Below are 72,089 nucleotides of genomic sequence, written 5' to 3'. Positions count from 1 at the left end.
TAACAAGCCTAATCTAATCTTAACCCAAGCCTAATCCAAACCTTAATCATTTGCACATTCCTAAGTCAAGCTTAAGACTTTCTTAATCCAACCCAAATCAAAATATCTCAACTCTCTCACAAATATCTCAACCATAAAACTTTATGAAGCCTACAAAGTCATAAATGACTCTTACAAGCCCATTCATTGCTCTTACAAGTCATTATGAGGGTCTTTGTGAGCTTTGAGCCTCCTTTGTTGACCCCTCAATCCCTCTTGCTCTAACCAATGACCCTGTGACATGTGTCACTCCCTGATTGGCTATAAGGAATCACAATTTATGTGCTCTCCTCTCATTCAATCTAAACCTTTCATAAGCTTTTTCCCATCCTTGCATCCTAGCCCTTGATCCCTCAAGCCCTTTGCCTATTTAAGGAATCCTCTCCCAAGCTATTTTAACACAATCCATGAAGTAAAGTCATAATGCCATTTTAAGAAGCCATTTTACATCAAAACCATACACTCACACCCAAATTCCAACTCCATTTGAAGCCCCTTTTTGAAGCATAAGCTTGAGCATACATCCTATTTATTTAAACAAAGCCACTCAACAAGACAACTTCTCATTGAGAGAGCCCATTAATGCTTCATATTCTCAATTGAGAGTTCATCTTAGTCTATCTTGAAGTTTATGAAATTTGTTTAGTTTGTAGAAGCTTTATTTAAATTTGGTTTCTATTAGCATACTAACATTGCTTATATACATTTTGGCACACCCAGTGGGACACCACATGGGTCATCTTCATTAGCTTTTTTAGTCAAGTTTTGTATATCATTTGCTAATTTTGGCTAATTTTGCTTGTTTTTGTGATTGGTAGGATTGTATAAATTGGTTTTTTAGGTCCACATGAGCATGAAGAAGACAAAGGAATGCATAGTCTATTTCATAGAGTTTGCAGATTTTTCAAGCTTATAGGTGGACGAAGCACTTGGAATTATTCTTCCTCTTCTTGTCTATATTCTTCTTCTATTCCATCTACTTCTTCTTCTTGTTGTTGAGGGATCTTGGCTTTTTTTTTTTAAGGAAGCAAAATCATAGACACTTTTTTTTTTTAAGTGCTTAAAATGAACCCCCAAATCATACTTAAATCCAATAAAAACTAAAAATTTGCAAAAAAAAAATCTTTTAACAAGTGAAACTAAACCAATCCAATCATTTCCATCTTTACAACATCAAGGTTTTAGATGCATTCATGCAAAGTTAGGAACACTTCATTTTTGGGAATTTAAAAAGAACTTCAAGTTTCCATTTCAAAAGGTTCAAAATCAACACTAAGTGCACACTAAAATCTAAATCAAACTCAAAGAATCAATCAAGGATAAAATGAACCTCATTTGCAAATATTTTAAAGTTCTTTTAAAAATCTCATGAAAACTAAGAGTCCTAAATGGTTGCCAAAATTATCCTAAAAGATTTCTTATTTGTTCCAAACAAATGTCTTTTTGCAAAATCTTAAATGTTTCTTAGGTTTTTCATGCATCAAAACAATCTAAGAATATCATTTTTGGGCTTAAAACATGCAAACTAGAACAAAAAATCTTGAATAAAAACCAAAGTCCAAAGAGTCATTTTCACTTTTGAGTCCAAAACAATCTTGAATGATCTAAGGTTAAAACAAAGCACTTCAAAGTTCTTAAAACAACACACAAAATCTCAATCTTGAATGCTCAAAGGAAAAAACTTGAATGTTTAATCACTTGTCTTTGAATGCATGTTGCTAAAATCACCCTTGAGTGCCATGGATTAAAATCAAGTTTGTTTTTTTTAATGAATGCATGATTAAAAAAAAAAATCCAATCTTGAATGCCATAGATCAAATAATCATCTTTTGGGGCATAAGAAGAATCCACATTTTAGAAAATTTTTAAGTTATAAAAACAAATAAAGACACTTTGAGTGAGTTTGTTGTTGGACTCACCCTCTTTAATCGCCCATCATTCTAAGCATTGGTTGCAATATCAGTGCCATATATGGGGATGGGTCTACCTAAGAAGGTCTTAAGTGCTCCACAAAAATCAAATTCCACTCACTTGAGTTTTTATTGGTTTTTCTAAGATAGAAAATTTCTTGAATGCACATTAATCTCCCTAACACTTCATTTGGGCATAAAAAATTGAACAAATCTTGACATGGAGGGCCTTCGGGTGTGCACTTGAAATCGAGCTTTACACACATCTTTGTTTTGGGCTTAAAACAAACTCACACTCAATCTTGAATGCCTTAAAGAAAATCAATCGATACTTGATGTGGAGGGCGTCTGGGCGTGCGAGTTTACTTTTTGTTGACCCTAAATCTTCTCGGTGTATTCATTCTTTGATCACTTCTCTTTTGTTGGTGCATTTCAAATTGGAATTGAACCTTTGCATCTTAAATCACGTGTGTTTTCAAAAGGTCTAGATCAGAAAACTTAAAGCGTCAATTGGAAAAGAACTCTATCTTTTAGCCCAAGATCGTCCAAGTCTTCTCTCCCCTTGTCATCTTTCGAGGCCATCTTGGGTGCATAAGATTAGGATCCAAAATCTTGTCTTAGCTTTTAGGAGGCTTTCTTGGGGATTTCATCACCCCTTGGGATGACCTCAACTCTAGCGTTCTGACGGAGTATAAAGATTGGGAGGTGAATCCAAAGACACCTCTCTTGGGATCAAAATTCTATCACTCGGGCTAAGCCTCAACGAACTTTATACCTTTGAGAAGTGAAAGAGGAGAAGTGGGTTACTGCTCCTCTCGGCTATGTGACATTGTTTTGGTTTCATCTACAGATTTGGGCCTCACGTACCTTGGGTATATCAAGGACTCCCTAGCTAAACCAACTGTCAGCCTTGTAGACAACCATCTAGGATGTTAATGTGTTTGAAGTGACTAATTGAAACATTTGTAGAATATACACACTCCTTGGCGCACGTATCACATTCTAATAATCAAAAACTTCTATCTGGTTGTTCCTATCTATTGCTTGATCTTTTACTTTTTGAATGAATCTTTTCCAACTTTGGTCAAAATCTCAAAAAAGCAAAAATCTCCCAGCTCAAGGCATACTTAGCATAGTCACTGCCTTATTAGAAAATCATCCAAGCTCCCTTGTCGCAACTGAATCTATCTATTTCTTTGCTTTAGAACAATCCCAAATCCAAAGTCCATCCAAATCATCCCCCTAGCCAGCTAGCGATCCAATCCAAAATCACCCAAGCCTTTAAGGAATTATTGTTACTCTGCTTGAGTTTGCTATCCAATCAATCTATCCAAATCCCTCAATATCCCCAAGGTTATCCCTTTGACAGAGCTTTGTCTAGGGTAATCTAGCCTTGTCACTTGTCATCCCTCATCACCTTAAGCTAAAGGTTGGGATCCACAAGTGGTCAATCTCATGTCATGCCCATAGGATCATTTGTCTATCCTCAAGTTGACACCAAAAGCCACCAATCTTGCACATAGGAAAGAAAAACTCTCACTTTTTGACAACATACCCTTGAAGTCTTGCATCCACAAGAAAGCCAAAAATCTCCAGCCAATCCTCCTTAGGTTTATCATGCAGCTTTGACTCTCCTTAGGAAATCTTTCATCAGCCAATCCAAAATCTGCATTTAATCCAAATCCAACAATGAGCTTCCGTGTTCATCCATATGTAAGACCCCATCCCCATCCAACTCATCATCAAAACATTAAATCCCAACCCTATCATGATGAGTTTGGTCGCATTGTCCTTTCTCCTACTACATCCTATTCCAATGATGATGAAAATCTTATTGACTATGATGGGTATCTTGAGAGCCTTAGATGCCTTCCGCCAACCATCCCCCAAAATCCAAGCATTCCTCCAAACTATCTAGTCATGCCATCTCATATCCCAGCTTCTCCTCCATCACCCAATCAACCAAGCTTCCAATCTTTCACCCCCATCACACCAGCTATTCTTGTCAATCCACCACCTCCACCTCCAACACACGAGTCTCCCAGGAATCTCCTAGAGGAAATACAAGAAAAGCTTCCTCCAACAGTCGATAATCCATGTCATCTAATAAAACCATGTGAAGTAGTCAGTGTTGAAGATTCCCCATCTATAATATCACCTCCATGTCCCATAGCTATCATCCCCATACCATCCATCAAATTTCTTAAAGTCATTCCACTTCCTGCAAGCATCAAAATCCCACCACCTGTCAAATCCCTCCAAATCCTATCCACATCACCTCCAAGCATTTTCCAAATCTCCCATAATGACCCTTATGCATCCATCTTCTACTCACCCATATCCACTACCGAATTTCCCATCTATCCATCCACTGCCTTTGAAGAATCCATCCCTTCACCTCCTATTGCACCATCCACTCCAATCCAATCCTATCAAGATCCTGCCCAAAAGCATATTGACATCTCCCAAAGCATAAATAAAGATATCATCATACCATGTCTTCCATCCATAGTGCAGTCACCATCTCCTCCATCTCCAAAACCTCAAGCCATACCTCCTCTATTGCAGGATATCTTTTCATCCCATCAGCTAAATCAAGATCCTATCCTACCATCTCCTCCGCTCCATGCTTACATCTTACCACCTATCCAAGCTATTCCACCATCTATAATCTACCCTCTTGGTTCACTTACATTCATCCATGGTGTCCCCCTCTTAGCAAAAGAATTAAGAATAGTATCTCCTCGTTGCAGTACATCTAATAAAGCACTTCTACCATTTTCTACAAGCAAAAAGTTTCCTCAGCTCGTTCAAATGCTCAATCAATGGCATTATCAAGGTCAAGGTTTAGGACCACAAGAGCAAGGAATCAGAAAGCCTATTATTGCACAAAAGAATCCAGGATTTCATGGTCTTGGATATGTATCCAAAGGCTCACCATCTAAAAGTGTTGGTACACGCCATCCCCAAACAAAGCCTATCTCTAGGCCCACCATGCCAGCCTCCCATCACTCATTCAAGAAATCTTATGTCATCCCCCCTCCACCATCTTTGCAACCCAAAACAACCTACCATATCCCCCCTTAATCCGCTAAATCCATTTTGGGTCCCAATTTCCCAAAATCTACTATCCTCCATCCTCCTATCAGCCATCATAAAAATCTTATTCCATCCATTCCTACGCAAGATCAACAAAGGCACATATCAGGGCACATCATCCATCATCATCCCCCTATACGCTCTTCCATATCCTCTCCATCTCATAAAGCTTCTCCTAACCATCTTCCCAAAGCTTACCATAGCAATGTGAATGCCAACTTCAAACTGCATAAAGCTAAAAATCCACATCCTAGGCAATCATATGTCTATTCTAAAAGACATACTCCAAAAAGGAAAAATCTAATCAAAGAATGCAAAACAATGCAAAAGCCTATGAAAAGAAAATCCAAAACCATGTGGATCCCAAAGAAAAAAGTTGAAACCCAATGCATAATGGCATCCACCATTGCTAATCTCCCATCTAGTGATTCATGTCCCCCATCTCCTAACTCCATCTTGGGTGCCTATATCCCCAAGGGCGCTTCCATAAATCCTCCACCAAGCCCGCATCTACCATCTATCCCCCATATGCTCTTTTCACACCCATCCCAACATGTGCCAATATTGATCCTGCAAGCATCCCCATCTCATGCTCCTTTCCAGCCTTTTAATCCCTCCATCTCCTACCATCAATCCCATCTAATCCAATCTATTGCATAAATCACACATTCGGTGTACCAATAGCTAGCAACAAAATTGAACATTTGAACAGCCAGTGAAAAATCCCAAAAAAGCCAAAAATAGCTGAAGAAAGCCAAAATCTTTCCAGCTAAGTCCAAAGTCAAAAAAGTCAAAAATAAATAAAAAATAAAAATAAAGTGTCCACTGGTGAAAACTTGGCAATTCAAGCACCTTGGACAAGTACCATGATGAAAACTTGGCAAACAAGCATCATGCGTAATCCAGCCGTCCCTAACTTAGCTTATTATCCTCATGCTTTTGGTCACATCTTGCCATCCAGCTCCATCTTCCAATTTATCCAACTATCTTTCATCCTCCTGATTTTATCTATCACTATCCACTTATCTTTTACGAACCTCACGCCATCATCCCAGCTATCATCCATCTCCCTAGTGCCTTTAGCTTTTCCATCCTAGCTTCAATCCTATCACATCCATCGTAAGACCTCCTTCCGCATGTCATCTTCTAACTGGGGGCATTGTATTCCTTGGAGATCTTGTCTTTTCCATCCTCCCTTGTCATTGGTATCTCACTCTAGGCTATCCTCATGCAAATCCGTCATCCTCTCATTAGCCATTCACTCTAGTGCCATCTATCAGCTCAGCTACCACCAACCTTAGCATTGTCCCCATCCTTGGTCACACATCTATCATCATCATTTGATGCATCCTGCCAAATCCATATCTTTTGCTATTAACTCATCCTTAGCTTTTTCATCTTGCACCAACTTGAGCCATCCTGCTATCTTATCATCCGGAGCTCTTGTACAACTTGTAAATAATCTTGTATCCAACGCTTGTATCATATCTTGTATATCCAATCTTGTCCAAAACAACCTTGTACATTTGTACCATATCTTGGTCTGTCAGCTTGTACATTCTCTTTAGCTTAGTACCATTATATCTATCTAGCTTTCATGTTAGTTCATCCTTGATCAGCATCTTGCACACATCGCACAATCTTGGTTGGCTATTCCAAATGCATCCTTTAGCTAGATCTCCTGTCACCAAAGTGTTATCCTTCTTAGTTCAGCTTGCCAAGTGCATCACTAATCCAAATCCACTAACTTAGGTGCTCTCCTATAGATCCTTGTAGGATATAGCTTTCCTCATGTCTGATCTTGGTTCGTTAGTACCTCGTCCTACCCATCTCATTGGCAAACGGTTCTCTTTTGGATTTTCACTTTCTTTTGATTTGGAAACTTCCCTTTTGGGTCTTGTAGTATATTTTCCAAACAATCTTTTTGTTCCCTCCTCAAGGTTGCCACAATCTTCCATATCATGGTATACTGCGAATGGGGCAATATGGACGTAAGGTCTTGATCAAGTCTTTTGTTTTTTTTTCTTTTCTGCTTGTGGGTTACCCAGTGTCAGTTCCACTCTGATTCTTCCGAGATTCATGTCTGATGTTGGCGCAATCCTTGTGTGTTTGTTTTGAGTCAGTCCGTCAGTCCTCTAGATGGTTGGTGAAATGGCCTTGATGTTCTTGGTAACCTTGGCAATTAACCAACAGCCCTATAGCAAATTTAGTGCTCAACTACATGGTGGTACTTCTCTTTGAAGTATCTCCCTGCTCAAAAAGTTTCAATGGATTCCCTTCATCTCCATTATCCCCCATCCATATCCAACATCTGTGTCTCCTACCCCAGCTTGTGCAACCATATCTCTTAGAATCAATCATCACTCTTAGCTTTAGGGATCCACAATCCTAGTCTTAGGGATCCACCCATCAAATCAATCCACTAAGCCTCATCTTTCGAGATCCACAATCCTAGTCCTAGGGATCTCTGACACCCATCTTCCATCAATCTAACTCTTTGAAATCATGTTGCCTCAGCTTTATCTCATCCCATCATCCCTTCCCTTATCCTGGATTCCTTTTTATGGTGCTCCGCTCCTTCATCCTCCATCTCCCCTAAAGTCTTAAGCTTATTTACTCTTGTGCCTCTGATTCTCCCTTTCTCTTTCTTTCGTAGTGAGAGTTTGAGCTAATTCAGCCCCTTCTCTTTGCCAATTTGAGTCTCCTTGCTCATCTCAGATTCTTGTACTTTTCAAAAAGTTGTCGAGCCTCACTTTCTCTCCCCGCCGCCTTCTTGAGGGGGCATCTCGCAGTCCATTCTCTCCTCTTCTGGTCTAGCCTTGGGCATCTTATTTTCTTATCTTTGATGCCATGCCACTTGCGACATCACATCAAAGAGGGGCAAAATGTAGACACCTAAATCTTTTAGAAAATAAAGTATTTTTATTTTCTAAAAAAATTTCTGATGACATCATCATTTATTAATTATTTATTTATTTAATTTATTTATTTATTTTTATGCCATTAAATCCCTTTATCTTAATTAAAAATATGTAATTAAGGAATCCCTCCCAAAAATGTTTAAATCTTATTTAAACATTATTTCCTTATTTATTAATTATTTAATTAATAAATTGACCAAAAAATCCAAAATAAATAAAAAATTTATTTTTTGCCCAAAACTTGACCAATTTCCTTAAGACCACTAATCTCTTCCAAAATCTTCTAATCCTTCTTTAATTTTTATTAAAGGCTAATCCCATCATTTCTTACCCCTAATCTCAACTCAAAATATTTAATTAAGATTAAATATTAATCCTCATGTTTATTAAAATATTTTAATAAATATCTCCTCAACCCAAACCCTTGAAATAAATAAAACTTTATTTATTTTCTAAAAAACCCTTTTTATCCTCATCCTAGGAAGTTCTCGACTCTTCTAGAAAGTCTTCATCTTCATCCAAAGCCTAGAATCTTCTAAAAGATGTCAATCCTTATCTTTGACCCTAATCCTAATCCCCCCCCTAACCTTGTCACATTCCCTAAACATGGGTTAAGACTTGCTAACCCAAGCCAAAGCTAACAAATATCTCCTCCTTCATCCACCCTCATTAAATGCCATCCACTTGCCCATCTCTAACAAGCCTAATCTAATCCTAACCCAAGCCTAATCCAAACCTTAATCATTTGCACATTCCTAAGTCAAGCTTAAGACTTTCTTAATCCAACCCAAGTCAAAATATCTCAACTCTCTCACAAATATCCCAACCATAAAACTTTATGAAGCCCACAAAGCCATAAATGACTCTTACAAGCCCATTCATTGCTCTTAAAAGTCATTATGAGGGTCTTTATGAGCTTTGAGCCTCCTTTGTTGACTCCTCAGCCCTCTTGCTCTAACCAATGACCCTGTGACATGTGTCACTCCCTGATTGGCTCTAAAGAATCACAATCTATGTGCTCTCCTCTCATTCAATCTAAACCTTCCATAAGCTTTTTCCCATCCTTGCATCCTAGCCCTTGATCCCTCAAGCCCTTTGCCTATTTAAGGAATCCTCTCCCAAGCCATTTTAACACAATCCATGAAGTAAAGTCATAATACCATTTTAAGAAGTCATAATACCATTTTAAGAAGTCATTTTACATCAAAACCATACACTCACACCCAAATTCCAACTCCATTTGAAGCCCTTTTTTGAAGCATAAGCTTGAGCATGCATCCTATCTATTTAGACAAAGCCACTCAACAAGAGAGCTTCTCATTGGGAGAGCCCATTAATGGCTCATATTCTTAATTGAGAGTTCATATTAGTCTATCTTGAAGTTTATGAATTTTGTTTAGTTTGTAGAACCTTTATTTAAATTTGGTTTCTATTAGCATACTAACATTGCTCATATACATGTATTGCATTCACTAGTTCTTTTATTCTTGTAGCATACTAAGCAACATTTTCACCTTCCTCCATCTTCATGTCATCAAACTTCGCTCTTAGGCTTTCTCTCTTAGCTCTCTAGACATTATAATCACGTCCATAGATTTCTAACAGGGTTTTCCACATCTTGAATGCAGTATCACAACCTTTGACATCATCATATTTGGCATAGCTAAGTGCAGAGGCAATCTCCAACATTGCTTGGTTATGCTCCTTCTTTTTGTTTAAGTCATTTGCAGTAAGGGGTCCTACTGGAGTTATATGCTCTATTCCAATTGAGGTTTGTGCATAGTCTCCTATTGATCCAAGGTGCAATTTCATCAAACTTTTCCATGCAGCAAAGTTGTCCATGTTAAACTTGGGAACTTCTCTCTTGGACATCTAGATCTTTCTGCTTCTAGTACCTTGAAACTAAATTAGTAGAAGGCTCTGATACCAATTTTTAGAATTTCTTTAGAATAACTTTGGGGGGGCGGGGTGGTTGAATCAATTATTCAAGGTCCAGATGTCCAATTCAAACTTTTCTTCAAATATAGTGAACTAATTCAATCATTCATTCTTCCAAACTTTAACTTGTCTAATTAGCAAGTAACTGTAAATCATCATGCAAGTATAACACATAGGAAATCAACACATGACACAATGATTTACGTGGAAACCCAATTTGGGAAAAACCACCAATAACATGCTACTCAATTCTCACCCTTCTAAAGTGATGTCCTCTAAAAGGCCTACCCTGTTAAAGGCTTACAACACACACTTTTAAATGTGACCTTGTTAGAGGATTTAACCACCCTATTAGAATTGGGCCAAGTAAAAAGACTTTAGAAAATTCACTTAGAATGCCACCCTATTAAAAGATTTACAAATGGCTGTTAGGCCAACCTAAGTCCATAGGATTTTTAGATCTAATACAATTGCTATAGAGTATTAAAAAATCTTGACTTGACTACAACATACAACTTATCTTGCAAATTTCAGATCACTTCTCTACTCATATCCTTACCTAGCCTTCTATCTCTACAACTCTTAACTGCTTGCCTTATCTTTCAACCTTTGTCTTCTTGAGTCTCCATACTCAATGTACCAGTGCAATCATATCTTCATAACCACTCTTAGAAGTAGAGCCTCTATGTTCTTCCTTCTCCTAGATGTCTCGTTCTTGACACCCTTTCAACAATATCAATAGCTCTCTTCTTCTTGGTTTATGACTTCTTAAATAGAAGTCGTGGAGTTCCTTTTCCCACTCAATTCATCTTTTCCTCAATTTCAATTTGCATGGATTAGGTAGGATTCATTGCATCTAAACCATATTTTATTTTCTCTAGAAACTTCTTGAATAATTCATTAGAATTCACCCTGAAATGGTTTACATAGGATTCTATGCCAACAACTCACCATCCTTATCCTATAACTTGTTAACAAAATTCAATGTAATCATTAAGTCGGCTTGGATTTGGTAAATTTTTGTTATTTGAAATAATGCAGCAGCTTGGCACTATTGAAATACTGCTACTTGGCACACACTATGTTACTTGGCATCAACTATGTTTTTCCTGATGCACGGCACCTGAAGATCACTCGACACATACTAAAAATTTTCTGATGCTCGGTACCTGATCTTTACTCAGCACTTGAAGATCACTCAACACACACTAGAAATATCTATTACTCAGCTTCTACTAAGAATTTGCTCGGCTTCAACTGACTTGCTCGGCACCCACTAATGATCTTGGTTAAAGCTTTACAATCAACCTTGTTACAACTTCTTCCTCCAATTTATCTAAGTGTGACCAACCTCTATATCTTTGAGTATGTCATCAATACATTATTTAACCATTGTCTTAACTGATCCTTGCACTTCATTACAACATCATAACTCAACCTTTCTCTTAGGTGCTCTTGTTACATCTTATTGATCAAATCCTCTTCATCAATCAACTAAGTGATAGTGCATGAATCTTATAAGAAAATATCACACTACAAATATCAGGTTTGACATCAATGGCAAAACAATGATTGAAAACAATCTTTCACAACAATCTCTCTCTTTCATCTTCAACAACCACTAATACAATTGGAGTGAAATTGTGACGGCAATTTGCGACGGCGGAAAAATGTTATGTGTTTTTGGCCTTTTTTTTTTCAATTATAACCCGAAAACATCACAATTGCAACGCTAATGGGATATAAGAAAAAGAAAAAGAAATGTTGCTCATTTGGGATCAGATTTGCCCGAATCATTAGTCGAGACCGGAGTAAAATATAGGTATGTTGGCATGTTGATGGAATTTTTTTTAATTTTTTTTGGGGTGTTATTTGAATTCTAAGGAAAAGGGAAATTAGGGTCAGTGTTGTTTGGTTCAATGTTTTAGTTGCATGCTGAGCTCATATTTTGTTATCTACGGGATTAGTGGGGTTACTATTGCAATGTAAATCTGCATGGTCATTTGGGTTTTCAATCTGCTACTAAACTTTGCAAAAAGCATTCTTCCCTTATGTATGTTGTTGATTATTATCATGGTCTAGAGAACCCTCCATTATAATTTTGTCTATTTAAGTATAGGGGTTTACAAACTGAACTTAAGTTTTGATTTTTTGTTAATACAAATGTGGAATGAAGAGATTGAGTTCACCATACTATAAATGTTTTGGTTACCCTCTAGTTTAAGTTCTATTACTAAGAAGTTAAAGTTTTTTGTAACGTCTTTGTGTCTCCCCAACAAAGTTCATGTATTTGCAAAAAATAGAGATACTCGTGCACAGAGATGATAAAGCCACTTTCTCCTATCCCATAGACCAAGGATAACAAACAAGAGATGCTCTGGTTCATGGCCCCAGTGAGATGGTATTTGGAGATAAATTACTCAGAACTTCATTTGTGTAGCATGAAAAAGGGTAGTTCCTACTGAAGAAGCCACCCTCCCTTCATAGAATAATGGTGGTCGGCGATCGGCTTATGATTGTAGCATGTGTAAACCTAGATAGAGATTAAATATCTTAGCTTAAATGAAAGCTTATTGAGGTAGAATGTTTATCCATGAGAGCTCAAGATGGTTTGAACTTTTGAACTTTCGTTGTGAGGGGCAAACCCCATTATATCTAGCCTACAGATTTGCCTTGGTGCTTGAATAAGCTTCCACATACAGTTCTTTATTTATTTATTTCATTTTAATAAATTATGCATTTTTGAGTGCTCAATTTGACTACTCAATCACTTTCCAAAACTATAAGGCAAGGATATTATGCATTACCTATTGTTGGTCTAGCTTATTGGCATTCAAAATCACACATCTTCTCTTCAACAACTACTTTACCCTTTCCATGTGTGTCTTCACTTGATCTTGTTCCCTTGCTACATCCTTCTTCATGTCTTCATCCCTTTATTTCTCTTCACTAATAATGTTAGCCCTATCAATTGTCATCTTCCAGATTCAACTTCCTTTTCTAATAGCGATCCCTCTATGATTTCCATGTGTCCTTTCTTGGCTATATGGACTTGATCACCAACAAAATATTAAAACACATACTCATGAAATCATGAAAAATATGCATACATCAAAAATGTATTACTGTATCAAATCAAAGTGATCCACAACATACAAAATTACTATTACATCATGTCTCTTTTATAGAGTTCTTTTGGATATGTTCTAAAAATCTAGAAACATATAACTTGGTTGACATTATTCTATAATAACATTTTTCAAAAATAAAATAATAGTAATATTTAGTAATCCCTAATCTCTAATCACTAATCCAATTGGAGGCCTCTAGAATATTCTATTTTCCTCTAGTATAACATTTTTATTTTTATACATGTTAAGAAAAAATTATATATTCCCAACACATCGTCTTCCCATGACTCAATACCAAGAGTGAGCTAGTTGATATAAAGTTTTTACGAATTTTTTCCCTTCTTTTTCTTCATCAATAATGTTATTATTGTTGAATCTCATCATCTTAATATAAGGAATGAGCAATAAAGTTGTTATGTTAAAGTGATAAGTAGTATCTGTTCATTTTATTTTTTGCACGAAGTGTCTTGAGAAAACAGTTCTTCAAAATGCATCCAAGATACCAAGTGGGATTTATAGACAATATGTTATTTCGAAATGATAAGTGACAAATTTTAACCAATGAATACAAAGTGCTCTTTATAGTAAAGAGGTTATGTAACAACAATAGGCCATGTTAAAAAAATGATCTATTTACAAATCATAATGACTTTTAATCATCTACATTTCGTGTTAGATCATGGTAGTTAAAATGTAAAATTTCTATTTTTTTTGAGAATACAACTTTTCAAATATCACCATCTTTATTGAGAAAGAGGTTATGTATAGGTATCGAGGCATTTTAATTAAATAATAAAATTTCAAGGAAGAGGTTATGTTAAGGTGGCACGGCACACTAGTGAAAATGTGATGAAATTTCTAGGAAGATATTATGTTAAGGTGACATGTCACATTAGTGAAAATGTGAAATTTCACAAATCATAGTGATATTCACTCATTAAAATTCTCAATAAATTGATGATAATTTGTGGAATCAATATTATTAGTTATTCTTATTTGTGTTAGAGAGCCCATATTTATGAGGTTCGTTAGAAATATTCGTAAGGCTTCCACCATTATTATCAAAAGGAAGGGAGAAATTGGTCCCCCTATTTAAGTCCACTAGGGAAAAAAAACTTATAGAGACACATTAAAATATGATTGAGACCTTAGTGGTATAAATGCATTTGAAGATTAAATTGTTCCAAGAATGAGAGAACCCATAAGATTTCAAAATTGACAAAGAAAATATCAACTTTGTCATGAACTTTACTTATGTCAAGCTTAACAAGCATCCCTAGATTATAATTTTTTTGGAGGGAATGAAAAGCTTCTTGAGTCTATTTACAATTATATATTTTGTCATCAATTTATGTACAGTATTGCATAATGCAAAAGGCATAAAATCATTAAAGCCTGGACATAGATGTTAGAATATAAGAAACATAAGAAAGAACCTTATTTGATACCAAATTGAATCTTAAAAAACCAGAAAAATTGTCACTGTGACAGTGAATAGCAGAATTCCTTTATTTATTTCTTTTCTTGATACATTTGCTACTCCCTCGACTACTACTCTTGTGTCTTATAAAGACCTTACTTTTCTAGACTTTTTCCCATCTAACTCACTCATAAAACTGAACCAAAGACCCCTTGGTTGCCAACTGTCCCTCATAACTATCACATGATAGTAACAAACACTTTTTTAATAGCACTCATTATTTGTTTTGTTATCCTTCGTGACAAGGACTTATAAAACCTTATTTTTCATTCCTAGGGACTTCTAAAAGACTTTTAAAACAACCTTCACACCCTTATAATCTCAACTAACCCATTCAAGCCTTATTTGGTTTATGTTGCCAACATTGACAATTTACAAGATCTTGCACTTTTAGTGCATTTTACACTAGTTAGAGCCTTATTACATTATGTAAACAATATTATTCATTGCCATCAACCTATAACTCTTCCTAGGACACTCTAGGACTTCAAATGACTTCACAATGACCCCTTACATCACATTGCTTGTTCTTGGCAATACATTACAATTTGACAACTTTATGAAATTCCTTACATTTTGATGGCTTCAATAGCCATAATCCATCATCAAATGACTTGACATGTCTTCATTAGGCATTGATTTCCCTTGGTACCTTCATGGTCTCCTTCATGACTCTTGGTGTACCTTGTAGGTTCATATGTCCCTTGGGTGCCCCTGCACCATTGTACCACTTCACTAGATCTGCTTCCTACACCAGCCTTATTTTTATCTTCAACAATTATATCTCAAGCAATAGTTGTTAATGTCTACTGTGAATCATTATCTAGTTGAGCATCGATGATGTTGACTCCCCGAGCCTGCTGAGAACTTTGTTCTGGCATTGGTGCATCAAAAATATTAACTACAAATTCCTGCTGAGAATTTTGATCCAAATTTGTGGATGTTTGATTTAAATTTTCTATCATTTCTTCAGAGGGCAAGACAAATTCCAGCTATCCCTATCTAACTATTTCATTTCTTCAATATGCCCTATGGATGACCATTTCATTTCTTCAATATGCCCTATGGATGTCCCTATCTAACTATATATCTTTTAATTGCATATAATAACTAATTTATGTGCTTTTCCATGACTATGTTTAACTCATATAATTGTGATCTCTCTAGCACTATGATGTCATTTAATATGTCTTGCTAAAGCTTGTAAATTTTGTTCCTTTTTCCATGTCATGTAATATGTCTTTCCTTGTAGCTTATATGTTTTGAAATTGTTGTTAGGCCTTGTAGCTTGTATAATTTGATTGCTGGTGAGCTTCTACAGATAAGCAAGAAGGTCGTTGCACGAGTTATAGCTAAGCGCTCGGGTATGAAAATTATATATTTTTTAATCTAATGTATATTTTAACTAGACTTTTAGCTTATATATTTTGAAATTTCTTTTAGTGGCTTAATGTTGTAAGGTCTCTTGAAATAAGACCTTTAGGCAGTTGGTCAAAGTTTTACAAATAATCTTATCCACAAATTTGCCTAGAGCAATTGACTGAATGTTATAAAAGGTCATTGGGTTAAATGTCTTAGGAATAAAGTCAAAGAAAATATTTTTAAAATATTAAAGAATATAGCTAGGTCTAAGAAGATTTGTGTACTTTTGACAATTTTTCTTAGTTTGTGAAAGTTGTAGACCGAAGTTTTCATAGCCCAATTTTTGCTTCCTGCGAAGAACGATCATCTCAGATAATATAAGTGAAGAACAAAATAGGGAGACAATCGATAGATTGTGGTCTAACTTGAAAAGAAAAGGTGATGGAAAATGTTATTGTCCTTGCAAAATTTGTAAGGGCTTAAATCGTAGAAGACTGCTAATCAAAACAATTAAGAGACATTGTAGGGAGAACGGTCACATTGAAGGGGGGCATGACTATCATCCACTGGTAAGTTGTTCATTATATCATTTTAACAATTTATATACATATGAAATCACTTGATGATTAGTTTATGATCATGGTTTATTTATGTTAATCAATTTTATATAGGTTGATCTCCCCAAGGAAGTACATGATATGAACCACAATAATTCAAAGAATATGGTTTTCAAAGTGGAGGAACATGGAGGTGTGAATATCCAAGGTGAAGATAATGATCCCATGGAAGATGATGATCATGCGCCAGAAAACACAATTGAAGATAATGGTATAAATACATTGATCCATGACACATTTAGTCCAAGCATATATGATCATGATGATGATGATAGCCTAGATGTAACTCTACTTGAGAAGGTATACGAGCCCCTATACAAAGACTCCCAAACAACTCTTCTCTCTATTGTATTGTTTTTGTTGAACTTGAAGGATATGAATGGTTTATCTGACATAACAATGTCATGTATGTTAAGGTATGTCATATATGTCTTTAGAGTTAACAAAGGGTGAATAATGTACCACTAATATTGTTTATATTAACAACTTATATTTTTTTGCTATAGATTGATAGGCGAGTTTCTGTTACCACCATCAAATATTCTACCTCACTCATATCGAGAATTATCTACTATTATGAAAGATATTGGAATGGAGTATGAAGCAATACATGCTTGTCCCAATGATCATATTATCTATTATAAAGAACATGAATTTGCAAGACAATGCCCTATATGTCATATGAGTAGATATTAAACAGATCGACTAACAAAAAAGGTGCCTCAAAAGGTTCCTCGTTACATCCCCATTATTCCACAGATGCAATAATAATTTAGGTGTAGTAGCTTGGCTCAATTTATGGATTATCATGCACGCAATAGAAGTCAAGATGAAATTATTCAAATCCCTGCAGATGGTTTGGCATTTATGCACATAGAGAAAAAGTGGCAACACTTCAAAGAAGAACCTCGTAATCTCAAGCCTTCATTGGCAGCGGATGGTGTCAATCCATTTGGAGAGATAAGATCTGTTTACTCGGTGTGGCCTATTTTTGTTATCAACAATAACATTCCTTCATGGATGTCAATAAAGAGGGAGCACATTATGTTGGCAATGATTGTTCCAGGTATCTTATCATTTGATAGTTATTAATTTACATGTACTTACAAATCTTGCAGTAAAATGGCCACAATAATTATGTAATGTTACTATTCATTCAAGTAGGTAAATATCAAGTAAAAGATAAGAATGTATATATTGAGCCTCTTATCGACGAGATTGTGGAGTTATGGAACAGTGTCACTATGTATGACGTGTCTAGACCAATAAGACAAAGACAATTTGAATTCCATGCAATACTTGCATGGACAATACATGATGCCCCAGGGCTAACACATTTTTGTGGTATGTTATAGTGAATTCAAGTTGCACACGATCATTCTAATTATAAAAATCAACATATTTAATAATCCAATTATATCATTATCTTGTAGGTCTTCAAACAAAGGGAAAATTTGCATGTCCAGTTTGTGGTCCAAAGATGAAATCTCGTCATTCAAAAAGTTTAGGAAAGCAAGTGTTTGATGAGTGTAGACACTTCCTCCATAGGAATCATAAGTATCAAAGTACAAAACAACATCTTTTCAATGGGAAAGAAGAGACTACATCAAAACCACGAAGAATGACACCTCATCTATGGAAGTTGGAATATAATAGAATTAATTGTCGAGGTAGTGTCATTCCACCTAATGGTTTATGTTTGTAATTTATATATTTCTATTGTGATTTTTGTTTACTAATTGTGTAATTGATGATCGTGAAGGTCATCAAGGCAGTACTAACAACCTTCCAAAGAGACTAAAAAGATATCCTAGACAATTTAGTAGGTTGCCCTACTATGAGAACTTACAAATTGTGCATTTGTTTGATACTATGCATATTGGAAAGAATATAACAGAGACATTATGGAAAATATTGGATGGAATGCATGACAAAGAAAAAATTTGTCAAAATTTGTAATGACATTCATGAATCCAATCATGCATTGAAGAATTTCATTCACTCAAATAGCAATAGAGATCAGATTAATATAAGTGCCCTTCCTTGGTTATTAATGGAGCAGCAAAGTGATGCCATAAAATAAGTCATACGAAAAATTCGATTTCCCACAGGATTTGTTGTGAACATAAACAATCTCATATCAAAAAAAAGTCAATTTGGGCCAGGGCTCCAAATGCATGATTGGCATACTTTCATCAAGGTAAGTTATGTTCTTCTGTATTTACAATATATTCATAAACTACGTGTACTGTTCGTTATGTTATGTTAGAAAATAATGAAATGATTGGTTTATAATTACTGTAGTACGTGCTTCCTCTATCTCTCCCAAAGCACTTCAACAATAACATCAAACAAGTGATATACGATCTTGGAAAATACATGAGGTAAGCAGTAATATCTATTCAATTTTTTGTATATATTTATTATATTTGTGATTTTTTTTTCTTGCTATGTAATCTATTGTATATTATTTTGTAAAGTCTCGTATCTATATATTTTTTTGACTTGAATCTCTTAATGTAGGTGGTTGTCATCTAAAGAAATCCATAAAGAAGATATAAACTATTGGAAGAGAAGAATTCCTCATTTACTGTGTAAAATGCAAAAGTGTCTACCTCCAACTTTTTTCAATGCACAGGAACACTACCTCATACACCTAGTTGTGGAGATTGAATTGTGTAGACCTATACACACTAGGTCAATGTTGATGGTTGAGAGGCACTTGAAATATTTGAAGGCTTTGGTTCAACAAAGAGCACATCCTAAGGCTTCTATGGTAGAGGGATATATGGTATACTAGACTATGGTGTACATTACTGAATATCTTCCTAAGTTTGGATCAAATATCCATGTAGATCACATTTGGGATCTCGAGCCTTTTAAAAAATTAGAAGGGGAGTACTTGATGGGGAAAGGTACATTGAGGAAAGTGAGAGGTAATAAATTATAAGATGTTATTGTAATAAATTATTTCTTAATCTTCAAAATAAATCAGTTGTAAGTTGTCTATATTTTTTTTGTACAGGTCCTTGAGAGTGGGATGCACTACATTTGTATATTGCAAACAATCTTGATTGGATGATGGTATGGATTGAACAATGTCAACATTTTGGTCACACATTGACATGGGAAGGTGTATCTTCATTGGTTAAAGAAGCTCATCGTAATGGAGATTCCAATGTTACGCAAAGGGAAATAGATTCAGCACATGGTTTAAGAGATTTCTAGGTACATACAAATTTATTAATCAACTATATGTTTATCAACTCATGATACAATAATTTTGACATGTTTCACATATTATTGCAAGTTAAACACCACAAGGCTATGTTCTGTAATGGTCAAAAATTTAGCGTCAAAGTGTTGGATGACACAAAGAAAACTTGTGATTCAGGAATAACTGCAGTCTTTCAAGTGACTAATATTTCATCTAGAAATGACTTATATCCTCAAGAGTCTGAAAATTGATACTATGGCATTTTGGATAATATACTTGAGTGTGACTTTAGTTCCTTCAAATTAGTACTCTTCATTGTCAAATGGTACAGGCTACGACTTAATCCAAATGATCCTAATAGAACTATTATTGAACATGATAATGGATTTACAATGGTTAATACAAGGTCATTTGAGCTAGTTGGGGATGAGCCCTATGTTCTTCCAAGCCAATGTGAGTAGGTATTTTACTCAAAGGTTCCACATAAACCTGGTTGATCATTTGTTGTTAGACATGAACCGAGAGGAAGGCCAATAAAGTATAATGCGATGGAAGAAGAAGATACCAAAGAAGTAGAAGATCATGTAGATGGTGATCACGATCGATAGTTATTGGATGATGTTCCTGACATAAATTTTCATGAAGAAGAAGAAGATGATGATAACGATGATGTTGCTACTGATGATGATGATGAAGATGATGTTGATGTTGATGATGATGATGACAACGACAATGATGATGATGACAACAATGATGATGGCGAGGATGATGATGATGATGAGGATGATGATGATGATGATGAGGATGATGATGATGATGATGATGATGACAACGAGGATGATGATGATGTAATTTAGAGGTATGCCATCAATCCTTAATCTATTTAATATTCATTTCTTGATAGAAATATATTTGTCTTATATATATGGTTACATAGTTTATTCATTATCTATTTAAAAGCTACAAGTTTCAACTACAAATAGAATACTGCTAATCTAAATTAACTATTAATCTAAATTAATTAAATAAAACTATTTAAAACACATATTGATGCATGAATATATTGAGCCTTATTTTCTTTCAGGTCAAAAGCATTTTTAAGTGTTTAGTTTAGAAAAGGGAATTCATTAAATATCTATAAAAGGGAGTTGTACCTAGAATAAAATTCATAGGGAAAGCATAATATAAGTGCTTACCCAATTTGTTGGTTAACAATTTTGCCTCTGTAGGCGATGCAAAGACCCTAGGTGGACTTGCAATCATTCATAACAAGAGGGACTTCCATGGTATTCTCACAACACCAACCAAGCATCTTCATAAGATCCCTCTCCTTGATCCAAGCCAACTCCATAACCTATCAAAGTGCACACCAAATCCTTGTGCCACCTTAAGTTCTACATCCTTGGAATAATCCCATGAGTGTCCCTCAATCCATCCAATGGATTCATCCAAGCAATCTAATCAACAAACTATCAAATGCTCACAATGCCTCAATAGGCACCAAACTTGACTTCACCTTAACTAGGTGTTTCCTCCACATCCACACACATCAAACAAATTCAAATAGCATGTCCCCAAGGTGACTAAGCCCTCAACTCATCAGCTGATACAAAAACCCAATTTTATCCTTTTACTAGGCCTACTTCCCTAGTAGGCTTATAATGTGAGCTTGATTTAAGTGTTATATTGTGTACCTTTTAATGTTTTTAATTTTTATGTGATGCTTATAATGGATTTGATTATGATTATGATGTGATTATGCTCACGATAATTGAATTACATTTGCAGGAAACTAAACCCCTTTGCAGTCTCATGGATCGACAGGTATAAGTCAATACTCCTTATAGACAGTCTATTTAATACACTTATCAATACTTATCATGCTGAAATTCCCATAGTTTGGTTACCCAAAGACAGTTATAACTGAACATTCATGACAAGCAGAAAATGAATGTGAAAGAAGCTTTGGGATTGAATATTCTATGTAAAGTAAATGCCTGAAAGGAATGCTTTGAACCTCAACAAGATCAATAGACATTTCATGACTGCTCTGATAGTTATCCAAATATGTATGCAAACTTCAGAAAACATTAAATGATGGATAGGATTGATGAAAAGCATCACAAGAAGGCAAAAAAATGAGGCTCTTTGAACAACATATAAAGCTACATGAGTTTGAATAGAAAATGATGCTGATGTAGAATAAAAGTCTCGAGATGCATTCTATATGTCCTGATTGGAATAACTTTTGTACTCCTAGTATTAAATGGTTCAAGATCTTTTAGAGTGTATTCTGAGATAAAACAGAGAAGTGTATCAAAGAAGGAAAATAATTACAATTGCCCAAGACATGAACTTGACAATCTTATTTAGACATATGTCTACAATGATATACCCAAATGCCTCGAAAAGAACCCCCAAAAATGTCACTAAACAATAGATGACCTACAACTTAGAAGCATAGATGATATCACATTGCTTTCATTTATTCATAGATGCTCTTATACAAAAGCTAGAATAAGGGAACAATCCTTAACATGTGGTCTCTTCCCTTGAGTACAAAGGTGCTATATAAATTCAACAGTTCCAAGGTAACTACTATTAACAACTATAGTTCTTTTCATGTAACTACCACAAGCTAATGATATATAAATTATGCTATCTACAAACAGGTCCTGTATGTAACAATTGTACTTATTCAACATGCATTATATTTGAAAATTTGATATGTTTCTAGTATTTCTACCATTAAATAGAAATCTAAGAGATACGATTAGCGTTGATTATGTGTTTTTAATTATATTTTTTAACATTCAAAGTTTCCTGATGTTGCCATATGGAATGTGTTGTGCAAGTTGGGGCTAGTTTTAATCTTTCCATCTTGAGCTTTCATTGCAAAAACGTATTACAAACATTTGTAATTATGTTGTTTTAAGGAATTTATACTACGCTATCTTGCAAAACCTTGTTTCAATAAGCCTTTATTAAATGCTAATGTTTCTCAGTATAAAATGATGTTAAAAATAGTAGGTTAACTTTGAGTCTATTAAGTATTATAGTTTTGTATTGATGTATATCTATATTGTGCTTTGCTCTTTCTGACTACTTCTTTGCTTTCTGTCTATATTCAGTGTTGTTGCAAATTTTAGTATTCGTAATGTCCCATTCAAGATTCCCAGTTCAAATTTATCTTTATACGGTCTAAATGTGTGCCTATACCTGATCGATTTTTGACCAATTGTCTTATTCATCTTAAACTTTTATTAACTATTGATTATAATGAGGCAAATAGATATATGAAAGATAAATTCATCAAGTCCATGTTTTATGTATTTAAAATGATATTTCTAAGAGGAATCTTGGTAGAAATTGGTAGAGAAGATAAAGTGTGGTAACCTCTAGAATGATATATAATTGCTATTGTTTCTACTTTGTGCTATCCAAATAAAAAAGAATGCCACACGCTAGATTTTACTTCCAGAGAAAAGATACAAAATCATATGTTATTTGATAATTACCAATTAGTAAAATTACAAGCCATTTGAATGAGAAATAGTATGGGACAAATTGTCAAAGACACATAGCGACATGAACATGGGCTTAGCTCTTGAGATGCCTCCAAAGGGCAAGGTTAATATTAAGTTATTTGCATCACACAAACATGCAAGCACACTCTAATTAGTAGCCATTCCTGGCTCCCCAAAATCCAATAAATTCTTTTCATGTCCCTACAATGGACAAGATTTGATGAAATACTGTAATTTGGAGTTGAATTAAATATCAAATTTCTTTGGATACCTACAACTGGATTGCTCTTTTGGGTCACATTTTAAATTGACACATGCTTAATAAAAAATAACTTCCAGCAAGCCTAGACAAAAACAAGAATCTAATTACCAAAATTGTAAAGGTCATCTAAAAGAAGCCAACAAATTTTTTGTTTTGTTTTACTTTGTAAATACATGCTAATGCTATGGGATGCCTATTGACTAGCTACCTCTTCTAGCACTCTTCCCTCTTCCCTCTTCCAAAACTCTGTCACCTTCCACCCTACTAGAACTTTAATTGGAAAAAAGATAAAGAAATTTTTTGATGAAGCTTGCTCAGTCAAGGGATATTTTGAAAATATCCAATCATAATCATTTTGTATATGCAAGGTTTGGATTGCAGGCTCGACGAACTGTAGCAGTGGCAGATGAAAAGGCTAATGGTGGGTGCATCAGTGATAGATGATGGTATGAGGGATGGTCATTCATAATAGACCATTCCATCCACCCTAAATGGTGGGGTTGAATAGTCATTGCTATTGGAGGAGAGCTGGTGGAAGTAGGTTCACATTGTTAGACTAGCATCTCTGACCGCACCCAAGCTGGGTTTCACTATGGATGAAAAAAATTATTGGTTAAAACATCCCAACATTCATAGTTATGAGACTTTTGCAAATAGTTTTAATAAGCAGTAGATGAATAGAGGTAAGAATGATGTCTATGAGGAACCAAGATCTGTGGCTATCTTGGAGGATTTAAGGACCTAGTAGCTTTGATGATTGACCTGAGATATTAAAAACTTAAGGTATTAAGAATATAGAATGTAAAAGTGAGCTGAAAAAGGAATAAGGAATAAGAGAATTTGCATATAATTTTAAGGAAATAAGGGTGCAATAAGTAAAGTAAAGTAAGGAAAAAATTAATGCATTGTAATGGATAGATGAATATTGGAATAAGGGAATAAAGTAGTCATTCATAAGTGTAGGAAATAAAGGTGAATATATCAATCAATGTTAGTATTAATGTGGAAAAGAATGAATTGAATGGAAAATAAAGCTTATGGAGAATAAACAATTCTATCAATTCATTGAAGCTAAGCCTATCTTTCGTGTTACTTTCCTCTAAATCTAACTTGATAATTGAATTATAAGCTAATTTAAAAATAAGGGACATTACACTTATGTCTACCTTCATGCTCTATAATTGCATTCTCTAACTCAAAATCTCCTCATAATGAACCAATCAATCTGATTGATTGATGTAATGTCCCCATTGGTAGCTCTTAGAAGTACAAAGATTTGGGACTCAGAATTAAATAGGCCAGCTCTTAGAAGTACATAAAATACAATGTCTACATTGGAAGATGATTACTATAACTATGTAGAAGCCACAAATTTAATAGTATCATGCATTATGATGAATTTTAGTAAGGAAAGCATTACACCCATGTATTGGAAGCATTCAAGAGGATATTTATTTCAAGCAAATCTAAGGAGATAGTGAATGTTTTAAAAGATCATACAGAGGAAATGAGTACAAGGCAATACTGTTGAGAGTGTTGAAAGTGAGTTAACGAAAAAGGTCTAAATTTGTATTGGTGTCTAGACTCACTATCTACACCAACGTGCATGCAAGCTCATTATAGGAACAATAGGTAGAGGATAGGACTCCACAAAAATGTAGATAGTTTGGGGGTCACTATTGTTACTATAGCTCATCCATGATAGTGAGTAGTCACTAGAGGAAGAAGGAACCAAAAAATCAATCAAGTAGTAGTAATATTGTCCTCACAAAAAATAGCACTTCCAGGATGGAGTACATTAAGAAGGAAGCCAATTTACTAAGTAACTACTATATACAGGTTGTTCCATTTTCATGTCTACATTTTCTATATAAAAAAATTTGTTTTACTTTGTATCTGTTGCAATTGCGACGTCAGCCACAAGCATTGCGATGGGGTTGTTGTAGCGGTGACGCCCACTACCGTTGCAATTGCCAGGGTTTTCATCACAATTGTGATGTTAGCCACAAGCATTTCAATGGGCTTGCTATAGTGGCGATGCCCAACTGCCGTTGCAATTTCCAAGGTTCTTGTCGCAATTGCGACGTCAGCCACAAGCATTACAATGAGATTTGTGTCACAATAAAGTGGTTGCATAGTGATGAATATGTGTCATAATTATGATGGCAGAGGGTAGATGTCATAATCTTTGACAAAAAAACAATGATGTCTATTACTATCGCAGTGGCGACACATTGTTGTCGTAATTGCGACACATAGCCGTCACAAATCGATGCCTAATGTATTAGTGAACAATGAGCTTTTCAATCAGATTTCCAACATTAGCAAGGACACAAAATATATTAGTGTAGATCAAGAATGAACAGTACACATAATACACATAGATTTGATCGATATTGTTAAAATTTTCAAAAGTTTGGTAATAGAGCATATGAATGCAAATCATAGGCAAAACCCTATTGGACAAATAAAAGGTAGAACAATGCACCTAAGAAAAATTGTTCTAATTGTCACAAGATTGGATAATGCACCCATAGAGAATTATCTATATTGACTGAGATTAGTAATAAATACTGAGTATCCCAAATTTCAAGTAGATGTATAGGTCGAGTTAGATAGAATTAATCACATTGAATAATGGAGACCAAGTTCAATACTATCTATATCAATCGTGATAGCTAGATTCCACCTAATAGATGATACAACATTAATGGAGACCCTACTTTGAATGAATGGAGGTATATATCAATAATTTGAAGGTATTTTATAATCCTTGCATTTAGATTCCAAGAGCACAGAGCAATTTAAGCAATTAGTGAAGTGATTTTCAAAAGTGAGTGAAAGAAAACTAGTAGTTTTAAAGTGAATGACTATTGACTTTTAATTGTTCTGAATTGTTCTCGAAGAAAAGTTTTGCAACCCTAATATAACAATATGGAATCTTCATCATCTATAATGAAGAATCAAGGTAAAGAGGTAAGAAATAGTCAATTGGTGAAAGAGTGACACCTATCCACCACCTAAGCTTTGTGTTATACCTAAGATTTCCATGAAGGGAGATTCAATGGGTGTGCTATCATTGATATCACCTAAAATTAATATGATTCATGATGTGATTATTTATTTCATGTGCAAATTTTGGTGAATTTGGAGACTACGATATTTGTTGGCATATGAGAAATTGTGTGATGAAGGAATATTGAAGGATGAGTTTTAAATTGTTGAGAGGAAAGGGTTAATTTGTGCTCTAGATTTTCCAAGGAATTTCAAGATTGAATGGATTAAGGAAATTTTGAGAAGAATTCATGACATGGAATTGTGGTTAGAGAATAGGACAATAAGAACTTCAAAGAAGATAATTCATGATGTTACTAGTTACCCTATCTTTGACAAAAGGAAGACAATGCAGTGCCAAACCAAAGAAGCTATTGAGGAAAATACCAAAGCCAAGTGGAATGGACATGGGCTATCTATTTCTACCATCATTGATCCATTAATCATTTTTTTTAGTTAGAGTAATCTCTCATAAGTTCTATTAGCTAGCTGACTAAATAGTGTGCCATATATGGTAGTTGATCAAGCATGGAAGATTATTGTAAAGGATGATCAATATGACCTTGCCAAGTTACAACTATTTCAACTAGAAGAGAACCTAACATCAATTGGGAAATTGAAGAATTAAATGTGAAAGCTTGGATCATTGATTATGTGTATTTTCTTTTATACTCTGAATTATCTTGATTATTGGAAATGTTGCATGGAAACAAGACAAACCAGTTACAAGGAAGATTGGTTAGTTTATTACAAAATTGGGAGAAATTTTTGAAGATATTTTAGATGCACATTTTGAAGAATTTAAAACAAAAATAAGAAAGAGATTAAGGATTCCTACATCCCTAGTTCAGAAACATTATAATGATATATATGTTTTCTAGTTGATACAGACAACACATTTGTACAGGTGGTTAAGGTGAGGATAGCTTGGTTTAAACCTTTTGAGTATGAAATTGATAGTGATAATGTAAGTGCAAGTATTTATGCACTTTTGAAGGAAGAAATTAATGTAAAGGTTGAGCCCTTCAAAAAAATTGAAGAAGAAAAAGCCAAAATTAGAATTGACATCAAGATTGCTTATAAAGATAAGAAAAGGAAGAAAATAAATGAAGACCTAGAAAGAAAAATAGGCACACTAGGAAAAGGAAAATAACCTTTGATGTTGACACAAGGTCTTGGAGAAGATGAAGAAAATGATAGTGGTGATGAGGAAGAGGAAGAAAGTGCAGAGCAATAGGGTAAAACTCTAGCACTAGTCACCCCACCAAAAAAGAAGACTAAAATAGTAAAAGTTAAAAAGTATAAGAAGAGAAAGGTTGTAAATAAGACAACATCCAAGCCCCTCTCTCCTATTGCACCAAAAAGATCAAGGAACAAGGAAGAAAAAATAGTAAGTGTTGAGCCACTAGTCAAGAACGGAGTGGTTAAAATCGCCAAACCTAGTGGCACTGGTGTAGAGAAGAGGAAAGTGCTAGCCACTATGAGCTAGACAAATAGAAGAAGGATGGTAAAATAGAAAGACATTGAAGAGGAAGATGCATAGAAGATCAAATTAGATGAACCTAGACATCACCAAGTCATTTTATCTACCAAACCAAGAAATATTGATGAGGTATGTGCCAACATCAGAAACTCTACATGGCTACTAAGATTTAGATATGTAAAATATAATAAATTGAATAATGATGATAGATCCAAGGTAGAATAGGCCATGATAGATATGATGGATAATAATAAGCTTGCCCCTATATAATTTTAAAATAATATTCCAAATGATTTGTATAGTAGACTAGATAGAAAGTGGCAATAGGAAAAAAAAGTAGAGAAGAAAATTAGAGAAGGAACATAGGCCAAGATCATGGCAGAATTATCAAATAAGAAAAATACAATATTTTTGGAAAATTATAGGAACTGATTCATTCCTAAAATTAGAACATTTATGATTCTATAGAATAAGATTGGGGCTAGTGTACAACAAAATGAATTGTTGTGGAAAACATTTTTGGATTTATCACAAAAGGAGTTGAATAGGAGAAAATAGTGGATACGGTAACCATAGCAGATGATCATAGTGATGAAGAATGTTTAGGTGTGCTGAGCCCACAAGGCAATATATCACCTATTCGTGATATTACACCCAACACTTGTTTTGATGAACAAAAAAATACTACAGAAGCCAAGGAACCATAAAAGGAAACCAAAATAGAAGTTTCTACTATAGGTCATATAGGACCACATGTCTTAGGACCTCAAGATGAGGGAGATAAGGAGATTGGACAAGAAAAATTAAAAGGAAAAAGAAAAGAATGTAGTTCCAAGATCCACCATTGTTTTTCCAAGAACTAAAGTACAAGAAAGACCAAGTGGTTACACTCCATCACCTACTATTACCCTAGCAGTGTCAAACAACAACACTCCAAAGAAGAGTAAGGAAAGAATATAAAGGATAATTCTGTTAGATTATGGTGACTGATTAGGAAAGTATTGTACATACTTCATAAATAGTGGGGTTCGGAGCATCGGCCTAAAAAAAAATTTTGGGTCGTGGCCGACATGGTAGCCGACATATTATGGCCAACATATGGCCGACATGTTATAACCCTAAAGCAGTTTAATACTTGTATAAAAGGGTTTAGGGTTAGGTATTTTCATTATGTTGTGATGGGAAATTGGTTCTTGCGGTGGTATTAAGCTGTAAGGGATTACGGATTGTAATCAAGTTGTAATCACTGGATTGTAATAAGATCGGACTTGTTGTTTGGTGGACGTAGCCTAGGGATTGGGTGAACCATGTTAAATCTTGGTGCCTTGTGTTCATTTCTGTGTGATCTATTATTTTTTGTTATTGGTTATATTTGCATGTAGTTTTCATTTCTGTTTGTGGTTTATCCTAACAAATTCTCTAGATAATACTATTAGTCTAGGTGAAGTGATTGATATGCCAAAATGCGATCTAGCAAATCTCACATTTAAGAAAAAGGTCATCCTACATGACATATTAGCAAGAAATGAAAAATAAGAAGAAATAAAAAGGGTGCAACAATAGAAATAGGTGTTGCATGGCATATGACATATTTTTTGATGCCTTTGATAGTTAGACCATTGATGAGAAGGCCCCCAATATCTCTCAGTTGGTAAAAATTATTTAAAAAGTTAACACTAAAGATATTGAGACAAATGAAAAATTAATGGCCTGGCCTGAGAAGAAATTTAAAAATAAAGTATTGGAGAAAGTTTCTATAGCCATTGCAGTAAGAAAAGTTGAGTTACAGGCACTTGTATATAACATAGAGGAACTTGTGAAAAAGGTACAAGATCTATACAAAATACTTTTTGATGTGCTAAGGTTGACAAAATAATTTCAAGCAAACATACAAAGGATTCAAGTTGACATGAAGCAATCAAGTAGTTTTATCTCTTAGTTAGCTAAATCAAGCTCAATGCATTAAAATAGATTATTGTTTGCACAGGGAAGATTGGTCGAGCTACAAATAATAGATAGTAGAATGAGGGCCAAACTAATCTTTATTCAGTCAATGTTGATACGTCATTTGGAGGGTATGCAACAATAGCTAATTTTAGTAAAGGATATAGTGCAAAGAGATCATAATCTTTCTATTGCTAAAAGCTAAATTGACTTAGCAATGAATCTAGAGTTGAAGATTCATGTTTTGGAATCGGAAAGAATCACATGGGATCATGCCCTTTCCACGATCAATCAAATTCATAAACCATTCATATAAAAATATGGGTTTACACCAACTATGCAACCCCAATAGAAAACACCCCAATAATAGACGTAAGTGTCAAAAACAAGGGGGAAAATACATGACTGATGTAGAAAGGGGAAATAACATGAAATGATCAAGGGGTAATGATGAGTTACAAGAGAGAATTGAAAATATTTAGAGGCTCAAAGAGACAAAAAGAATACAAGATATGACAAAGCTATAATCAGACTGATTTGAGTCATGTACAGTATGTATTTTATATTGTATTGAAAAGAAAAAGTAAGTTCTATAAGCATTGATTCATAAGCTTAGGGGTCTTTTATTGCAAAGATGTAATCATGAAAAAATATTTTTGCCACTAATTTCAAAGGGAGATATTGTTGGTATCTCTAACTCTTGTTGTCTATTAGTGTCAAATACTTAGTCATATATAAGGCATAGTCAGTCAATCATCATTATGACAGAGTTACTCTATATAGGCCAAGTCATGTAAAAAATTATAAATAATCATGTATATTATGAGAAAGCCTTTGGTCATCGAGTATTTTTAGTATAAGCCAAGCCTAGTGAATACTGAGAAGAAAAAACATTAATGTTGAGTTATATAGAAGGAGCTAAGTATAGTTAAGGTCGAGCAATAGAAAAAAGACCAATTATGACCAAGCATCAGAAATAGTGATTGCAAAGTAACAAAGAGAGAACATAAAAGTTAGAAATGATAAAAAATTTGAGGTAAACCATTTTAGAGCTGATATGGACATGACATTTAATAATTTTAGAGTTTGTTACAAAGGTTGTTATGCATTTATGATGTGGACCACTGATCCCTAGAAAGAATGGACAACAAATCAGATGAAGGGGCAAAAAGGGAAGCATATAGACAACTCTAAAGATGACTTTAAATAGGTAGTTCCAAACTAATTTTTCATATAGCAGAGTGAGTTATCACAAAAGATTGGGCAAAGTGTGCTAAGGAAGTGAAGTATTATGTGAGGGAGTTAAGTTTTAGATGTTGTAAGAGAAAGTTGTGAAGTAAATAGAGTTTAGAAACCTAATGAAGAAATGAAGGACTAAGCAAAGCTATATCAAGTTGGAGATCAGATTAGATATTGGAAGGAAGAGATCCGTAATCAAAAATCATAAGTATAGACCAAAAGATGAGGTACTAAGTTAGTTTTAATAGATTTAATTAGGGGAAAAATTTTAAATAGAGTAGTTTTAACAGACCTTTGTAAATCTCCTAATAGAGCCCTTACTTCATTGTAAGTGTAAAATCCTTTAATCAAGGTAAGACCTAATAGTCTTAGAAGCTTTTAATAGAGTAGACCCCTCATAGGGTAGATCATTAGAAGTGATCAAAATTGTAGCCCTAATATGTTAACTTTGTTCCTACATTAGTAAAGATTTGTGGGTGTCATCCCCACCTTAGTTTTACATTCACCTTGGAGGGTTTTTGGGTAACCAAATATTTTGTATTTTGTTTACATTTCATGGATGTGATGCATAGTTAAATTTATTTTAGCATTTGATTTATGTTACTAGATATGAGATGGTCAATATGGTGAATACAATAAAATTGTTTTGATGGATAAAAGTTTATAGATCCTGGTTCACCCACACCCCCCCCACCCCACCCCAACCCCTCAATATATTAGTTTCCCAATTAAACTTCCAACAAAATCTTAGAAGTGTGTGGTTGGAAAATTTATTAGAAGTTGTTGTGAGAGAATATAGAAGGAAACCAGTTGTAAAGAGAATAATTGAGGAATAGACAGGTTGTGTGAAATTAGATTGTTACAACAAGTGTAAAAAGTCATACAAAGTGATCATGGGTCAAGGCAACATAGACAGAGAAGATAAAAAATTATTCAAGGTACTCACATAAGATCTATAAGAAAAGGTGTACCACATTTTAGATGTAAACCTTAGTTTATTATCTTATTATCACAACTATTATAATATTTTAACTGGGTAGGCTTGAATGTAAGCCTTTTTTAATCCTCTAGAAAGTTACTCTTAGAAAGATATCTTAAACCCTTAAAAAAGGCAGGCTGAATAGGCTTATGTAATGTTAATAGCTTATATAAATTCATAATAGGATGTGTTCTTAGAAAGAACAATTATAGCCTTTAACAAGTCACCCTTTTATTTGCAAGGAAAAGCTTAGGGATATATTCCTTTCATTGTGTTTTTCATCCTTTCATGAAGGGTTTCTATGTACAAAACTCATGTATCATTTATGTATACTTTATTGTCTAAACTTATGTAGTTTTATTGCATTTCATTCATCATTATTTCATTGGTTAAGAAATTGGTAGCTGGAATACTAAACAAAACAACTCAACCAACTAGTAGAAAAGTTTGCACTAATTGCCCCCCCTCCCACCCCCCTCTCTCAGTATGGGTTTGGGACAATACATGGTGACTTCATGGTAAAGTGTTTGGAACATGTTTCATGTGGTTAGCATATTCTTAAGGCCCTAAGAAAAAATAAAATTTCTTGGGTTTTCTATTGTGATCATGAATCCACAATCGGAAGTTCCCTCATAACTTTAGATCCATATTATTGGAGTGAAAAGGAATATTTCCTCTACACATTTTAAGGTGAGTACTATATCATTAATTTGACTTCTTAGTCTAGACCTATTTTTGTATCTTAATTGGATTGATTTCTTCCTAGACCTATCTTATATTTCTCATTTAATCAGTTAGCTTAAATGTACTTTTACATTTTCATATCTTTTATCAAAATCTATAGTGCATGAAAGAGAAATTTCTTATGTATTTCCTTGATATAATATTTTTTTATCATTTACATTCATTTATCTCCTTGTATTTTTCGAATCTAATGAGTTATATTGAGGGTTCTATTTAGAAGCCCCTCTTTCTCTTGTATTGAATGTTTGTGTAAAGTGGAGGCCCAATACATACCTACCCCATTGAGTGCTTCCATTTTTTCACTATTTTTTTTGGTGAAACCAACATCCTATACTTCTTTTGTGAGGTTAGACCTTTCTCCCTTTTAGTCTCTTTTAGATTTTCTTTCCTTGGTTGCTTACATTCTTGTGGTGAATGGATAGATCTCCTCATTTTAATTTTGGAGTTAGATTTATCTATATTTGTGTGGTTATATCTTCCTTTTTATTTTCATTGCTACATTGATAATTGTGTAGTTATATTTCATTAGAGTTTCCTTTTGTTACATCCTATATTATGAGCTTCATTGTATTATGTCCAACCTCTAGCATTCATGTTCAACAAAGTTGTAGAATCATGAGCTCTTTTGATCATGATTCCTCTTTCTTTCTTGGAACTACAATGTTACTAATATATTTTCTCAAGATCTCAATAATCTCATAGATCATATCTCTTCTCACTCTTCTCATGATGAAGATAAATCCTTAAGAGTTTCTCCTTCCCAAGTTGATAAGCTCTCCAACAAGCTTGATAAATTAGAAAATTGTCTTGTGTATGAAAACCAAAATCCTATTGTTTAGAGTGGAGCCTGATCAGTTCCCAAGTGGGAGATTGTTAGATTGTGATGACTGATTAGAAAAGTATTGTACATACTTCTTAAATTCTAAACATTTGACCTTCATGAAAAGAAACATGAAAACCAAAATACCTCAAGTGCTGATGTTGGACTTCGATCTGCTGATTTGGCATAGGTGCAAAACTAAAATTCTTTCACACCACTAGTCAAAACTTTGTAGAGCCACCACCTCCTTGCTAGAGGATAAAGAAATCACTGTTGTTATCTACTTTTTACAATTCACTTTTTTATAATAGCATATTGCAAACAAAAATTCAAAACTTATCAAGAATTTAAATTTCCTTTTCAAGAAACTATCAAAAGCTTCATATTTTCCCATACAACTGAAAATCCTTCAAATTTTGCAATGAAATCAAACTAGGAACATACTAGTATAGAGATTTGAGAGTCACCACTCACATTTTGTGAGAAATAAAACATAATTTGTCACTTGACAAATCTGAACCAGACCTTTAGATGTAGGAGAAATGCAAACCATCAAACCACTCTTGTAGATTTACAAACTTGGAAAAGGGAACACATAATTATATTCATTCTTAACTCTAATTTTAAAACAACACCTTGAAAACAAATTCTGGCTAAATTATTTGGAGATTGAACACTCTTAACTACACAATTTACACTCAACCTCAAAGCTACTACTACAAATGGATAAAAACTTATTGGGAGACATGAATCTTCAGTAGAAAAATGGAAAACACCTCACAACCTTGCTGCTGTAGAAAATTTCGACTAGCTTTATTGAATCTTTCTTCAAATTCCCAAGGTTTTTCTATCATACAGTAAATGCTATGTATACCAGAGATTCTAGTACTTTTAAACAATGAATTCCTTCATAGACTCCCTAGCAGAGTTTCCATTTTGTTGGTGTTTTGAAACATCACAGGTTTCAAATTACCCCGATGAGAACAAGACACATCTAGAGGTAGCTAACTCCCATCTTCAACATGCCATTTCAGACACCAGGCCAACTATAAGGCTAGACCCTTTTTCTACTTCAAGCTTTGTAAAACCTAGTTGGGTGGACCTTAGATTCAATTAATATGGTACTAGTGCAAAACATATTCCTGAATCTAACAAAGCAAATAACAACCCTTATATAACCTAATAACTCATGTAATAACATAGATCTATAGTAGCTAAATACAAATCTATGAAATTCACAAGCTGAGTGAGGGCATTCTATTTTAGCTCTTCAACATGAAAGGGGAAAACATTTGATTAATGATGTTGAGTTCAACAAAACCTCAAATATGTAGCAATATGAACAAGTGATCCTATAACTGATTAGTGCCTTATCTGTTGGGAAATTTCATAAATTAAATGCATACATCTGTGATATCCAAGATATATTTCATACACCCAGACATCAGATCTATCTTGTCACTTTGTGAATTAGACATCAGTGTTCACTATGATCTCATTCTCATGAAATATCCTTCTCAAATAATCAGCAACCCTATCAAACACATCAAGCATTTACTTGGCCCTTTGTTCCAATAGAAAAACATATATGACATACAACTTTAAAGGAATGCAAATGGGTCTCAGCTCTTTGTTCCTAGACCACAAAAGACTGCATATTACTGAGATAGGAGATGAGAATTAGAATGAAACTAAAGAATTCATTTCCTTGAAACTATACATTCATATGCATGAAATTAGAACATAAAAACACCTAACATGTCAGAACTAGCTGTGTTATCTTTCTTACTTACTATTCATACAAGAAAAATGCTGAAAAATGAAAGTGGAATCACAGTTCTGGATCCAACAAAGTGGTCTCACAGAAAGACTAAAAATTTCCAACCAACAATGGTATCACAAATTTGAGAAAACTTGAGATTGGAACCCTCACAATGGATAAAAGAAAGAAAGATATAGACAAAGATGAATTCCCAGATTTGATCTCAGAATGATATGTGTCCACTTGAAATTCCTTCCTTTGTAGTTTCAAAACCTCTTTCCTCTTTCTACCCATCTAATCTGATATGGTTTTCATCATCATCTTGTAACTAATTTGAAAATATCTCTATTGAAATGATGAAAACTTTTGTCACCAAAAATCTGAACTACATCATGAAATGTTGGTTAACTAATTTGAATGTGACCAAACTTGACCTCAACTACATTTTTACCATGTTTTACCCATATTCAAGTCATTACCTTACTAAAAATCACAACTGAACTTCAATACTTGAATGTGGTTACAAGTTAGGAATCTGGGAGAAAACCTCTTATAGCTTGAATAGATGACTTCCTATGTGAAAACAAATTTCAGAATCAAAAATTTCATCTTCTCCTGATTTCGACGATATATAATATCACTATATTAGCCTTCCAAAAACCCCTTGAAAGTTGGTTTGAAAAATATGCCCCCTACTATTAAACTCTGGCTTGCAATTTTAAATTTTCAAAAATTTAAAATTTCTAAATTTTTCAACTATAGGATACATGCCTCTTTTGATTTAAAAATCCTCTACATACACTTTGGAGAAAATTGATTAAAAATAATTTTTTATCATTTTTGAATTTTTTGCCTACCCTTCAAATCTGGGTCAACCTTCTATTAACTTCTTGTCACATGTCACTTTGTGATTGGTCTACTAGCTTACCACATCACCACCTAGTTAGCACCTACCTCATCATCGCCAGTTGGGCTCACTACCACATTGCGCTTCCTCGCTTAACAATTGGGCAACTTTATTTTGTGGTCATGCGCCCACTGTAGGATGAGGACACATGTCATCATCTGGTGATTCTAGTTCTAAACTCTCCATATCATCATATTTGGGACCCACTGACATGTGTCACTTCCTCTCTTGCCCACATTTCTTAACTGTCGAGCAACTCTATGAAGCAGGCAAGCACCAACCACAGGATCTGGACATGTGTTGCCATCTGGGTGCATCTGGGTTTTTGGCACCATGTCAGCTTGCTTATTCATGTATTTAAAATTTCTTCTTTGGCAACCTACCAACTGTCCTTCACATCTAGGTCATCCACCATGGCCCCATGTGCAACCATGCTTTGCCTTTGAAAAGGCATGTCCTTAAGACATTATAGTGTATGCATGGAAATGTATTTAAAATGCAAAAACTGCCCCTACATGGGCTATTTAGGACTAAAGAGTTACAAAATTTTTGACTATCAACTGAACCTCTACCTCATGGTCATGCCCTCACTTTACTTCCATACAATTCCTTTAGCCTTTGATTGACCACAAGATGAATGTCTATTTTACCATTGTCATTTTCTTCAACCCCCTCCTTCCCATTCTCTCTCTTGATGTATTTCTCATGATCAAACAATGCAACATTGAAATCAAAGGCCTCATTCTTCTTAGCAAATTCAAGGCCAATAAAGGCTTGTTTACCCATGTCATCCTCAATCTTCAATACAAAATAATGAGAGGAATCAAGCACACTCTCCACAGAGCTGTCCCTCTAGCCTAGATAAACATAGTAGGTAGCAAAGAGCTCTCCAGAATTGGGATCCTCAAGCCTTGCTACATTTATAACCACTGCTTGTGCTTCTAGGAAGGATCTTGTACACTAAAACCCCTCTCACTACTAGAAGCATGTGTTCCAGAGCCTCCTCTTCCTCACATAACAGATGAAAGTAGACACTTCTACCCTTCAGTTTAGTTCTAAATAGCTTCTAATGCTGCTTGCGCTTGTTGATTGTGGAGCTCCCTGTGTGCATGGTCTTCTGCTATCTTTTTGTGCAATGTGCTTTGTTTATATATATTGTGGGCATCCTTTACTATGGCATCTCCACTGATTGGGCAATTATTGTTAGTTCATTGCCCTCTATAGGGCAAACTTACTTGATGTCACCTTCTCTTTCTTTCCTTGCATGGGCATTCACAAGGAGGCTCTGCTTTGTTCATGCCACCATTTTCCTTTTTATGCATGATTCTCCTTTTATACGTGGGTTCTTTTCTCTCTTTGTTGGTAGCTTCTTGCATGCCATGGGTCAATGCTCTATTTTTAGACTTGTGGCTTCTTTGCTTGGACATGGGCTTTCATTCTCTATTTCCTACAATTTCATCTTGTTATAGCTTGGCTTTCATATGTTTTACTATTGTGTGCTCTCTATTTTTGTCTTTTTTATGGCATCTAAACTTGCTTCAAGTCATGGCCTCTTCCTTGGTCGGGTTTATTTTTCTTTTCAAGAGAATTGGTGTATTGTACATGCTTGTCTATCTCCAAATCATAGTCTTCTACATACTCTATTTCAAGCTCTGGCTCCCCCTCTACATTGTCTTCAAACAAATCCTTGGGTGGTGAACAAAATGTATTTGAACCCATAGCTAGATAAGCAAGATGATAATTGACTTTGCACAGTAATAAAACCAGTGTGTCTTTTCTAAAAGCATGCTTGTGTCTTTATTATCCTCCAATAATATTCAAAATTCAACCCAATTTTTGCATTCATTTTGGTGCAATTGTTCCTTTTCTTCAACTTGTTTGCATCTCTTTTCTTTAACCTTTTTGTGAAGATTTGCAATGCACTCATTAAATATCTCCCGACAGAAACTTTCATCACTAATTTCCCTATATGCTTGTTTATCTATGAGCAAAGGTATGCAATTCCCCCATTTTGAGGAAGCAGCAATTTCCTTCATAGAATAAAACAAAACTTGTGAAATCATCTGCCAACTTCCCCCATTTTTGGTGTCCACGAGAGCGATCCATGCATCAAAACTCATTAAAGACGCTCAATGAGCTTTATCATAACTCATCCAAGTTTGCACGGCTATCTTCAACATCTTTTTCACTAATAGTGTACCCGGTGCCAAAGTAGAAATTTTAAATCAACCCTTGCCTAGAACAATCATTTGTCTCAATGTCAACACTACATCTATTTGTTTCTGCCTTTTGAAGATTGGACGATCAAATTGGCTCTCCATAATTCAACCTTATCTTTAAAAGATGCCAATGCTATTTAAATTATCCCAAGTTTACAAGAATCAAAAACTCAAAAACATTGTTATCTCCAAAAACATTTGAATCATTACAATCATTTTATAATCATTTAAGTTATAAAAGGGGCAAATAGTTTTTGATTTTATCATTCACATCATTCTCAACCCAAAATTATCTTTGTAATGATTTTAAAACCATTATGACTTCTCTTCCTTTTAAACATTTTAAAATCCAATTGTCTTATTAATTAGACGGAAATAGTCGGGCCCCAAAGTGGGTCTAGCTAAAAAAAAATTCGTTTTCAAACACTTGAACTGTCCAATTGATCCATAGAACATCTGATACTGATTTAATGAAGAATCAATCAATTAGCATCACTTTTTAACATTTTAAAACTTATTTCACCTCTTTCTGCAGCTGTGATTTTTGCGTCATGAGGTCTTTTGACTGGCCTTAAAAACTGACCCAAGCACCTAATTGGGTTCTGAAAACTAGCACACTAATTCTTTGTTCTGCATACTCTTACCCTATTGAATCTCATCTCATGAAAAATTCTTAGTCAAAAGATATTGATTTTCCAAGTTGCTTACTTAAAATCACCTGCAAGAAAACAAGTTAGACAACCATAAAATCCTTTCACATTCGGCTTCAAAAATTGGGTAAACTAACACTTGGGGGCATGAAAACTAGGGCCTTGGTTCACTATCATGGGGAGGGTATAAATCTATGATTTGAGCTGATGATGAATAAATGGGCATAAATGGTGAGTGGTCAAAGTGGGCTACTCAAAATTTGCAAACTAGAAATACTGATAGAAAGTATTTTTTGCAAATGGAATTAACTTAGGAAAGTGTGCAAATGGATTCGTTGAGATTTGAAAATTGCTACACTTGAAGTATTTTTGAGTACAACACAATGGTACAATCCATTTGATCTCACCTATCATAGATTCAAAGATATAACATCACGAACAGGGGTTCTGACAAATCTGCACTTGTTGACATTAGTAAAATCTCAGAAATTTCATTTGGAATTGCATTTGAAAACTGATCAAATAGATTATAAGCTCAAAATTGAAATGTAACATGTCTCTGACCTCTAAAATGTAATCCAAAAGGAATTTTAGCATTTCAATCAACTAGGTCAAAGTTATAACACGTCAAATAGGGCTTCCTAGAATTTAGAATAAATTGCATCAGCATGATGACATTAAATGACCAAATTTGAGGGATTCAAAACCTAGTCAAACAGGCTCAAAATGACTCAAAATCTGAAACATAGGTTCTTGAGTATGGAAACTAAACACTCCCAAAGCAGTGAGTCATGCAAAAATACTACATGGCCTCCTATCACTGTTTGACAATTAGGTGAAAATGCATAATTGACAATTGCTCAAAATAGGACTTCACAGAATAGCTCAAAATGTCAATTTAACTTTATGAAACATATAAACACACTGAATGGAAGGTGTTAGAAGCATTAAACACCTCATAAGCTTCTCAAGTACAATCAGGTACATAGGCATCAAAAAGCATTTATAAGGCTTAGTTTCTCAATGGTACTCAAAATTGGGGCTTCAATTTTGAGTCCTAATAGGAGCAATGGAAAATGAGGGTAAGTTGAGGGTTGATAGGTTTAATGGGAAAAAATTTTAGTTATGGAAGATGCAAATGGAAGACTACCTTTATCAAAAGGATTTATGGAAGTCACTGGAAGGCAAAGCCAAGAATTAGGGATCTATGTCAAATGATGAATGGGATCTTTTAGACAGAAAGGCACTTGGAAGCATTTGATTATGCCTGGCACCATCAGTGGCATTTAATATTAAAAAAGTGAAGACAATAGAAGAATTGATGCAAACCCTAGCGAAATTGTATGAAAAGCCCTCTGCTCCAAACAAGGTATTTCTCATGAAGCATTTATTTAATATGAAAATGGCGGAAGGTGGATCTATTGTAGATCATTTAAATGGGTTTAATACTATTACTAGTTAGTTATCTTTTGTGGGTATCAATTTTGATGAAGAAATTAGGGCTCTCTTGATTTTGTGTTCTTTGCCTAAAAGCTGGAATGGCTTAGTAATGGCTATGAGTAATTATGTTCCTAGATCTAGTACCCTGAAATATGATGATATGATCGGTGTTATTTTGAGCAAGGAAACTCATAGGAAAACCTCAGGTGGATCTACATTAGGAAGTGATTTGAATGCACAAAGCAAGGGTAGAACGACTGAGAGAGGAAGTAATTCTAAAAATCATGAGAAATCAAGAGGAAAGTCAAAGGGAAGGAGGTCTCAATTGAGAGGACCGAACGACTACTAGTACTATGGGCAACCAGGGTACAAAAAGAAAGATTGTTGGAATCAAAAGAAAAATGAAGGAGATAAACCAGATGGAGACAAGGAGGCTAATGTGGTAAAGTAACAAATCTGAAGAGGATGCTTTGCTTTTGTCTTTAGAAATTGTTGATGATTCATGGGTTTTAAATTCTAGTGCTTCATTTCATGTTACACCACATAGAGATTATTTCATTGATTATGTCCAAGGAGATTTTGGGCTTGCTTATTTTGGGGATAATGAACCCTATCAGATTATTGGAAAGGGAAAGTTAAGATTAAGTTGCAGAATGAGAATCATTGGCTACTACATGAGGTAAGACATGTTCCATGACTGAGTAGGAATTTAATTTTAGTAGGGCAACTCAATGATGAGGGTTGTGTAGTCACTTTTAATGATAAAAATTGGAAGGTTTCAAAAGGTTCCCTTGTAGTAGCAAAAGGTGTGAAAGTAGGCACCTTATATCTTTGTACAGGTCATATTGTTCCTTCTACTTTAATTGTTACAAAGAAAAATGAATTTTCAAGAACAGTTGTTGTAGTTGAGAAAGGAGAACAAATAGTTGTTGTAAATTTGGATACAACATTGTGGCACAATAGACTCAGGCACATGAGTGAGAAAGGTATGAAAGTACTTCATTCAAAGAAAGTTTTACCAGGTCTAAAATGTGTTAATATGGATTTCTGTGAAAGTTGTGTGTATGGAAAATAAAAGAGAGTGAGTTTTGTGAAGACTAGGAAGGAAAACAAAAAGGAGAAATTAGAGCATGTGCATACCAATGTATGGGGACCAGCTCAGGTATCTTCCCTTGGTGGCTCTCATTATTATGTTACATTTATTGATGATGCAAGTAAAAAAGTATGGGTTTATTTCCTTAGACAAAAAATTTTTGTATTTCAAACTTTTAAGAAATGGAAATGTTTGGTTGAAAATGAGATTGGTAAGAAATTAAAATATCTTAGATCTAATAATGGTGTTGAGTATTGCAGTCATGAATTTGAAGATTATTGCTCTACTAATGCTATTGGTAGATAGAAAACCATTCCAAGGACTCCACATGAAAATGGAGTGGTTGAATGCATGAATAGGACTATAATGGAGTGCACAAGTAGCATGAAGTTGCATGTTGGTTTGCCCTTACACATGTGGGTAAAGAATGTAAATATTATTGTATATTTGATTAATAGAGGTCCCTCTACTCCTTTGGGTTATGGTATTCCAAAGGAAGCATGGACTTGTAAGAAGTGAGTTATTCTTTTCTCAAACCTTCAGTTGTGGAGCATCTGCTCACATAGATTCTAAAAAAAAAACCAAGCTAGAAGCCAAGTCAAAGAAATGTGTATTTGTTGGATATGGCATTAATGAATTTGGTTATAGGCTTTGGGATTTTGAAAATCATAAAATTGTAAGAAGCAGGGATGTCATATTCAATGAGAAAGTGTTTTACAAAGATCTGTTGTAGCAATATGAGAAGAAAGAAGATGATTATGTAGTGTTGGATGATACTCCAAAGGTTTATGTTCCACCCATTCCTCAAGATGTGAAACAACCGCAACAACAAATACCACACACATCGATGAATGTTAGACAGTCAACAAGACAAATTAGACCTCCAGAAAGATTTTCTCCCTCTTTGTATTATATTTTACTTACTAATGTTGGTGAACCTAAATGTTATGATGAAGTTGTGTAGGTGGATACTAAGATTTAGTGGGAGTCTGCAATGAAAGATGAAATGGACTCTTTGCTGAAGAATAAGACATGGGATTTATGCAAGTTGCCTGTAGGTAAAAGAGCTTTACAAAATAAGTGGGTTTATAGGTTAAAAGAAGAGGAAGGAGGTAAGAAAATATTTAAAGCCAGGTTAGTTGTAAAAGGGTTTACATAGAAAAAAGGCATTGATTTTGATGAAATATTCTCTCCTATTGTTAAGATGACTTCTATTCCTACTATTTTAAATATTGTGGCTACTGAAGATTTGCATTTAGAGTAGCTTGATGTTAAAATAGCCTTCCTTCCTGGTGATTTGGATGAAGAGATATATAGGGCTTAGCCATAGGGATTTGAGGTTAAAGGTAAGGAGAACTTAGTGTGCAAATTGAAAAAAAGTTTATATGGCTTGAAGCAAGCACCTCGGCAATGGTATCTGAAATTTGATAGTTTTATGCATGAGCATGGATATAATAGGTGTCATTCAGATCATTGTGTTTATTTTAAGAGGTTGGATGATGATACTTGTTAGGATTAAACCATAGACAAAAATTACAATTACATGCAAATATAACCAATATCAAAAAATAATAGATCACATAGAAAAGAACACAAGACATCAAGATTTAACATGGTTCACCCAAACCCTAGGCTACATCCACCAAATAGCAAGTCCAATATTTTTACGTTTCAGTGATTACAACCTGATTACAATCTATAATCCCTTATAGCTCAATATCATCACAAGAACCAATTTTCGCATCACCTTATGAAATAATCCCTAACCCTAAGCTCTTTTATACAAGTATTTTTACCGCTTTAGGGTTATAATTAATAATTATATGTCAACCCAAAATCTTGATAAAGTAGGGCTCAAATTTTTTTTTGGGGCAATGCTCCTAACCCCAAAGAATTTATGAAGTCTGTATAGTACTTTTATGATCAGTCACCACAATCTAACAAATCATGACCGTGTTGTTGCTATTGAGGGTATTCAGAATATTATTAATCATGATGATAGTAAAATCTCCATTGTGTGTGGTATACCATACCTTATTAATGCTCATGCCAAGCCTTTGATATCACATTCTCAAGAGTTATGATACACTCCTTCCACAATCGTTGAATTTTATATTCCTATTTTGACTACTATTTATAGAATTTCTACCTATGCACCACCTGTCATGAAAGCTTCTACATAAATCTCTAATCATTTAAGTGTTGTTCTTACTAACCCTTAACTTCCCTCAAATGTTCGTCCTACCTCCATACCTTCTTTATTACCTTCATACAATGACATTCCTCTTACATATTTCAATGCTCTTCCTATTCCTTCTAATCCTCCACCAATGTCCTTAAATTTTCCTTCCACTTCTTAAATTTTTTCTAGTATGTTCAATATGACTATGTGTATTATTTTGTCTTCTAATCCTACCATTAGTATCTTGGTTCAAATTTTTATCACTTTGTAATGACAAGTGACTCAATTACTTTAATCTAAGTACAACATCCATACATGTGACATTGCTAATACCCTTTCCTTAGATATCCTTCATGTTGTTATCCCACCACATTTTGAGATACCTCATCTTGAGGCTTATAATGATAAGGGTGATCTTGTGATTCATGTAACGACGTTCCAAACTATGTGTAGCAATTTTTCTCATGGTTATAGGTTCATGGCTAAGTTATTCACATATATTTTAGGGATAAATATGTTCAATGGTATATATCTTTACCCCTTATTCTATTGACTCCTTTAAAATGTTGGCTAATGCTTTCATTTAACAATGTCAAAACAATATTTTCCCTCAAATTTATTTGGTTGATTTATTGCATTGTAAGTAAAATGTTAAAGAAAAAGTTAGTGACTTTCTAGGTAGATTCAAACACTTATATGTTGAAATATCTTATCTTGTGCCCGATCATGGTATTAAACATATTTTTATTTCTAATTTATAAAATGAAATTAGAGATAAGACCCTTACTAAGTATATATCATTTTCACATCTTTGTGTAGTGCTTCACCATTATCAGTTACAAGTGACCCACCTTGAGAGCTCTACTCCAATGACTCTTGTTACTATTGATAAGAGTGATTTCATTATTCATCAAAATAAGTTCTTTAAGCCTCAAAACTACATCAAAATTCACAAACCAACCAACACATTTTAAGATCAAGTGGCCACTACATCCAAAGGTATGGCTATTTTTTCCTCTATGTATCATCCTAATTATAAATACACCCATTTATATAATTTTTTACCTTTGATGATGACAAATTGATTCATACTAACATTATTACACTTGCTTATGTATATCCTATATACACATTAACAAACCAACTCCTAAGTCATTTGATCCAAATGTTTTTTTGTTGATAGCATCACCAACTTGGTTATGATACTCAAAAGTGCTTTGCTTTGAAAATTATTATTAAAGAACTTATTAATTCTAATTCTATATTTTTTGATGCCAAGGTTACTAGTACAAATAAATCCATAGCACCTCCTAATTAGAATTTGAAAATATACGCCAACCCCTTACCTTCACATTCAAAAAATGTCATTAATCAACATTCTTCTCATGTTACTGATATTAGCTATGATCACAAGGTAGAAGAAGCTATTATACTAATTTAGAATAACTGAGAAGTTGGGGGTGGGGAGAATAAGAGGGTGAATTATTTACCCTCAAGTCTAGATGTACCAATTCAACTTTTAGTTACTTGAAATAGATTAATCAAACTTAGATACCTGCTTGGTCTCTATAAAATATCATCATCAATTTAAAATTTCATGTAATATCTTGACTCTCTATCTCTATATGTACTGACTACTAGTAAATAAACTAATATAAAATATAGCATGCAAAAAAAAACTTTCACACATGAATATAACACTTTGACACTAGGATTTAATGTGGAAACCCAATTTAGAAAAAAACCACCAAGTAACATGCTACCAAATCTTCACTCTTCTAATGTAAGCTCGGTTAAGAGCCCACCTTGTTAAAGGTTGTACAACACACTTTTAAATGTGACCATGTTAAAATATTTAGTCACCCTATTAGGAGTGACCTTGTTAGAGGAATTTAGAACATTCCATTAGAATGCCACCTTGATTAAAGGATTTACAAAATGGCTATTAGGTCAATGTGTTAGACTAACCAAAAACATTCCCCTTCGAGATTTTTGACATGACTTAACCACCTCCTATGTTCTATAAGTCTAGTGGTTGTATCAAGCATTGAAAAATTGATCTCTTAGTGCAACGACAACTCTAGCTTGTAACAAGTGGTATCAGAGCTTGGTCACAGGTTTGAATCTCCTCAAGTAATGTTAAGGTGGGGATTGTTGGACTAACTACCAATGTTTCCCTTCAAGATTCATGGCATGGCTTAACTACCTCCTATGTTCTATAAGTCTAGTGGTTGCATCAGGCATTGACAGGTCGATCTTTTGGTGCAATGACAACTCTAGCTTGTAACACAATGTTGATTAAAGAATTTTGGACTGATACAATGGTTAGAATGTAATAGTAAGTTTGATCTATAAATTACAACTCACTTTTGAAATTAATATCTCCATTATCTCATCTATTGGCTCATTTACTAGCCTCCATTGATATCTCCATTACTGATATACTTGGTAACTCCTCAAGAAATCACTCTTCACAATTAACCTATGTTGTTCTCCTCTTCATAGCTTCTCCTTAAGATCACCAATAAATCATAAACCAACCTTGAAATTCATATTTTATGTCTCCTTAAATAGATAATTTTGATCTTTTGTCACTTAAACATCATCATTGATCTTAGGGTTAGGCCAAATTCATTTAATCCTTCCATCTTTTTGTTCTCCTTCTTCTTCAAGAAACTTCTAATCAAATCCTTGTCTTTGACCACATAAGAAACTCTACTCATGTATTAAATATATCAACTCATCAATCCTTATCTTCCATGCACTTTGACTAATCTAAATTCCAACTGTGTCACCCTCAAAATCAAATCTCTTTGAAACTATAACTTTTGTTGTCACTTGGCAATCACTATACTCTTCATCTTGGTCATTACTATGTAGCTCGGCACACACTATACTTTCTCACTTGGTATCAACATGCTCATTTGGCCATTACTACACTTGGTCATAACTACACTTCTTTATACATTTTCTTGATAATAAATAACTCTCAACATGAACTAGATTTCACTCAACTTCTACTAAAAGTCCTTAATCTTCTGCTTCAGCTCCTTCATTGACCATGGAATATGAATTCTCAATCAAGATTATCCTTTTGACTTGTTTCAAATCTTAGCTTCATCCAACTATTTTCTTCACTTCATATATTGATTGAACAACACATTATCTTGTCAAGGACTAACTTATCAAGTTCCCGTTGTATTTCCATGATACTTAACACATCTCAACTCAACCTTTCACTAGGTCATCTCATGATCTCTTCTTTTAAAATCCTCTTCATCAATAAAATGATATGGAACTCTACATTGTTAGTGAATTTCTCTCTAGTAGGTTTGACACTCTGTCTTACCAATAGGTTTGACATCAATGACAACCTAACAATTGTTCGAATTGTACTTTCCAATAGATAATCATGTTGAGCCTCAACCTTAACCTTTAATTTTACCTTCACATGAACCTAAGACTAAACCTCCTATCACCTTTTATCATTTTGATATAATTAAAGCACCTAATGGTTTATTAATCTTGCTCCTATATCTTCCTATGTTGTTGTGATTAATCTTTCTTCCTTTGTGAATGTTATAACTGAAGAGTGTCTTTTTAATAAAGGATTACACAAGGATACCTATGATACATCTAGTTTTGGGATTCAAACTTGCAATTATTTTATTTATCACCTCAATGTTCTATCAATATTCATGTGACCCTTTCAGGTAAGATTGTTTATAAAACCTTTATTATCATTCCTACTTCCAATCACTTTCAAGTTAAAGTTGGTATTTTTGTGACTCTCTTCTATGAAATTTTTTACCCTCTCCTAATTAGAAGTGCCTCACATTTCCCCATAAAGGAGAAACTTTCACCATTATTATTTCCCTTTGTAAACCGATAAATCCTCGAGATTGTGTTGATATAGATGTGTATTGACCACCTCTCCCTAAAACACCACTTGATCATCCTAATCATCTTTATCGATCATATTACAAATATAAGGTAGAAAATATTGTTGAGGTTAGCCTTCCTAAGATTTTACCCCCTAAAATTATCTCACCTACCCCATATGCTTCTCAACCTATCACTTCTTAAATTGCACTAATTCCCTCCTCAATACTTATGCTCATTGATCCTAATCCTTCAAATTTATCTCATAAAAACATTTACAACCAATATTCTCATCAAAGTTGCAAGTGTAGACACCTAAATCTGATCACATAAATTTGTAATCATAGTTGGTCATCTTCTAAAGCATATTTTAATTAAATATTTAAAATTTCATTATTTTAGTATCATGTGGGTCATCATTTCCATCATATTTTTCATACTTAGGAACCGCTATATCTTGAGGAAATGACACCATATATAGACTTCTATCAAATGGGAGAGCACATATGGTTTCTACAAAAGATTTTTTGGCTTGCTCTTTTTCCATTTGTAATTGGGAAAGTTGACTTCTTATCTCTTGCATTTCTTTTCTTAGGATCACAACCTTAGTTGGCTCTCTTTTCTCGATGATCCTTTGAACATCATAATCATGAGGGAATTTCCATTCCCAAGAAGTCATGTATTGAAATTATTGGTCTCTATTTTTCTCTGAGGATTTAAACATAAGTGTTTGGAGAAGTTCATTTTTTTGAAATATCATGAGGTCCTTACTAGTAACTTCATTATCTACTTTACTCTCATGGTGTGATTGTGAGGGTCTAGGTAGTGAGGGGCATCTTGAAGTGTGTGTCCTTAGATATCTTAGTGGCATGTTATTCCCATTGTTTCCACAAGACAAGTTGCTCATAAATAGGTTGCTATAGTTTCCATAAGCATGTATTATCTTAAAGTCATGTGTGCGAGTACTAATCACAAAGTGTGGGTGAGACATTTCTCTAGCAGTTATATGCCTAGATTCTTCTAGTATTTCTCTATCTAGTCGAGCTTGTTCTTCTCTAAGTGCAAAAAGGTCATCTAAGTTGTGGTGACCTTCTTCAAGATTCATGGTGAGTGAAACATTATCTATAGCTCTAAGAGTTTCGAAGGGGGTGTTAAAGAGGTTGTCAAAGAGGTAAAGTGGGTTATGCCAAGTAGTGGTGTTAGCCTCTTCCTGCCTATCAAGGGCAGGTTCTTCCTCATAGTTTTGCTTGTGACGACATCTAGTAGGAGTGGACAATTGTGCAAAAGTAAAAGAGGGATGACTTCCTTGACTAACTTAGAGTCTAGTCACAACTAGGATGCAAAGGCAACCCTTTATCTTAATAAGAAGCAAAGCCTTTTGGGAGAAAAAATTATAAAGTCAAAATGTTCACTTGTCAAAAGATAAAATAGAGTGAACAACTTGTCAAAACTACTCAAGAATTTATAGCACTAGTAATTCCAGCCAAGAGAATGAGGTAATTGAGTTTTTTACAAGTGAGAAATAAAGACATTAATTTTGTATCTAAGAGACTAAACTCATCTTTTCAGTTTTAAGATAGTAGAAAATATGGAGATTTTAGATTAGATCATGGTAAGACTAGGCAAAAACACCCCTAATTAAGCTAAAACACAATCTAGACTCAATTATGCAAGCACCAAACACTGAATGATAGTTTACAACACACTAGGCGCTATAAGATCATCAAATTTTATCATGCGATAGTTTTCTTGATAGGTGGGCGATATTTTTCAAACAAATGATACTTCTTGCCAACTTGTATGATAGAGTATACCATAACAAGGTAATAGGCTTTGTTAAGCAATGTGATACTTCTAGAAAATCATAAGTATCGCATGATATTTCTCAAAATTGGCGTGTGATAAATGTCTAGTAAACTCTGTAGCTTGTCACTAGATGCTTAAAATGTTCATTTTTTGGTTCAATTTTCAAGTGTTTTAGGCCACAATGCGTTGTGATAGAGGAAAACTTTAATTTACAATGATAGACACAAATTTTTTAAAATAATTGGGGATATAAACATTTATCTTTAAACAATTGAACAAGGGACAAAGGAACCTTGTCAACACAAGAATTTGTAATATCTCAAAAATAAAACCCTATGAATGCTAATGTTGTGTGTACATTCAAAATGTTTCCATGGGTCTATCACATTTGAAAATACACCAAGAAGAACTACCTAAAGGTCACATGTCATTACTCAACAACTTTTCCCACGCTTGATGCCTCCTCATTTGACACAAAGTGGTTTGCCACAATAGATGTTAGCTTTGTCATGGAGGTGTCATTGGCACAGAACCAAAGGGACACAAATGGCGAGTGTAAAAATCTTGGGGTGATCTAGGTAGTCCACTAGGATTTATCCTTGCACCAAGATGTTGAGCAAATAACAATGGTAGCTTCTAATCTTAAGGTGTTTAGAAAGGGTCTTGTTTGCAACACTCCTCTTGCACCTAATAAAAGGACACTTTGTTAGAGACAAGAAATAGACTTCACGACCACAAGAGTACCTTAAGAATTTTCACTTAGTATTTTCCTCATGGTCACAATGGCACAAGTACTTCCGCTAAATGATAAAAGTTCTACACCCCCCAAGGCTTTGGCCTTTGTCAAGGGGTTTGTGATTATAGTGGGTCAGATTAGCTGGGTTGGGTTTGTTCATGCTTTGGGTCATTCCTATTGGTATCTTTCCATCAATAGCATACCCTCTAAAGGAGATATTCTCACTAGGAGATAGAAAAAATGGATCCACACTGAGCGGTCAAGATTTTTGATTTACCCAATGGGTGAAGAGCCTACTCTCATATTCTTAGTGCTTCCTCCAAACATGCCAAGAAGATTAATTAAGACCATTAAAAAGTGGAATATGCCACTCACTTTCAAGACTCAATGAAGGGTCAAGATTTTTGGTTCACTAAAAGGTTGAAGAGCATACTCTCCTACCAACAAAGAGACCTACTCACAAGTTTTATGTGCCTAGGAAATTAAATAACTAGTATATGTTGCACATAGAAATGAAGTGAAATATCAAGAAAACTTGGTTTAATTGTTTTTAACCTTTTCTTGGGTAGCCCTGCAAAATATTAGTAGCCCTTTTAATCAAATAGTCTTTGACATGTGATCTTTTTAATGAGCAATTTAGCAAGCAACTTAGGAAACCCTATAAAAAAATGTGTTAGTACACATCAAAAAGGGTTAGCCAAATGTAATAAACTCACAAAAGTCCACTTGTCAGATAGCAAATAAAAACAAAAACCCAAAAATAGAATGCTCCAAGGACGCGAGATTTTAACAAAAAAGCCTAAACAACAATCTATTCTAAACCAAGAAATATTTTTTGTTGCATAAATATCATGCGACACTTCATTGTATGTCCAGGCCATACTTTTTGCCCATATGATACTTTGTGTCATTAGGTGTGATATTTTGTAGAACTGTGATATGATAAAATCTTGTACAGGGTGTGATACTTTCAACTGGTAAATTATCACACAACTATTGAACAAAATATTGTACTATACTAGAAAAGTATCATGTGATAACTCTATCAGCAAAAAACAAAAAAAAAAAAAATCAAGTAAGAAAGTGATGAAAATGCAAAAAGAAATTGATAATTGGCTATACATAGGATGTAATTGTTGTCATTAATGACAACACATGATGTACATACTTGCAGATAACCTCGGTAATAAAGATACTTAGCTTTTGGTACTCAAAAAATTGTCTAAGTATGAAATTGGTTTACAATAGTACATTGTTTTACATGTAAAATGTTTCTGACATCATATTATGACTAGTGAACATAGACAGAGATAGTATACATGTTGATGATAACGTGTATAACCTCAGACATCAGTATAGATAGTATGGAAAAGAGATATTCACGATTTACTAGTGAAACAGAACAACAAAATTAAAGAGAAAGGAATTATTTTGTTTGCAAAATAATTACTTAACCAATTAGGGTTGAAGTCCTAGATGTTTACTCTAAGTTGGAAAAGTATATTGTGGTCTTAGCCGACCTAGCAACAATTTGAAGGCATGATATTTATACAAAGGATATCTTACGAGAAGTAGTGTCCAATTGTAATATGAAAAGTGATATGTGAACTTTTTGTGAAGCGATATATGTGAAGTTTTTGAGAACCTTATTTTGTGATCCAAGATCGAGCTGAGGTTAGAGATCAATCAAGAAAGAAGATGCAACATCTATATACTTGAGGATTAATTACTTGTTTGGGTAGTGAGCTCTTCTTGCATCCACTATACTACAACTCCTAATAGGGTTGGAATCTCCTAACAATGATTTAAAGTCTCTTAATAGGGACTCTCTATACTAAATTTTCTTATTAACTCCTAACAAGGTCCACCCTCTAACAAGGAACATATATATCAGTATATTATCTAGTGGGTATCATCCCCACTGGGGTTTTCCCTTGGCAAGGGTTTCCCTAGTTTAAAAAAATGGTGTTATGAGTTCTTTTTATGCATGGTTATTATTTTTGTTCAACATTACTTGTTTACTTTCTTATGCATGGTTCAAAGTAATTAATAATATCCAATTGGTGACAAAAGTTTGCAGAATATTGATTCACCACCCCCCCCTCTCTCAATATTCCCTATTTCTAACAATTGGTATTAGAGCACAATTACTCAGAAGAAGCTTAACAACTTGAGTAAGATCCCTATGGATATGGAACAATTGATGAAGAACCTTGAAGAGGTAGTTGAACAAATTGATCTCCTTATTGAAGAAAGAGATAAGCTGAAAGATAGATATGAAGACTCCAAAGTATACATTTGATAATTGAAGAACAAGATTGAACATCTCAAATCCAAGCCTAAACCTACTAAATCTACTGGTGATAATGAATATTCAAAACTGAAAATAGAGTACAAAATTTTGAACAATGAATTGAAGATTACCAATTTAAAGTTGAGTTTGAAGAATGATCCTAGCAAAATTGAATCTAGTTGGAAGAGTAAAAATTTAGATCTTAGAGCGAGTCTAGTGAAGAAGACATCTAAATTTGAAACATTAAAAGAAGATCATGAAGAACTTCATAAGTACAACACTATTGTGTAAGGTGAACTAACACAATGCAAGCAACAACTTGAAAAGCTTTACACTAGTAGAGAAAATCTTGATGAATCAATGTCAATATGAAGACCTACCTATGATAAGACTGGTCTTGGTTATCTATTTAACATGTCTAAAAAGAAACCTGAAAGTAAATCAGATCTGAAAGAGAAAGATAAATCTAATGATAAGATTGAATCTAGTCAATCTTTTGATAAATCCAAAGAAGTTGGACAAGAGAAGGAAAATGAGAAAGTGGATGAACCTAAGTACGTGGAATCTCCTAAGGAAACTAGGTATGAATTTAAAGGTAAATATTTTTTCATGTAATGAAATAGATCATATGAAAAGAGATTGTACAAATAAATCATTTAATCATGTTACAAAATTTTATTGTCATAATTATCATGGTATTGGTCATAATGCAATTGATTTTAGTAAACTTAAATATGATAATGATTAGAAGAAATAGTAGAATGTCTAGAAACACTAACCCTATAGATAGAAGAAGATCTAATAAAATAACATCAATAGAAAAAAAAACCTTATAAAGAAAAGAAGCAGATCATGCATTATAAGTGTAACAACTTTCGACACATAGCCTGGAATTGTAAAGCGCCTATTGATCAAAAAAATCCTAGAAGCATAACCCCATTATGTCAGGTATGCAACAACATTAGACATACAACATAAGTATTGTGAAATGGATAGAAGCAATAATGGAAGGACCTTCAGTAATGACTGAAGGAATCATGGAAGAAACTTCAAAAATAGAAGCAACAATGGGAGGAACTTCAAAAATGATAGAAGGAATTGTGAAAAAATCCAGAACTAAGAAAGACAATGAAGAACAAACAAATGTAATCAGTGAACTTCAAGAAGAACTTAATGAGGCATTTGTAAAGGGATTGTACATTTCAAAAGAAAAGTTAGACGATTCTAAGATAGGAAAATTGAAGTCAGTAATTGAGTTTGATTCAACCAAGTTGAATTAAGCTTGTTCACAACACCAAAATTGGAAACTTAATTTAGAGATCGAGTTATGAGTAGTGAGGTTGAGAGAAGATGTATCTTGATCAGTTTGGACTATAGTTAAGCTCACTTGCAATTTGTAGCTTACTGAAACAAAGGAAATAAGAATTACTATTATAGTAGAGAAAGTTTACTCTGTGATAGAAGATGAAATCTATGTTTCTATAGAAAATTTTGTGAAGTGAAGTTTTTTGGAGCATTGTCATGATAAAAGGAAGCTATGGTGAACCTCAGATAGCATTTGAAGATCAAACAGTTGATCTTGAGCAGATATTTGATTTCAGAGGGAAATAAATAGGTTTCAATTTAGTGAAGTAGGTAATTAATGCAAGTTCCAGATGAATAAATAGAGTATGAACTTGATTATTTCTACATTGTGATCATCTCAAAAGCTTAGAGCACCTAGAAGCAATTTGACAAAAATGATTTCGAGAAAAACCTTACTCTTAAAAAGGTATTTTATCATTCTTCACATAGAAATTCTTTGATAAATTTTTATTCAGTGTAATCATGGATATATCAGTTGTTCTGAATGTTGAAAATGTCAAGAGACCCAAATTAAAGGTTGTTCCCATGAAACTCCTAGAGGAAAACCCTAATTCAGCTTTATCAAATACTCTAAACAATGTAGTGTTCTTGGAAGATGCAGGAAGCTACCTATGTAGTAAGTTTCAAACAATTGGAAGTGAGTTTATGAACAAAGATATGGAAATTTTTTTCAATCATGATATGACTATTAAGCCTAGATATGAGCATCTGAAATACTTAGACTTAGTCAGATATCATTTTTACTGTGAACTTGATACAGAAGAATGGACTCAGATCATATTGAGCAGAATTCATAATGGAAAGATTTGGATGTGAGACAATGTAGTTGACATCTCCACTGACCTTATTCATGAAGTCATTGGTCTTAGCAAACAAGGTAGTGTACCTATTAGTGAGAAAATAGTTAAGAAAAAGGTTGAAAGTTATACTAAGGTAGTTTACAATGGTAAATCAATGGTGATCAACATCATCAAACAACATGATGTAAGATTCTTGAGTAGAATCATTGCATATTCTATTTGTACAATTTCTAAGAGTGACGAGTTGTTAGCAAGTTTCATTTATGTAGCTTATAAGATGTGTGTTCAGAAAGAACAAGTGAATTTAAGTGAGATTCTGAGAGTACAACTTCTTGAAAATTTCGAGAAGATTAAGAGAACTAAGAATGGTGTATTCAAATTCCAATCTCTGATTAATCATATTTTCTTTCATGTACTTAAGAGATTTCCATTTTTATTAGTTACTGATATTATGAGTAGTGAAAGATGCACTATGGACAAGATAATAGATGTGTGCAAAAGACATCCAACAAAGAAAATCTTGGACAATAGAAGTTTGATTATGAGGACATTTCAGAATGAGAAGAAACAGAGATTCAAAAATTGCCCCTGCAATCGTTGATAGATTTAAGAATGATATATGTTTTATGGTGGATATTGACCTAACCTAAATTAAAGTAGTAGAACCTTAGGAGATATTTCTTAAGCTGCTAGGTTATGAATTGAGTGATGATATAGCTATTATTTATTTGATTTAATGTTGAAATCCAATATAGATCAAGCATCATACATATTCAGAATGTATGAGGAGATAACCTAGTAAGCCTACTACGCACCATTAGGAAAGTAATCTCATAAGAAGATTGCATATGTAATGAGGAAAGCACTATTTAAGGCCATTATGTCATAAGAAGAATCTCAAGTAGTTAGACAAACAATCTTCAGACTGAAACAAACTGGTGAACAAGGTGTAATATATGTGACACCTCTATCAATTGGCCAAGCATCCGATGTAACTATTGTAGAAACTCCTACAAAATAGAACATTCCATATGCTATTGTATCTGCCAAGAAACCAAGTGAACTAAAGAGGAAGTCTAAAAGGCTAGTAGAGACTCACAAGTCTAAAAGAGTCAAGCAGCAAGCTACTAGACTAAAGAAAAGAAAGAAGACATTGTTGACAATTGAAGACTCCGGTGATGAAGAAGAAGAAGAAGAGGAACAAGAAGAAAAACAACTAGAGAAAGTCAATGTTTCCAAGTAGCCAGTAAGTAAAATAAGGCAACCCTAGAAACCAAAGATAGAGAAGATTAACACAGCCATTGTTAATGAAGCAACTTTGTGTAGATGAATAAGTTTTATGATTGTACAGTGATATGGAGAAAGAATAGATTGATATCTCCACTATGAGATATATGATTCTTAATAACTTAAAACTTGAGAGTATTAAAGGCATGATGAATCAAAAGGTCTATGATAGACTTGTAGCTAAGAAGGCACTAGTTCATGAAGAAAACATGAAACTTTAGAAGTCAATGCTAAGAACTATGTGCAAGATAGATGATGAAGATGAAATCAAGAAATTGATGAAGAAACTAGTACCTTACTTGCAAAGCAAGATGAGGCCATTTTCATTCATTGGAGGAGAAAACAATATTATAAGAAGTGAAACTACAATGACCAACAATCAAAAGATGAGTGAGTTAAAGGCATAACCTTCAACTATAGAGAAAACTTCAAAAGTATCAGTAAGTGGTGATACTATGCAGATTGATCAGACAAATGTTAATGTTAAGATTGATGAAGATCCGTTCAATCAGCCTGAGCCCCTTTCTGAAGATATTCAGGATTAGTTGAGACTGATTGAAGAAGAGAAAAGTTAGCTAGAAGAAGAAAAGAAGAAGATTGAAGAAGCCAAGTTGAAATTGATTGAAGAGGAAAAGAAGCAAAAATAAGAGAAAAAGAGGAAAGAAGAAGAAAAAGAGAAAAAGTTGGAAAGAGAAAAGGAAGAAAGAGAAGAGAAGAGAACAAAGAAGAAGAGAGAAATCAAAGAAGGTACCAGAGAAGAAACTAAAGGAAGATGAGGTGAAAGCATCTAGCTCATCCTCTCCTGCATCTCTTGCTAACCTTACAGGTGATGATGATGATCAATCTAACTTGATCTCATCCTTGAAAAAATTATTTGAGAAGAACAAAAAGCTCAAAAGTCTACAAAAAGCATTAATGGAGGTGACTAATAGATTACACAACACCCTCACAACCAAACACTCTGAAGTAGAGCTCCAACAGAGAGATCAAGTAAGTGTAAAATCATTTGATGATGAATTTAAAAATTTGTTGAATGTTGTTGAGTCTAAGGGTCAAATTTTACATGATGCTAATCTTTTTAGCACCATTTGCTAGAATATTTAGAATGATTTTTTGAGGAAGGAACTTCGAAGATGTCAAAAAGTTGGCAAGGTATTGTACATCAACTATACTTTATCTCATAAGTTGACCAAAGATTTGGATATAAAGATTCAAGGGAAGTTGAGTGAGCTGGAAGCTCTAACTAGTTAGATAAAACAACCCTCGTGTAGAGTTGATGAATTGGAAGGACAAGTTGTCAGTGTTCACACAAACATCAAGAAACTAGAACTTGAAAAAGAACTAATTTAAGAAATAGTTGGAAGAATGTGTCAAAGCAAAAGACACTTATGCAAATTTCACCTACTCTAACCTTAATGTAGTTGAGATTGCATCATATGCCTTATGTGCAATGCTCACTACTGCCGAAGTAGAAAAGGAAACATGAGAGAAAGGTATAAAAATTTTGAAGGCAAATTTTGATGATTGTATGAAAATATTAGTAGCTTAAGGCAGCAAGATAATGTTTGACAACAGACAGACAATATTTTTTTTATAGTTTTTGGACTTTCCAACCTTTGTCATTGATGTCAAAGGGGGAGAAGTTGTAGAAGAAAACTATGTAGTAAGTTATGTCTATAGAAATCATATCTAAATGGTGAGAAATTTAGCAATTGAGCATTTGTAATGTAATAGTATAAGTATTGTAAGTTTTTGTTAAGATTTTGTCACTTAGCCAATTTTCCTTACTTTTTTGCCATCAATGCCAAAGGGGGAGATTGTTGACAATTGGCTATAGGTAGTGATGTAATTGTTTTCATTAATGGAAACACATGATGTACATACTTGCAAAAAACTTTGGTAATAAAGATACTTGGCTTTTGGTACTGAAAAAATTGTCTAAGTATGAAATTGTTTACATTAGTACATTGTTTATTATGTAAAATTATGACTAACGAGGATAGATGGAGATAGTATCCATATTGATGATGATATGTATGGAGAGAGTATACAACATCTATATATTTGAGGATTAATTACTTGTTTGGGCAGTGAGCTCTTATTGTAATTGGGAGTGCATGTTTGGAAAGTGAGCTTTTCTTGCATCCACTATACTACAACTCCTAACAGGGATTCAAAGTCTCCTAACAAGGACTCTCTCTATTGAATTTTCTCATTGACTCCTAACAGGGTCCATCCTCTAACAAGGAACATATATATCAGTATATTATCTAGTGGGTATCATCCCCACTAGGGTTTTCCCTTGGCCAGGGTTTCCCTAGTTAACAAAATATGGTGTTATGAGTTCTCTTTATGCATGGTTTTTATTACTATTCAGCATTACTTGTTTACTTTCTTATGCATGGTTCAAAGTAATTAATAATATCCAATTGGCGACAAAATTTGTAGAATGTTGATTCACTCCCCCACCCAGTATTCCCTACTTCTAACAATGGTGGGCATCAAAAGTTTACACACAAAAATGTGCACTTTTGTAAGTCCTTCTATTTGAGAGATCTTATGGATTGGGAGCTTCAAATTTTGACCTAGAGCTCCCTAGTCATGGAGCACAAAGGTATGCAAATAGAAATGAAATGGCTCGTAGTTGAACATAAGAATGCAACCCCTTGCAAGTACAACATGAAATGGGAAATTCTAAGACAAGAGAAAGGATGCTAGTGTCCAAGAACCACTATGAGATGCTATACAAAAATGCATCTATGCTATATGAAATATAAAGAATACAAACTAACTAGCACGATGAGGGCGTTACAATCCTTCTAATTAAGCTAGATATGTTACTCTATTGCATAAAAGAATCTACACTAGTGTAATATAACACTAAGCTATAATGCTATGCAAGTATGAAAATGAGGCCACACGACCTTCCAAAGCTCAAAGAGTACCTATAGAAAACCCTCCATCATAACACTAATGCAAAGAAGATGGATCCTTTGATGAGGAGAGAGCTCTACCTTTAAAGAAGTATGAACAATAGAGATCATGAGAAAAGAAGATCTAATCAAGGGTGGGGAGTTGACTTTTGCATGATCCATGTGCAAGAATATTTCCACCAATCATAAAGAGTTGACTTGTGTATCTCCATGTGGGACAAAAGACTTTTCTCTTATTTTTAAAATGGGAAAATGCTTTTATGTGTGTAATTTAGGATAAAAGATGAAAGGGGTCTATTATTTAGTTTAAAGGGGGACATGTCCCTTTTAATTAAATAAGAACTTAAGATAAAGTGGTCAAACTATAGGATAAAATCAAATAAACTATTTTTTTTAATATTTGATCAAGATAAATGATTTAATAAACTAGGAAAATAATGAGAGGAGGCTAATAGTATAGATGACCATTTTTGGGTATTTACAATCATAGGTTATGAAACACATCATGCATTTATACTTTTGGCTACAAATAATTATGAGTCATGGGCAAAATGAATAATCATACGTTATAGATAGCTTAACATCTTGCCTTATCTTTATGAACTCATTCTAGAGCAAAAATCAAAGGGGAAGCAATGGCTTTGGGGAGAAAATAAATATCATAATATAAATTTGATTAGTAGTAGCATCAATTGGTGTATCTTCAATTAAATACACCCCAAATTGAGAGGTATTGAGTGTCCACACATAATTTGGGAGATTTTTGGAGATCCACACGTTTCTCCTTTCCCAGATGATCCTACTTTAGATTTCCTCATTCTACTTAATAATGCAAATAATATTCCCAATGATGTTTATACATTGGGGGAGGGTATGGATGATCAAATTTATCCTCTTGCATCTCCTACTTATCCAATTGAGATCACACATTCATCTCTTGATGGTGATTCTAAAGATTCATTGCAAGAGGTATCTATTCATCTTAATTATTATGATTCTTATTTGTGGAGTCTTACAGTTAAGATTAGATATACTTGAGGAATTTTTCTTCTCTTTTATGATAGTATCATAGTTGGAGATGTGTCTTTACCTTCTTTGAAGATTGGACTTCCCAAATCTTCTCCTTCTCTTGGTTTGTCATATCTCATAGGTCAGCTTGTTGGCTATATTTGGACACACCTATTACATCTCAAGAGGTACATACATGGAGACCTTCTTCTCCATTCTTCCATTTTCACATGGATTGGCTTCTTCATCATTTTATGTATTTAATTCTTCCCAAGGCAAGATATTTTTCTTGTAGGCATTTGATTCTCTTTTTTTTGAAAGTACACTTCATTGACATTGGAGGTTCTTCATTATTGGAGGGGGGGATCATATCTCCTATTATCTTTTGTATGGGGGGATTATTTAATGTATATGTTGTTGGAAATACCAATGAGAAAGTAAAATCTGAGAGTTGGGGGGGGGTGTGAATCAACACTTTAAAATTTTAACCTTAAAATAATTCACCATACATCCATCTCATAACTTTTCATGTAAACTAAAATAACTATCCATACATCACATCCATATTATAAAATAAATCATCACATAACACATAAGATTTTGGCTGCCCAAAAACACTCCAAGGAGAAGGTAAAACTGGGGTGGGGATGGCACCCACAAATCTTCACTATTGTAGTTGTAAAGTGTGGCCAATTATGGCTACAAAGTTTTGGTCATAAGTTATGATCTACCTTATGAGGCATCTACCCTATTAAAGGCTTACAAGACTATTAGGTATCACCTTAACTAAAGGATTCCAAACTCATAGTTAAGTAAGCACTCGATCAAGAGATTTACAACAGCCTGTTAAGACTACTTTATTAAGAGATTTACTCTCTATCATCTGTTAGAATGATTCAACACTACTCCTTCAGTTAGCACCTTGTTGCTTGATGTCAGATCACCTCTTCACTTATTGTCTCTTGATCCTTCTGATTAGATCTCACCTTTTTAAACCTCTCACTTCTTGTCTCTATTCCTCTTAGACTGATTCTGCTTTGCATTGCTCTATCATAGCCATCATAGCCACCATGAATGCTATCTAAACTCTTGTTATTAATCTCCTCACACATCCATAAACTCTCTAGGGTTTTACTTCCTTAAATAAATAATGGTGAAGATGGGCTAGGTCAAAATCAGCTGTCATGATTGATCCATATTAGCACCTTAAGCTTCCCTAAATCTGATTGGTTGCATGCATTGCATAGGGATTTGTAATATGACTCCATACATATCTCTTAGAATCATAAATTCATGATTATGTCAACCCAAAAATGGTTTACATAGAAGTTTGTGCCATAACAAACAACTATGTCATTCATTGTTCGCTTGACATCAATAGGCTCTGATGCTCGACCTTTACTGTGCTCTAAATATTGCAACTCAACACTTGAATCACTCGGCATGTATAGATTGCTCGATATTGGAGTTACTCAACACATACTATCTGCTTAGCACATACTAGTGCTTGACACTAAATAATCATATTACTTGACATATATTGTCTGGACAATTATGCTCGACATGCTTTGATCACTTGGCTCGCATTGATTGCTCGACTCGCTCTAATCACTCGACATGCACTACACACTTGACTTGCACTATTCTTTGCTAAATAATAACTAAGTGTTTTATCACTATAATGTCAAAACCAAAATGATATTAATAATCTCCCTCTTTGACATGAGTGGAAAAAACACTTTGTTATGGCATACACATTCCTTCATGCATAAGTCAAACAAAGTCTCTTCTCTGCTTGACTTCTATACAAAATCTTCAAAACTTCAAAATTTGCAAAAATGTTGAAATTACCTTTATGTTTTACTCCCCCTGAGTAAATTCTTCATTTATGTGCTCAAACTCCTTCTGAGCAAATATTTGCTTTGACAAAAATGCTTCAAAATTCCAAAATTTGTATAATCCCCCTTTTTTGACACTATGTCATGTGGGTGGTACACTTATAGTGTGCTTGTCCAAAAATGGCTTGTGTAACTCCAAAATTATCTTCAAATTTGCATTCCAATTACCTTCTAGAGTTTGAAATTGTATGTCTAGCTAGGTAGAAAGGTCAACTAAGCCTTCATGTGTAGAAAGATGGGTATCTTTCTTCATCAATGTTTCAACATAGGCTAGTTCCTTTTGCAATACTTCCACATTTGGTGTCAACATGGATTGGATATTAATTAAAGTAGATTTGATATTGGCATCCTTTTCTTGCAGCTTAGAAAGCCTACCTTGAGTCATCAGTAGCCTTTGAAAATGTAATTGACTATTACTAGGAGATTGTTGTAGTGTGGTACCTATGAATTGCAAATCTCCCTATAGTTGGTCAATATCTTGTTGGGTTTCCTTGGTGAATATATCTATATTACATAGCTTTCTATATAGAGAAAATGTTCTCTAACACCTTCTTTACAGTTTCCATCTTGGTTGCTAGATCAACCTGTCTAAGTGCAATGGCACTAGATATCTTTTCCAAAACTTTTGTATGAAACTTCCTTTTAGACCATTCTAACAATTTTACATTTGTGTCTAGGTCTTCATTGTTAATCTTGTCCAAAATGTTGACAAGTTTCTCTATAATAGGCTTATCTTCATGTATATCTGAGAGGTTGAAAGCATTAATGAATATATTTTTTATTTCATATAGTACTTGCTTCTACTTGTTCTCCCTTCTTAGGATTTCTTGCCTTTTCTTTCTTTGTAGAGCATCCTGAAGAATACTCATCTCTTCAATAGTGATTGTTGTCAAATAAAACTTGGGTAATTCAATCACCTCATTTAAGCTGACATCCTCAAATGATATAGCATCATAACTTTTTGGTGTGCTGGAACTCGACCTTGATATTTGCAATGGGGTGTCCTATGTACTTAGCCTCTGAAGAGCTTGACTACTGAGAGGAGATGTAGAGACTAGAAAAGTAATCAGTGTTTGTATGGAAATTTTCTCCTCAGGTGTAGTATTAAACTTGTCCTCTTCAATCTTTTCTCTCTTTTTGTACTTCACCTTGTGATAATGGAGTGGGCAAAGTACTTGCTTCCTTACCCTTGTTTATCTTTAGTTCCATCCTTGTCAATGATCACTATAGTTGGTAAACCTTAACTATTTAGGCTTGGTAATGATGTAACTTTTGGTTGTGCCTCTACTTCATTCATTTAAATAACAACTATATGCATTGCATATGGTGTCTGTGTAGTGTCATCTTGTTGTTCAAGATTTACACTTTAATCTTATTGTACATCCTATGTCTCTTTCTCCTTTACCTCTATAGGTAGGGGCACATTTGGTGTAGCTTGTTGGTTCTCCCCTATGGATGCAATGTCTATCTTCTTGATTTCATCTATTCTCACCAATACTAGGTTGGTGAATGGAATAGTTGCATTGGTAGAGTCTTGTTGTAACTTCTTTAGATCATCATCAATCAAAGGACTAATGTTCTAAGATGTATTATCAGGATCGTCTTTGATAATAAATGAGTCTTGTTGAATCTCTTGGTCTATATGTGGGGGACTAGCACTTGACATTGGAACATCTTGTGCATCCTATTGTTCTTCCTCAACTGTTTCTTCTATCTCCTCCATAGTACCTTCCTTGACTAGAACATCTTTCGTAGTATCTATCTCTTCTTGCTCTCCTTTCTCAATTATAGCTTTTGTAGATAACCCATAAATAGATTTCCAAATTGTTATACTCTTGGTTACCACATCTTCTATTTGTTTCTTCAATATATGAAATGCTCTATATTTCAGAGAAAATTTTCCTTTTTATTTCTCTATTACTTTAGAAATCATTTACTTATCCAAATCAAGCATAACTTGGACTAATGTAGTCTCTCTTATTTGCCTTTTAGTAGTTAAACTGAATTGCCTATTTTCCTCAACGCTATCACATAAGCTCTTTGGTATGGAGTTGGAAATCTCTAGAGGAGTGGTCTTAAAAGTTGGCATCATATCATTTATGGCCTTCTCAATATAATTCTTGTCTACACTCCCTTACTTATCAAAATCTATATGAGTGAAACCTAACAAATCTGCATTGGTCTTAATATTTTCACACAAATTATCAATGTTAGATGAGGCATTGTGGGTTACCACTTTGAATTGACACAAGTTGCCAAACTCTATCTTTTCCTTATTTGAATCCTCTTGTGGTTTATACTTTCTCCTCAGCTTCTTAGTAGGTTGGCTCAGCTCTACTGTGGCACTTGTTATCTTGCCTTTAGGCTTTGTTTGGTCTTTTTCTTGTGTAGTGGTTGCCCTTGTGCTTGACCTTGTTAAAGGTAAAAATGGATTTTGTTGTGACTGTTTCACATTCTTCTTTGGCTTCTTCATTTCTTGTTTCTTTGCTTTCCTCTTCTTCTTTGTTTCCTGGGTGCTTCCTCGTCTTCTTCTTCCTCGACACCTTCTTCCTCAACATCTTCATCTTCACCCAAACCTTGTGTAAGCTCAAGAGGTCCTTGACCTTATTCTTCTTCTTCTTCTTCTTCTTTTGCACCTTCTCCAAACTTCTCTTTCATTTTCTTTACAATTTTATTATTTTTCCTTATGGCAGAGGCAGTCTCTAAGTTAATAGTTATTCTAAACTTTTCCTCCTCATAATTACCAAAGGATGCAGCATCTGTGTCAATCTCCTTTGCCAATAGTGCAGTAATGGTTGTTGAAGCCTCATCAACATTAGTTTCATATGGCAAGGGTCTCAACCATCTAACCCTTGGTATAGTTGCCTATATATAAGTGTAATACAATCTTAATCCACCTAGTTTTGAAAACCTGAGGAAAGTCTAGGGCATGTGTCAACCCTTTCCTCTCAATGAATTTTTTCTCCTCCTTCAAAACACCATTATCACACAACCTCTAGTAGGTTTCCCTAATTTCCATGTCTCCAACTTCTCCAATCTTGCAAGTATAGCGACATCAGACATCCTGAATCGCTAAAACCCTTGGTGGTATTATGGATAATGCACCAGATAGATCTCCCTTATACAAAATCTCATGACTTTCTTAGAACGGGGGTTGCCTAACATCATTGCTAATTAACTGAATGTTGAAAACTTCCCTCTCCTCTTTCCTAATTTTTGTTGAAGAACTAGCTACCATATTGATTCACTAGAGTTTGTGAAATATGAAACAGTGTAACTTGACACAAGCTAAATACCTCTCAAATCTTATGCATGATGTTGAGTTGTAGTAGAATCTAGTTTGCAAACAATTGAATCTCCTTTCTTTAATTGCCTTCATTCTCTTTGTGCTCTTCAAACTTTGGTAGGTGCAAATGAGTCAAAAATAAACTATTTAACCCTTCAAATTTGGCATTAATTACTCAGTGCTTATATAGCTATAAACTCGGCTATCATAGGATTTTCAACATGCTCGGCTAACATAGTGAGCTCAGCTCTCACAACCATATCTCCATTACTTGACAACAACTATAAGTCCTTCCATGCTTGGTAGCAACTGCAATTCTTTCTATGCTTGGAAACAACATAGAAAATAACAAAATGACTCTTGATTCTAATCACTTCATTACATATTAATTCATGCATATATAATCCTTTCAAATCTTATATATTTGGAACTGATGTATAATATTCTATTTCAAATATGAGTTCCACACATACCTTTGATTGCCTAGTTGGGGGTGATGTGATCATTTGATCCATTGGATAAAGTGACCTCATCTACATTTGATATGTTGCAATCTTCTTTCTTTCTCAATGTCATATTCATTTGCTTCTTCACCTTTTTAGCATCAATCTTTCCATTACCTTTGTTGAATTCATTACTCGATGTAAGTGACCAAGCTGGATAGTTTCTATTGACATGACCAGTCTTAAGACAACTAAAGCACACAATTTCATTCAACCATCTATTACAATTCCCTCTGAAATGTGTTCTAATACAAATTTTCAAGGATGTGACCATATTATTGACAATAGTGACAATTGTACCTTGTGTTGTAATCCTAATCATAAGAATTTCCATTGTGATGACCCTTTATCTATTTGTTTGATGTCCACTTGGATTTGGATCTGTATTCATATGCCTTGGGTCCATACTTCTGATAGTTGTAACAATAGCCTTAAAATCTCTGAGTGCTAGTGGTTTTTGGTCCTGCTTTCATGTGCTTAATGTCCTTGCTTCTTGCATTTGTGACATTGTTCCTTGAATTTCTGCTTAGGGTTCTGATTTCCAGTGTTGCTCCTACAAACCTTTTTTGTGTGACCCAATTTTCCATAGTGATGAAAAGTGGGCTTAATGTTCTTTCCCTTATTGTTCCTTTGTTCACCACTATTAGATGATTCTCCTTTTTTAGTTGTGGAATAGCCTAGACCAACAGTGTCATTGTTTGACCTTGGTGATTCCATCAATTTTTCAAAGTACTTGATGGCTTCACTAGGCTTATTGAGATTTTCTTTTTCGGTATTCAATTCATTCTGCAATAGGTATTCTGTGTTTCTAAAGTTGTAATCTCAATGTCTTTCCTATTCAGTTCTTGGTTTGCAATCATCAATTGATTCATTGTAGCCAATTGCATGTTTGCAAGCTTTTTCAAATTTGATGTCTTCTCCTCAAGTCTATTAGCTAGAAGTCTTTTTTCTTCTTCAATCATGGCTTTGTCTTCTTCAAATTTCTTTCTTAGTTTAGTTATCTCACATAACAACATTGATTGTTCCATTTTCAGATTCTTTACTTCTTCACTTAGGACATTGTTCTTTTCCATAAGATCTGCAATTGTTGCATCAAACTCGTATGAGTTTCCATCCTCAAATAATCTAGTAGCGTCAGTTTCTTAATAGTGAATATCATCATGTTGAATGGCCAATTCCTTTCTTCTTTTCAATGAATGCTTTAGTTCATCTCTTTCCTCCTTGAGTTGATGTAGGGCAAGCTGTATTTCAATCTTTTGGTTCTCAATAGTCTTTCCCAATTCTTAGACTTCCATCTTCAAGATCTTACCTCCAAATTTGTCAAAATTTCCTTTCTAGAGAATAAGCTCTGATACCAATTGTTGGAAATACCAATAGGAAAGTAAGTTCCAAGCAGGAAGGGGGGTAATCAACACTTTAAAACTTTAACCTTAAAAACAATTCACCATACATCCATCTCATAACTTTGCATGTAAACTAAAATAAATATCCATACATCACATCCATAGCATAAAATAAATCATCACATAACACATAAGATTTTGGTTACCCATAAACCCTCCAAGGAGAAGGTAAAACTGGGGTGGGGATGACACCCACAAATCTTCACTACTATAGTTGTAAAGTGTGGCCAATTATGGCTACAAAGTTTTGATCATAAGATATGATCTACCCTATGAGGGGTTTTCCCTATTAAACACTTACAAGACTGTTATGTCTCACCTTAACTAAAGTTTCAAACTCACAATTAAGTAAGCACTTGATTAAGATATTTACAACAACCTGTTAGGACTACTTTGTTAAGAAATTTACTTTGTATCACCTATTAGAATGATTCAACACCTGATCCTTCAGTTAGCACCTTGTTGCTTGATGTCAGATCTCCTCTTTACTTGTTGTCTCTTGATCCTTCTGATCAGATCTATCCTTTCTAAACCTTCCACTGCTTGTCTTTGTTCTTCTTAGACTAATTCTTTTCTGCATTGCTTTGTCATAGCCATCATAGTCACCATGAATGCTTTCTAAACTCTTGGCATTCATCTCCTCACACATCCATAATCTCTCTATGGTTTTACCTTCTTTAATAAAAAATGGTAGAGATGGGTTAGTTTAGAATCAACAACTGTGATTGATCTATATTGCCACCTTAAGCTTTCCTAAATTTGATTAGTTGCATGCATTGCATAGGGATTCATAATATGACTCCATACTTATCTCTTAGAATCATAAATTCATGATTGTGTCAGCCCAAGAATAGTTTACATAGAATTTTGTGCCTTGACAAATAACTATGTCATGATTGTTCACTCGAAATCAATAGGCTCTGATGCTTGGCCTTCATTGTGCTTTGAATGTTGTAACTCAACTTCTAAATAGCTCGACACTTATTGTTGCTTGACACCTAAATTACTCAGCATGTATAGATTGCTCGACACTAGAGTGACTCAACACTTACTATCTATATGGCACATACTAGTGCTTGACACTAACTAATCATATTACTTGACATATACTGTCTGGAAAATTATGCTCGACATGGTTTGATCACTCGGCTTGCACTGATTTCTCAGCTCACTCTAATCACTCAGCATGTACTACACACTTGACTTGCACTATTATTTTCTAAATAATGACTAATTATTTTATCATTATAATCTCAAAACCAAAATGAGATTAACATATACATGATGTATGTAGTTCCTTGGGCGTCTTGAGTACTTCATCCATCCATGCATCTTTTTTTTCATCACTCTTTTTGGGGGAGGGTTTTTACCATGTGGCTTTCCCTCTCTCTCGACTTTATGAGAGATTGTATTTCATGTACTTAATTGCAAATTGTACATGGGTACTTGACATTGCCTTTAGCTAGGACTCATCTTGCATTGCAACATTAAATTTGTTCCCCTAAGTTGTGCTTGGGGGGGGAGGGGGGGGTGTCAATGTAATTAATATTCACTAATTACACTTTACTAAATCTTACTTATGTTAATGCATTGCATAGTAGTTTGTCATTGAGATACCTAGGAGTTTGCACCTTAATTAAACACATGGTGTAGGAGAATTCCACTCTAAGTGGTGATAGTTGTTATCTCTATCCACCTTTAGTACACATATCACTTATCATCTTGATCACTGTACATGCTTCATTTCATAATGCAAGATGATCTACCTTTGATGGATATGTGATTCCAACTTGTGTAGGTGATAGGTGATGCAAGAACAACTGCGTGTAAGAGTAATCTTGTATTACCCTAAAATATTTATATTTTGTTTTCCAATAAGGACTATCTCAGTGCAGAGTTACTATTTGTGGGAGCTTACTATTTTTTATTTAAGTTGATTATTTGAGCTTAGAATGTCTCTAGAGGTTCATTTTAGATATAACGTCCTTCCACTAAAGTTTGATGACATGATCAAGTCTATTTATGAAGTTGTTAATTTTTTTTTGGTATGGGTAGCAAGGTATAAAATCTCTAAACTCATTTTTGAAGGATCTAGAGGCTCAAAAAAGTGGGTCAAATCACCTCTAATTGGAGCTTGTACAAATCATTCATTGTAGAGAAGTTCATGGAATTTCCAAAATTGGGTGATAATAGTCAATCAGAGTGACTAGTGATGAATTATGGTCTTCAAAAGTTACACCACTTGAAATGGGCAAAATAAAATTCCTCCAAAATTTATTTTGAATTCTAAAATTTATTTGGACCTATTATAATATAAAAAAATATGAATACTAATAATATTTTAGGTTGGTTGGCCTCATGATCTAGGGATAGAATTTCTAGAAGATAGTGTAAAATGCATCTATAAAGAATGCTCATAGGGTTGTCTAGGACAATCCTCAGATGATGGTGGTTTCTCTAACATACCAAATATTATAAGGAAAATTCCCTTATGAATTTTCATGTTTTATTTTCGAAATTTGTAATTCCATAAATTGAATATAATAAGAAGCCAATTTTCTATTCTTGCAACTTCTTGTTATTTCTTTGTTATGTTATGTGTTTGTGTAATTAAGGGGAGTACCCCTCATCAATAGGTTATCTTCTCCTAATCATTATCTCTTATCTCCATTCCTTTATAAGGAGGTGTAATATGAACAATCCATTAGATTTTATCAATCATGTCCACTTAATCCATTGATGTTCATTATCAATAATATCATCATTGCATCTTAATGCAATTTGTTGGAAATGATTGAAAAGATCATGAATGAAGAGAAATGGATTTAGTAAAGAACATTTCAATCATTGTTTTGTCATTGATGTCAAACTTGCTACTTGCAGGAATGACAATTTCTTATGTGATCCAAATACTATCAATTGGTTGATTAACAAGGAGGTGGCAATCAATAAGATGTAACTAGAGTACCGAGAGAAAGGTTGAAGTTGTAAGGAAACTTGGCAATAAAAAATATAACCGTTTCCACATAACCCATAATAGATCTAAAATAAACACGGAATTAAAATCCACATGCAAGAGAATAGATAACATACCCATAAAATGTGACACAAGATATACCCTGGGAAACCCTCATCGAGGGAAAAACCCAGCCTCCAAAAGCATCCATCATCATGTATTATTCAGCAAAAATACCATTGCCATACAACTATGGAAGCCTTCATGGCCATAGCCACAACCGAGCAAACTATGTGAACAAGCATGAATCCACACATCCCATGCCATGCTTTCAACCTTCACAAATGCTCCCTTGGCTAACCTGTCAAGCCTTGTCCCGCTTGACTCTTGCCTTTTGTCTTTTCCTTGTCACTCTCTCTCTCCTCTACAACAACTACCCTTGTGGCTGCTTATATAGTAGCAAGTCCCACAAAACCACTAAGTGGTATTACATAAACCATGTGCTAAAACCATGTACTACCGGACCCACTAACCCCACATTTAATATTGGGCATTTAATTCTTTTCCCCAATATTAAATAATTACACAAAATATTTTTACAATGTTACAATACAACTCATCAAGAATATTCCATGAGAGTCTTTACATGTTGCACGTCCATCTAGGTACAACATTACATAATAAAATAAAATATAACAATATTATGCAATGTGTGCAACACCCATTATCTCAACAATCTCCCACTTGTTGTATACATTGCATAGGGTCAATCTGTAGCCACATAAATGAACAAGGGAACAATCCCTCCTAGCACATCCACCATCATGGATCAAAATACACCAAGTGCTCCATCCTGGTACCCGCAACAAAATTAAAGTATCCAGCATCTCAAACATGAATGATCTCACCTCTTATTATGCCACTCCCACTGGACATACATAGAAGCCATCCAAAGAGAAAGCCACCCAACCTGTCGCATTAGAAGATCATAAAATCCTGTACCAACTGAAATTCCAAGCACAAAAAAAAACTTGATCCAAAGGTAATCACATGTATCCGTAGTTGTCAAAATATCCATAGCTGAAATAGCACCCACAGCAAAGTGCCAAACCCATCCAACTATCCATACCTCAAAGGTATAACAAGTGAATCTTATATCACCGACATATCCAATCTACAACCTGCAATCACAAGCCTCAAGAGCAATACCTGCCACATATATACCAAGAAGCTCCCACTACAAAAGATAATGTCAAATCTATAACCAATCCACTCAACACATCTCAAAGAAGTGAATCCATGTAGTATCAAGGACATCCACAATACATAAACTGATATCCTGCAAGAACAACTCTCCAATGCTCTCCCAAGTTCACCATAACCAACAGAGGAAAGAGATAAAGGAATAACCATGTCATCTCTCACATGACATACATGAGCACAAACCAGTGATCACAATCTCCAACCAATCTCAAATCCAATGTAAGCAAAAACTGAACATCCAGGAAGATAACCAAGACCAGAGAAACCATGCAAATCATAACCTGTATCATGTCCTTCTACACACACCTCTAGATGTAAACTGTGCAAGTATGATCTCCTCCATAAAACCCCAACAAGAAGCCTCAACAACACCCAAACCATACCATATAGCTAATCATGGATGTAAGCCTCTCACAAGAAGATCAAACTCAATAAAACTATTCCTAAACCAAGGAATAACCATTCCTAATCCAAGGAATATGCCCAATATAAAACCATCTCCCAAACTCAACCAGCATACCAAGATATGCACATGGAGATAACCAATGCTTAACCATCTCTCAAATGAACCCTCCAGAACTAACTCATGTACCATAGCTCAAGATCCATATCCATGAAAGATAAGCATAAATATAATGCAACTGAGAGAAA

The sequence above is a fragment of the Cupressus sempervirens genome, chromosome 3 (assembly GCF_028749045.1).
Source record: "Cupressus sempervirens isolate cs-2001-9-10 chromosome 3, ASM2874904v1, whole genome shotgun sequence".
In the NCBI taxonomy this organism is placed as follows: Eukaryota; Viridiplantae; Streptophyta; class Pinopsida; order Cupressales; family Cupressaceae; genus Cupressus; species Cupressus sempervirens.
The sequence above is the reverse complement of the archived record's forward strand: the minus strand, read 5'-3'. Positions refer to the sequence as shown.